We start from the raw sequence: 72089 nt of genomic DNA, 5'->3' as shown, positions 1-72089 counted from the left end.
GGAGAACAAGTCAGAAAACTGAGGGTACTTCTCAGAGCTTACACAACAGTTGATGGAAGGAGATCKGCAATAGCTGCCTCAAAATAATGCTCTGCACATGACAAAAACAAGAAGTACAAGTCAAATGTGAGAAGAGCACAGGTTAATAACCACAGATAGCAAAGAGTTGCAACCAGCCTATTCAGTCCACAAATGTGATTCGTGATGACTGAAGTGCCAGGTGAAAGGCTCTTGTCCAGCTCAGATTCACCTGTGAAGATGAAGGTGCAAGCAGCCCTGTTGGGTTTGATAGGGAGAACACCCAAAGTTAAATTCTGAGTGTCTGGTGGAGTGGAGGGTTTTGAAAGCCTGTTGCTCTGTGTTGTGTCCCTGGAGAACGCGTGGGAAAGGCAAAGCACAGTGTCAGATGGCCTGGGCTCATGCTCGCCCATGCTGGTGCTTCACCATGTAGCTCTGAATTCACTGTGTTGAGCAACTCTGTCCTGAAATAGGTCTGTTTATCCTTAGACGATGCTGACAAGCCCTGTCGGGGTCTAAATCTGAGACTAGCTTATTCTAAGGCCAGGTGATGCATGTGTACTCCCTCCTTGTAGTGGAGCTGAGGTCCCCCCATTTCAGGGCTCAGCAAGTGCCATCCTCTCTTAGGGCAGGCACCTAGAGCCAGGTTTTGGCCCTGGCTCCAGCCTAGCTCGCTGCTTCCCTGCAGAGCTGCTGGTGGCTTCTCTTCATGCCATAGTGGCTGGCACGCTTGGCCTTCAACCAGGAGACCTAGTTCCTAGGYAGTTCCTTTGAAACAACTTAAACCAATGATTCCCAGCTCCCTGGAGCAAGCCTGGCTCMCCAGTGCAAGACCACGCTCCGTTCAACCGGGGAAACAGGCCTGATATACAGGTAACCATTCAGTATATGCTGCAAGTGCCCCAGCCTGGGGCAATGCTCCTCCCCAACTCACCTGTGTCACCCGAAGGGCCCTGTGCTACCTGCTCTGGAGCCTCGTTATTTTTAGCATATGTTCTAAATGTGTTGCAATAGCACCAGGGGCCGAGGGCAGGAAAAAGTGCTGGGAGATGAATACATTGAACTGGAAGGCAAGTAGCAGGCTCTGCAGTACTGAATTATCAAGATGCTCCTGCTCTCCTCACTGGTAACAAACCCTGGCATCTTGTATATGAGTAAGATTTTTACTTCCCATGTAGGAAATCCTCCTGCCCTTACCGCCTTCAAAATGCAGATTTTAAGAGTATGCAGATGTGAACTGACAGGTGTTTGATGGCCCACAGTTGAGCCGTATCCCTAAGGAATAAATTTGTTTCCTATTAGTTTCAGCCTCTGTGAAGGAGATTTATTTCAAGGTAAGTGTGGAACAATGTAATGATCAAGTACACAAAGCAATATTTCCTTTTTATGTGGCCAGTCTAATGAAATAGATGACGTGAATTAGGCAGCTCATTTTCAACAAAGCATCTTAAGTAGTTCATAAATATTCCTTTATATCCCATTCTTCAGGGTAATAACAAATAACARCTACTACTACTACTAMTAATAATAATAAAATACTGTGCCATCCAATCTGGAAGACTATAAAATTGCTGAGAGAGGCATGGTGCAGAAGAAGGATTTTAGTTTTTCTTAGACATATTGTAATATTTTCCAGATTGTAATAATCTGAGAGTTCATTTTCTCCCTCTCTTTTTTTTTTTTTTTTTGTCTTTTTAATTGAACTCTGGAACATGTGAGTTGAATGGCTGGATCTGCTGCAGGCGTTCTGTGACCTCAGAGAAGTCATTTAATCTGCATCTTACTCCTGTTTGCCTGTGGAAAACTGAGCTAATATCCTCTTTTCATGCGTTTGCATAGATTGGAATCTRTTCAGGTCAAAGATTTTTCCTCTTATCTTATATAGTGCTCAGACCAATTTCACTGAGGGCCCTGGAGCACAATTAATAGAGAATTCTATTTTCTAATAGAATGGAAAATATTCATAATTAAGCCATGAAGAGTTACTAAAACCACAACAAATGATGATGCTTCTCAACTGCTGGAAATTTTTATCAAATTTTGGAATGGCTCTGTTATATCTAGTTGAGGAGAATGATACAGCATAGAGCTGGCAGGTGAATGGCCCCAGCAGCTACACACATTGCATTTTTGTAGATTTTGTAGGTTCTACTCTAGGCTGGCTGGTATTTTTTAAATCTTTACCTAGTGCCTTAAAAATAGTTAGCCATTTTCTGGGCTTTTTTCTTGAAATATGAAGCAAATCTGGTTTAAAAACGAAAGAAGAAGAAAGAAAAAGAGAAGACAACCTACAGATAAATCTTCTCCAGGTGTTTCCCTCCCTTCTTTTGGGAGTCTGGTTCCAAAGCATATACATGTTTTAAGAACTTCTAATCCTCAGTCACAAATAGGAGCAGGTCTAGAGTCTTTGCAACCTATTGAGCATTTGCAGAAGCTTCGGTTCCTCTTCCATACCCTTTGTCAGGAGAGCTCCTAAGAGCTCAGTGCTAAATGGGGAGTTTTCCTGAGCGAATTCACAGCTTTTAGCAAGTGTTACTGGCTCCGCGTCTGCCTAAGGATAAGTCCACACGGACGTAGTCACAAGAGGGGAGTTTAAGGGAGAGAAAACTTCAAAGTTCCCAATAACAGACTTTCACTGAAATGTATAATTCATACTAAAGAGAACTGTGTAGAAATTCTTGCTGCATCTTATAATTTGTACATAATAGATGCAGCTCCTTAGTGAACCTCTTTATTCTTTTTTTTTCWTCAGACAAAATAAAACATGTACAGTTCTTCTGTTCTCTCATTTTCCTCTAATTTGCCAACCATTTGCGATCGGACTAGCCTTTGATTATAATCGTCCCTGTTTCTTGCTGGGCTGGACATGCCTGAACTGGGAGTGCAAACAATTATCCTCTCCATGTGTGAAGATTTAAAGGCAAAACACCCAAATCCTTTGCCTAAAACGATGCTCATTGTGCCTCATGGCTATGGATTTATAGGCATGCTCCTACAGATTGCATTCTGCCTCTCCAGTCATCTGAAATGCTGCTGGTCACCCACAGCTCCCACCAACCTCAGAAGGCTTTGTGGATGTGCAACCCTTCAGAAATTGAGACCAGCCAAGGAAAGTTAACCAGGATTTTGTTAGAGCTCTGTATTTTATGTGACAGCCACTCTTCTGCTTTATCTCCTATTTTCTGTCAGCCAGAAGTCTTCATCTTTGCTTTAATGTCCTTGAATTAAAGCATATTTTTTCTGTCTATTGCTCAGCATATCTGACATCCTTTCTTAATGTAGTATCCAAATATAATGTCTATTTTTCATGCCACTACCTGAGTTTCTCATTAATGTCCTATATAAACCCACACAGGTTGGATCTTTAGTGCTTTCCTGAGCAGCTTAGAATATATGGTGCCTTTTCTGAATGCCCTTAATCTCTGCTTCTGCCAAATAAAATACTGACCTATTTTTTTTTTTGCCTTCAGAAAAATACCAAAGTGCACGTGCTGGAGTAACAGCTGCTGTTTCCAGGCTGCTAGGGAAGAGCCACAGCATCCCCCTTTCTGAGCTTTGCTAAAGCCCYCTCTGCTTTTACATCCCCCATTTCCCCACGCATGTGGGCACTTGCTGAGGTCACTGCTGGTGCTTACGTGTCATCACCCAGATTTGGAAAAAAAGATGGGTGAGAAACACCATCGTGTTGGGCTGGTGGGATCACAGGGGGGCAAGGGTGGACTTACAGTGGGGCAAGTAGTCTGTGGGGTTGTCTTTGCCCTGCTACAGCCCTTGCAGTGGCTCCTGTGCCCACAGCTGGAAACAACCCAACAGTTGTACAAACCCCGTGCTCCCTTTCACCCCCCAGAYCATCAACCTGCCACGTTTCAGATTCCTGCTCCTTGAACTGCATTTTGGCTAGAGATTATTTAGAGAATGTGGCGGAAACGGGGACCACGGTGTTGTGCTCACTTTGCACATGAATGGCAGTAAAGGGAGGGGAAAAGTGGGGCTGTTTCCCATGGTTCATCTCCCTGCATCTGCTGTGGGTGAAGGCTTCAGAATGGGCTATTGGCATCTGCTTGCACCATGGGCACCTTCCAGCTTCTGCAGGACCTCTAGAGAAGACCCGAGCACCAAAACACTACAGAAAATYGGCATTACACAAGGGGTCTCCTCCCACATGTGCTTTTGAAAATCTCCCCCACAACCTCCTGCATCAACCCTAACCAGATTTCACCTGTAAATCTGCTGCCCTTAATCTCCTTGAGCCCCTCTCCAGCACTTGCCTGACCCCCAGCATAAGCTTCCTTATTGACAGAGCCACACAAACAACTTTTTCCCCCCGCCCTTTTCTCTCAATCCTCCATTGTCCACAAACAACATAGAAGAGCAGGTCTTGCAGGGCCATTTCTAGCTCATCTGCACCCAAWGTTGTGAACAGTTCAAAACAGGTGGATAGAGCTTCTCCCCTCCTGGCTTTCATGCAACTGCTCACGAGAGGCAGCAGTCAGTCCCTCCTAACTGTTTGGGTTTTGTTGCTGTTGTTTTCTCCTGATCTCCTATCTTTTTACAGTTTGGAAATGCTAGAAGGAGTATTTGGGCTAGGGAAGCAGCATGAAGMGTTAACAGAATGTCTGAGGATAAAAGCCGTAGTTCCTTAATGTAGTAAAAGGGATGAGTAAGCTGAGAATCATAACGACCTAATCTCAATTCCAGATCTTGTTTAAGAGATTTATCATAGAATATTGTAGTCCTAATTAAGCACATAAATCAAGGACAACTAGGCAGAGCTTTATGCCAATCCACTGGAATACAAAGACTTGTTGTGCTAACAAGCGTCGGTTTCTCTATTCAGAAAGCTAGAAAGACAGCTGTAACCTCCGATGACTCTTGTGTAGATTAAAGCAAGAGCAGCAAGAAAGAAGAAGAGCAAGTAAATGAAGTGAAGAAGAGCGAGTAAATGAGTGTTTGTGTGTGTACGAGCGTGTGTGTGCTCAAGCACACGTGCCTGCGGAGCCGCCACGTGGGGGCTGTTGTGATTCCTTGGCAGCTTTGACACAAAAAACAACGCCCTTGGGAGCCTTCTTGGAAGATTAAGGGTTTTTTCTTCCAGAAAAAAAAAAAAAAAAAAAGGCAACAACAGCTTAACCTACAAATTCCACAGTAAAGCAAAACTAAAGACCATCTCTGGCTGTGATTCTGTGATTGGATTCCTTTTTATGGGTGCCGGGCATTTTCACACCTTTTTGATTTTACTTGCAGAGTAGCATCAATCTAAAGTAAGGAGTCTAAAGTATCACAAAGTCATGACGTAACCTTTGTTACAGGAACCTGAGTGCTGAAGCTGTGTGCTTGTGTTCCCCCACAAAACTGGGGACAAAAGTATAAATCTGGAGTATTTCTATTCATCTGTTCTGTCAAGGTGTAAGCAAGTTGCTTTGTAAACACACAAGTCATTGTGGGGGAAGAGAAAGCACAAATTTAGCTAACTGAGACCAACAGGCAACTCGGTCAGCTGGTAGCTCTGGTTTTTGAGGACTGTTTTAATGATGTCTTGTGAGCCTCCCAGTTGACTCTCCAGTCCATCACTCAGAAAAAAAAGTGGCATTTTTATGGGTTTTTTGGATTTCTTTTTATGAAATTGTCTGTGACAAACACAACAATTTGTACCCTTGATTTCTGCAACATCATTCTACTCACACATAGGTATTTAATCAAGTTCATATCCCGAAGCATAAGCAGACATTATATACCTGTATAGCATGACCTGTGTGCACACTACACCTTAGATGTAGTGCTTTCCGATGGGAAATTGGGTATGGACCCTGGTCAGGCACTGYCTTTAGCCAAGCACTGTGTGCTTTGGTCCCTGCATCTCATCTGCAGCTGCTGGAGACACCTTCCCAAGGGCTGGGCCTCCCTTGATTTTGYTTTATTGCCGTAAAGGTGAAAGAGGAATTGGTCCGTGCTGCTTTYGAGGTGAAGCTTATGAAGTGCTAGTGTTTGGAAACAGTGTTGAGCATACTGTTCCTCATCCGTGTGTGTAGGAAGAAGAAAATGAGCTTAGAAATTCTAAATTTAGAGGGTGTATTTTTTCCCTTAAGGAATTTTTAAAAGAATCAGCTGAAAAAATGRCTGTAAATAACCAAAGTGATCAGAACAGGAAAGCCAATGGTGGGGGTTTACTTGGACCTTCCTGTGAAGCTTGGCTACTCCCCAGGGTGCCCGATTCTCCTCTTGAACCTGTGGCCTTGCAACAGCAAGAGGAAGCTGCTGGGGAAAGGCCACAAAATGGGTAACTGGCAAGCTGAGGAGCTAACTCACRTTGGTCTCACATTGACTCACATTCGGACACTTCTCCTGTCAGGCAACGACTGGCATTTACCTAGAGTGGGCAAACTCAGGAGCTTTTTGTGGGGTGAGATTGAGCTTTAGGAGCTTTTTTACATTTGTGTTTTCATGTAAATTCGGTTAAAGAACACCTGTCCTGGCCAGCTTGGTTTGCCTTTTCCCACTAAGGACAAAAGAGAAAGGCCTCTTCTGAGGCATTTCTGTCCCCCTCATATCATCRTGTGGCACTAGATGCAAGTTCGAGGTGCTTCACTTTGCTTTTTAGATACTCCTGGAGGCCAATGTGGGCTGGGGACATTGGTACCTCTCATCTGTCATCAAAGTGGATCAGTCAGAACAGGGAGTAACACCCAGCCCTGAGCCACAGGGACAGCCTGCAGGAAAGGCCTTTCTGGAGATGGAAAGCTGTGGTTTTTAAATGTTATGTTATGCTATGTTGTTATTTTTGATCTTCATTTTTTTTTTTATTCCGCTTTTTCTTTCTTTTCTCTTCTTTCACAGACAGATTCATTTTGGGAGCAATCTGGTGCTGAGCCACCATGAGCGACACAGGCAGCCTTCCTGCCTCCCTAGGATCTTCCCCACCTCCCACTTGTTTTCCAATTTATCCCCAGGGGAACAGAAAACCAATGCCACTCAGCTCCCAATTTCTGCAAATCCAATAATAAGCTCTGCTCCAAATTAATCTGAGTCTATGCATTTTATTGTTTCAAGAGCAAAGTTTGCAGTATCAAAATTAGCATGCATTTATAAAAGCAGATAATAGTTATCTTCAACAGATTTCATATATAGTTTGATAACAATGGTCCATGATATACTTTGTACGCTGAATGAGCAATAGATATTGGAAAGTCTGCAGTTTCAGCATGCAAAACTTATGAAATGTAATCAGAAATATAAATCTTTCAGGAATGTAAGAACCACTATTTGTCCAGCTGAATGCCTGGGGACTAGACTGAGGCAAATGAGTTTTGCAAATGATTTTTTAAAACCGTATGAAAAAAGTCATTGTCTTAATAAGGCAGTAGTCCACACATCCCGTAAGGCTGCTTATTAATTAAATCATTGTGAGATTCAAAAAATGAAGAAAAAGAAAGCAGGGATTAAACTGGTCTGAAGTATTAGCCTCCTTAGGAAATTCCCAGTTGCATTTTTACAGATAAATACTCAAATGATCAGAGAGACAGGAAAATACCTTTTCAGAATTCAGTGGTTAGCATATGTAGCCTATATATCTCTAATATTGATCTCCTTCCATACATTAAGGGCAAAAAGGATGTGATATATATGTGGTCAGTTGTCACTGTAAAGCAATAATGTCCAAGTCTTTTTTTATGTGTTGGATAAACCCATTCTTTCTCTTTGTTACTGACACAAGGCCTCAGCCTAGGGAAAGACTAATGAAACTAATATGAAATAAGAACCTAAAGCAGACGGGTTTGAGGTTTAGCAAACCTGGCCCAGAAGTCACCTGGAGGCATCAGGCAAGTAACTTGTGTGTAACATGTTCAAGGTGTTGCTACTACCTTACTTGGAAAGATCCACTTGACTTCTCCCTCCATGCCATCCACAGCTCTCTTTTTCCCTTTGGAAAATCTGTTTCCCCTGGAGTTTCTTATCTCCCACTTCTGAGTGCCCAGGAATAGGATTAGAGGCAGTCTCTTSTCCTAGAGACCTCGTTGAAGTTACAGGAAAGGGGAAACCCTCACCAGTAAGCATCCTGCTCCCTAGGGATGCCTCCAATCCCATGGATCCCCAGGTTGGTGCCAGAGGAAACTCCTTGATGGTGAGAACCATGGTTTTGGAGAACCATGTTCTATGTTAATGTGGGGCTGGCCACTGGCATCCTCTCCAGGATCCTCCTGCTTAAACATTTAGTCTCTYTGCTCTAGGTGATCTTTGAAGGCTTTGCAGAACCTATTTTATCTCTAAGTTGTCAGCTAGCATTTTTGATTTATATCCATGTTTTTTGGTGCTTTCCTTTCACCTTTTATTCAGTTGCTGAAATATGCATATAGATATCGAAGTTCCGGTTTATATGTTGTCAATATCTTCTGCTCCTCTTCCTTCAAAAGTTTTGATGTGGATTAATGGGAAGTACAGCTTTCTTACATATTTTTTTTTAAAGCTGTGTTACATAATCAGGCCCCTGGGGTTCTGTTTGACCTTGGTGTTGCAGATGTGATATAAAAATAACTATATTTTAAAGCTGTCCGTTTGTAGTTTGCCTGCTGGGATGATCGTCACAAGTTATAGCAAGAAACCCTCAGTAAAGAGAAAYAGATTAAAGAGAGGTTTGTAGTGGCATCCTCTAGAGCCTTCTTTCTCCCAAACATGTGAAATGACAAATGTTACCAGTCAGAAATGAAAGAGGATGAAATTGCTTAATTATTGCCTCCTGCAATTTTGAGTGTTCTGTGTCATGTTCTTTTTTATAATTAATTTTTATTGCATTTAAATGTAAAAGAGATATGARAAACGGTGCATAAACACCTTATTACAAGGCGATAATTTCCTGCCAGACTGCTAAGATACTTAAAATTTTCAAAATTCTCTCCAGAATAATATAATGCTCTCTTAACAGGCACTAACATGCTTTGTAGAAAAYCATTATTCCCTTAAAATGCTTCACCTTGTTGGCAGTGTGAAAGGCCGTAGATACTGGAGCTACTCCAAATTTGCATCACTGTTCTATTATGTTCTAGTCTATGTTATCTTTTTTATGAATGCTTATCACCGTAATATCCAATGCCTTCCAGCTCTTCAGTAAGGGACCTTATTGATAACAATGTGATTTAGTCTTTTTCTTAYCCTTTTCCCTTTTATTGTGTCATGACTGTTTTGGTTGGGTTGATTTATTAGGTATGCACAGACGTTTATTTACACTGGAGAAAGTGAAAAGTGCACCTTGTGTTTGAGGCAGAGATCTGTGAGACTGAACGTCTTCATCCCTTAGGGATTCCTGGAGCTTGGGATCCCTCTCATCAGAGAGAGTTTGGTCTCTGGCTCTTTCAAGACGTCACCTTGAGGGTGCAGAGCTCTGGAGTGTTGAGGAGAAGGGTCTCCCACCACTGTCCCATCCTGGTACAGTAATGTCCTCTCACATGCTCTGGCCATATCCAGTCATAAGCCCTGAGACAATGAGCGTGACTTGCTCACACTTCTTTTCRGGGGTGCTGGACCCATGCTGTGCCTCTCACACTGTGCTTGTGTCCTTAGATTTGGATTCACTGGTCTCCAAGGGCGCTGGATCCAGCCCTTCTGGAAAGYGGAGTTTGGACCAGCTATTTGGACCAACCAATTATAGATTTCCACATGTGTCTGATGATTAACGAGCTCAAAGCGTCTCCCCGCTGGGACAGCGTCAAATCTCTGCATTTAATGGCCTCTGCATTGTACCTAGGGAGAACTGAAAGAGCAAAGATTTAAGCCAATTCACAATAGCTTTAATTAAAATGCGAACAAACTGATTCAGATTAAGACGTCAGGGAGATATACACACGACCCACTGTTAATTACCGCAGCGCAGCCTGATGCCGCCGCGCGTTCCTGGCTGCTCCGGCGCCGCTGCGGCGCTGCAGGGCCGGGAGGCTCCTCGGCCTCGGCCTGCGACACCCCGGCGAGCCCGGCCGCACCACGCRCAGGTGCGGAGTGGCAGCATGGCCAGGGATGGAAGCTGATTTACCACAGGGGCTGGCAGTGCCCGGCACCGAGGGCAGCCATGCGGCTGTTGCAGGGCCTCGCCAGCACAGCCGGCGGCAAATCCTCTTAGTTCAGCGTCGCTCTCTTTCTGGCCCGCCTTTGTGTGGCTCTGGCCTCGGTGCCTCCCCCGGCTCCCTTCCCCATGGAGGCTCTCCCCGGGCCTTGTCCGCTCGCCACAACAGATGGTCGCGACGCTCCAAGGCCTCCCAGCCACAGCCCGGCTCGGGATGTAGCGGCCRCGTCCGTGCTCCGCTCCCGGCCAGGAGACACCCAGCGTTCGCACTGTTAAACCCTCTCGCCCTCCGAACACCAAGGGTTGCATCCAACATGCTGGGCCCTCTGTGCTGAATCCCAGCACAAGGAGAGTAAAAAAGGCTCTTTATAATGAGGTGCTGCCTGGCAGCATGAGACCGGGGATGAAGGCTATTTAAATCTGCTGCCGACATTGACTCTCCTCTTTGATGAGGGATGTGCTTGTCTCCATGTGTCACAGGCAGGCACTGACATGGATCTGCTTTCCCGAGGCTGTTGTGAGGACTCGTTTGTAAAAAATGAGTTTGAGAAGCTGAAGCGCATCAAATAAAAGATCCTTATGTGGAGTGGAAGTAGATGCATAACCTTACAGCAGGAAATGTTTATTCCTATTGACAAAAGCTTGTTGCAATTTATTGTATTCCTCAAAATTGAAGTAAGAAAAGAAATATCCCTGCTGGCCCCTTTCTGGTTTTGAAGTAGCACAAGAAAGAAAACATCTGCTGAAGCTAATGGCTGCATTTGCATGGATTACATGTGACAATCCAGCACACAACGGGGTGTCCTGCCATGTGTGCGACACGCTGCCAGGGTGACGTGCTGCTTTTTGGCATGTGCTGCCAGGAGCCAGGTACTCTGCTCCTACAGTGACACTGCCAGCTCTTTTCCAGGCGGCTTTAGCTGGCGGCTGCAGAGGTAGTGACTGATTCCCCCTCGTCGTCTGTGCTCCAAGGTGCAAATCTGTGCTGCCAAATGTGAGGGGAGACGGAGGAGAGATGGGAAACCAGCTTTAAGGATGGCATCTAGTAAAACCTCTGGGGCGGTGAGGCCAACAACTCRGCTTCTCTTTGGCTCCGGGCTGAGGAAGCGGGGCCCAATGCTGGGCGCAAAGGTGTCAGTGATACCTATGCACCAGAACATGGGCCCTGGGGTGCAGCAGCCTCCAGGCATGGCAGAGCGGGGACGCTTGCACGCAGCCCTCGTGTTGGCCAGACCCTGGCCATGACATTCAGATGGGACCATCTGAATCCCGTCTTGGGCTAGGACAGCTGGATGCCATGTGGAGTTTGGGGGAAAAATTACTTCCTTTGTGTTTTCACCGCAATTGCCAGGCTTTTGGTAGTGCTGTGTTATTCTTGCCGTGGTGGCTCTACGCAAACGCAAGATGACAATTCGTACCCTCGGGCAGCCTGGCTTTGATACGATGCTACTCCTTTGCGCTCTGCTTAATTGGGCTAACAGAAAAAGACAACAGCTGCAATGATGGGAATGAGAAATGCCTTTGCTCGTCTTAGTTTTGACAGCAATCAGCCTGACAAGGGACTATCAATGGATCTGAGGTAAGTGTCAGTGTGGGATGCAGTGTGGTGTCCATTTATCCTTTTTACTGTTTCACAGATAGAATCACACTTCCAAAAATAATAGAGAAAAATAATAAAGATTTTGAGGGAGAATCAAATCTTGGGGAGGTTTAAATAGGACAAAAACATGAAAAGGGGTAGCAGCTTCCTGAAAAAAAAATGGGGCACTTGTGTGTTTATCTGTGTGTGGGTGCGTGTGGTGAAGTGAGTGGGCAAAAACAGAAGCAGGCAACTGGCACACATTGGTGAAAAAAATCAGGTTATTTTTACCAGCTTGTCTTCCAAGAGCGCAGGTTTGATAGTGGCAGAGCTTCCTTCTGGCTTTGTGATCCGCAAATTCAAGCAAAGCTCTGCGGCCACCTGTCAGCATATTTTTGTGAAGCGTGGTAGAAAAGCTTCATGAAAAGAATTGGATGAGCTTGGCTGTCCTGGCTGACACCCCTGACATCTTTTGGGTTGGGTTTCCCCCTGCTCCTCTGCAAGCACAGGGCACTGTATCCGTTGGCTGGTAGTCAAGAGGAAAGGGCTTTCCCCAGGCCACTGTGACACAAGGCAGAGCTGGGCTGCCTGCTTCCCCAACCATCCAGCGTGGTGGGGTTTGGCAGGATGTTGGAACTGTCTTCAGTAGGTGATGAATCCAGCCATTATGTGTGGAAAGATCATTCTGGAGAGCCCTCCAGCTCCCAAAGGCCTGGGGAGTGATTGCTCCGCATCCAAGGTATCCAACCAACCAATTTACAGGCCTTGTACTGTATTTTTTTAAACACTCTTTGTGCCAAAGATGCTTCCACTGAAATCAGTTTTGACAGAGCAAGAAGAAGAGCAAGAGTAGAAGCTCTGGTGATTATTTTGCTTAGTACTTATCTATTCCTAAACTCAATTTTACTTGTTGGATATTTTAGTAAAAGTGCCATAAATCAACACCCACTGCTTCATTTTCTTAGTGAAAAAGAGAGAAAGAAAAACAAAACAAAAAGCAGTCCTTTAGCATGTGTTCAACTGGAACTGACTGAGTTGCTTTCAAAGCAACAGCTCCTACCAAAAATAGACTTTTGGAAAAAAACCTCTGATATTGTTGGCGTAGCGGGTACCACCCAATGCTCTTTAGTAAGAGCAGGGTGTCTGGGATCAATATTAAAAAGGTATCAGCAAAAATGCCATGTGGGAAATGAATCGCATGCTTCCCTATGAGCTTCCAGAGTCCCTATGACTATCTCAAGCTAACGAGTTCACTGGCATTTATAAAGGCATCATTTTCAGCAAGAACAAGCCGTGTCAGATTTCTTCAGACTTTCTCACGGCTCTGACTGAGTGATAAAACCAAACCCCAGGCTGCAGCAAGCCTTTCCAGTCGTGTAACTGTGACCACAGACCTGGTCTGCAGCCTCCTGACCGTGTTAGTGCTCCCACTGGTGCTCCTGCATGGAACACTGCACACGTTGGCATTAGTGGTGATGGAAAGGGTTTTATTTCTGTAGGGCTTTTTCTGAATGGAACATTTGAAAGCTGAAAAATATTGTCTGACATTTTTGGGAAAGCAAGGAGACAACTTAAAGCCCACAAATGTTGAAGCATGTGTAGAGTGGCTAATCTGAAAACTGAGGCTGATCTGAAAAAAGACTGACCTCCAAACACGGAGTTTCCCTCTCCCAATGTTTTGGCCTGAGCTCCTTTTACAGTCAGGAGAGAAAGAGCTTTAGAGTTAAGATTTTTCTCACTTTTATTGTGACGTCTAAAATAAGTCAAATAAATTGCACCTAAAATCACCTTAAGAACACCTATGTTTGGCCACATTAAAAAGGCGAATTTAAGCTAATGAGCTGAGGCATAGCTGTCTATCCTGTAAACATTGAAAGGTTTCAGGTKAAAACATTGGAAGATGAATCCAACCTTTGGGTCTGAACAGGATTGAAACCAATGGCTCCTACAGGTTTGCAAGGCCGAGTCTAGTTCTGTGCAGCATCTAGTACTCAGCACCACTGGAGGCTATTAAGAACTATCCTATTTCAAATATAAAAGACATAATGTCTATCCGATTAGGAGTGTCTCTCATGGGAGTAGTTCCTTCCCTGGGGCTGCTGAAAAAGGCCTGGATAGTGAGTGCTCTCATTGGCTTTGGAAAGCTGTAATCATCAGTCCAATTCTTTCTCCCCTCTCCCATCCATGTTCCCAGGAACAGATTTTCTTCCAGTGCCTTTCAGCACTTCCCTTACACCTCGTATGTTCCATGTGTTTCCTTTCCCTCTTTCGCATTTGGACTCTTGAGTCTTCACCATGAGCCTGAAGACTTCCACATGTTATCACTGTGTGGGCATCCGACGGCTCCCACTACTGTTTTGGCCATAAGCAGTATGGCCAGTGAGATAAGGTGTCAGAGAAGAAGAAAATGAGACAAAGTGTTTCTGAAATTGAACCAATAAGGTGCTTATCAATAATTATAATAAAAATGATATTTATCTGATCTTAACAGCTCATTCTAGCAATAGCCTCACTGGTGGATTTGAGAAGGTCTTTTTTTTTTTTTTTTTTTCTTCCCAAAGAAAAGAACAATAAGAATAAGAATTCAGGACATTGATCTAGGTGTGCTATTTAGGAAGTCTGAATCTTTGATGAAGGGTCTGACTATAGCTTTTCCTTCTGCTTATATTAATAGTATTTTTGCTTGAGTCAATACAGACACAAAGTGGTGCAGGGGTGAGGAAAAACTGGCAGGCCCAGTCAGCAGCAAAGCAAAGTTTGAGTACTTACCTCTTTGCATAAATATCCTCATCCCCTCCAAATTTTCATTCTTGCCTGTTTGAGAAACACATTCTGACTCAGGCTTCTCCACTGCCCCTCTAATCTACTTACACTTTTGTTTGAGCTTTTAATTAAAAGCAGTGGGCAAGACCCATTCTTCCTGTGGCACCATTGTCCTGATAGATCTGTTGGGATTTCACAGCCAGGATTGTATTTTCATTAATTYTTGAAGTAGAAAAGCTTAATTAGGAGAGTTAGAAGGAGGAAAAAAAAAAGGGTTACTTTTTTTTTTCTTTTTATTATCTCTGAGATATTGTAAATATTCAAAAGAAAAAACCCCGAATGACTGGATATTCATGTAAAAACATGTTTACAGGATTTTCTGGGACAGTTCTCTTTTCAATCCAGTAGATGGAAGAAAATAAACTCTCCAGTTTATTCCTAGTAATCACAGTAGAATTAAATCTGGGATTGGACTGGGGTAACTCAGAGAGTTTCTAGCTACCATGTTACAGAAGGACTAATCTAGGGTGGGGTTTAATGCATAGGGCTAGGGCATGAACATATTATTAATTAGAAATAAATCTCTCCCTTGGGGGCCTAAATGCACTGCCTGCATTTTTAATTCATATTTAGCTTTAAGACAAATACAGGATGTTTTTCCTCTTTCAGTTTCTCGGGGGCTCCCTTATTTCTGCATCTGTAATCCTTTTGTTTTGCATTGGGAAGAACAGTTGGGTGACACAGAGATTGTATGCATATAATTGATTTTATTTCAATCTGCCGGGGGAACCAAAAAACAGATGAATAATTTTCTCCTGAGTCAAATAACTGTTTTATTTCATTTTGGAAGATAACTGTTTTCTTATTTTATTCTTTAAAACAGCAAAACAGACCATTTACAAAGAAACATTCTTTTAGCAACAACAAAAAAAGATAGTTAACAAAATACGTACTTTTTTTTTCCAAATCGATTACTTGATCTCAGAAAACTTATGATTGGTTTGGTCATCTTGAGCATCCGATTACTGTTGAAAAAAGAAATGTTCTCTGGCAAACAGCAAGTAGCTTCGATGCTGAGGCTGAATGCCAATGATAAAAGAGTACTTAACTGTGGCTGAGGGGTTGCTTGCATGCACCGAGGTGTGGTTGGCCAGTGTTGAAATTATATTATTGGTGAACATATGAAGCATTTCTCCTTTGGGAAGTTCTCACTAACAGATCTCAGGGACGTGGAGCTTCTAGAGAAGGTCCACTGGAGAGCAACAAAGACGATTAAGGGACTGGAGCATCTATTGTATGAGGAGAGACTGAGCTGGGCCTGTTTAGCCTGGAGAAGGGAAGGCTGAGAGGGGAGCTAATCAATATGTAGAAGTACCTGAGGGGAGAATGGAGGGAGGATGGAGCAAATGGAAACAAGTGGTTAATGTTAGAAGACTTGCAGTTTTCTACCATACCTGCATGAACAGCCTCCTCCGCACAGTAAGAAGCCTTATACCTAAAATGGGAGAGATTCCTTCATACCACATTTCTCTTTCTGATTTTTTTTAATGTCTTTTCTTCTTCCCAGTGGTTCTCTAAGTAGATTTTCAGGTCTCAGCAGAGACCTATTATTACTTATATCTTTTTTAATGAGCCCRTTGATTTTTTAATCCAGCAAACAGTATCCGTTCCACTTCCTGGTACTGTAATGCACTCAAGTGTTTTTCTGTGCAGTACCATATCTAACCATGTAAGAGGAAGACACATGTTTGTAATAACTTCTCAAGCAGTGGCCTCTCTTTTCCCTATCGACCTGTTTTGCTCTCGGCCTCCCTTGTGCTTGGCCTTAAAGTTTTCATCCTGGCATGATAATTGAGATAGATTTTAAAAGCCTGCTGACTTTGTCTCTTCACCAGCCTGGGTCCAAATGCAGACTATGAGCTGGCAAAAGTCCAGCAATTCACTTCTTGCAACTTCATTTCTTATCATCTCAAGATCTATCAGCTTTAAACTGAGGTAGTTTCTTTGAGCCCCCCAAAATTAATACAAACTTAACAGTATAAATGAGGGTAGAAGCACAGCTGGAGAATGCTAACCAAAAATGTAGTAAACTTTGGGCTTCAGTTGAAAATGGGTAAACTCTGKCTTAAAACAGGGTTTATCTAAGGTCATCTGTTGACAGGGCTGCTACTAGAAATGAAGAACRAAATGAAAATTTCTGCCTCTTGTCTACATAGACTTCCAGACCCCTCTGTCCAGTCGTGCCATATCCTGTGCTTGACACAGCCTGGAAACACTACCAACCTTAGGGGCTTCCTTCAGTGTCAGGGGCGTGATGGGTTTGCTAGCTATTACTTTACTAGATCAATATGGGTAAATCTCAAGATTTTTACTCTGTATTAATTCTGCGCCATGTGGTGCAATCCTTGAGGGATTCAAGACGAGCCAATATGGTGCAAACCCTGTGTAAAAGTGAGGAGCAGCTCTGCAGCTCCCACTCCTTGCCCAAACAGGGCCTGAGTGCGTTTTTCATTGTCAGCTCCAAACTCCCATTTCAGACCTGCAGAGACGAAGAGCAGTCAAACAAAAATCCCCAATCTAATGCAGGGGCRTGAGTTTGAACTTCTGAAACATCAGCAAGCATCAAGTATTGCTGACCTAGGCTTTGTGCAGGCTTGCCAGAATATGAARCCATAAACAATAAAATGGGACCACGTGTCTCAAAATACCTCTGTCTCCCCCTGTCCTTTACCCCAAATAAATATCTCTAATCTTGAGGCAGGTGATCCCATATCTCTTGATAGCTTTGCGAAAATGACAGTGAGGTGAGATGCTGTCTTCACCCTTCTTTCAAGAAGGGCCAACTAAAAAGGCAAGGGAGCTACCCAAAATTGGCTAAAATTCCTGGGGTGCATTTGATTCAATGGGAGATGATGGGCACAGCAGATTCAGCAGGGAACATTTTCTCCCAACTTCATGGATCTTAAAGATCTCAGGTGTCCAACATCACCAGGATGAATAGCAGGAGCTATTTTGCATGAGTAATCACCTTTAAGCATGACTCTTCAAATTAGAGGCTGGGGAGTGTTTTGGCTAAAGCTTTGCCTGTTGAACCGTGCAAGTGTGGGTTTACCAAAGCATGCTGTGAATTCATATGCTTAGATTAAAACATAATGATTTTTAAAAATAAATCTGAACAAGTTGGRATGTTTCTTTTGTCACTTTCAAATTAAAAGTGTCAAGGATATTTAAATATTTTAAAATTGATAAAATGATTGAAACAAAAGCATGTGGGAAAATATCAGTTTGTCAAGTAGCAATTTCAGGCAGACCTTAGGTCACTTTCCTTCTTTAAAATTTGGATTTTAAGCTGCCTGAAAATCAAGCTGAAAACCCAGCCTTTCCATCACGGTTGCAGATATTCACACACAAAAAGAGAGGGCACAATAATGTGTGTGTTTCATGCAGCTGCGAAGCATTAAGTCATCTGTCCTCTGCTTTTTGTATTTCTGTACCCTGTGCCTTTAGTCTCAATGCTTGTAAGAACTGATGAAATGTTGCAAAACACCCATTTCAGTGTGCAAATGTTGGTAAGTTCAGCCATCTGGTAGATGGCCTCATAGTTATGAGCTGTTTTGTCCACTTTTTCCCTAAGGCATGTGACTATATTTCTGTTTTGTTTTGGTTTTGTATTTAATTTTTGAAGGAGGTCTGCCCAGTGTATTTGCATTTGCACAAAGGAATTCAGTATTTTATCTTTTTTATCATGCTCCAGCCATCTGAACAGAACCCACACGAGGTGTTGGGGGGACTCATGACAYGACATGATTGATGAAGGTGCAGTCAAAGTGAAGAGCGGATGAAGAGCTTACAGCTACCAGCCAAGGTTCCTGTCCGTCCTCCTGCTTKCTGGGTGCTAGGCACATAGTAAAATGTACTTGATGCTTTTCCTTTAGGCAGAATCAGGGCTTTGGGCTCATTTGTCCTTTCCTCTTGCAAAGGCAGGAGAGACCTGTAAGCTGAGTTATGAGTCCATATTGCTCTTATTGAGTGTGTGGCGACTGCAAATACAAATGGAACTTTATATACACAAACAGAAAAAGGACTAAATTCATGGGATGAATTATTCACAACAGATAATTCAACCTGCTCCCCTGGGAGAGTGTGATGATGTTTAAAAAAATTAAAAAAAATTAAAAATTCCTGCAAACAATGCAGTCCACGGCAAAACCCTTTAGTAACATCAAAGGGAATTCAGCCTAAGCCAAAGGGCCAACATATAGCTCTKCTGTAAGGGTTGTGGCCTGCATTTGGGACGGTTAAAAGGGTCCAGATGGGCGCTCTGGCCTTGGGAAGCCCCAGCAAGGCTRTACACGAGAGAGGGGCTGCAGTGTGCAGGAACAAGGCGAAAGGGAACCGTGGCCACACTGGGGACACTGCTGGGTGAGGGCAGGCTCCAGCGGGACCCCTTTGCTCAGGATTTTGGATGGGGTTGTGTCCAGGAGCAGCTCCATGCCGCTGTGTTGGGGCAGCAGGGCCGTGATGCCGTGGCCGCCGTGCTGGAGGACGCTGGCACAGGAAGGCCCGTGCTCAGTGGCAGGGACCCAGGTTTGGGTGCAGGAAGGAAAGCGGCGAGGTGAGGCAGACACGGGGAGCTGGCGAGGGAAGCCAGGCGCAGGAGAAGCTCCTGCACGCRGGGGCCGCGCGGCGCTCGCCGCATCCCCGCGCCGCCGTCACGTGCTGTGCCCGCCGCCACGCAGGGAGCCCGCCCGCGCCCAGGAGGCCGCGGGACCACACGGGTTAAGTTATATAAGGCCTGTCAGCGAGGGGTGGGGGCACGGGCGCCGCCACCGGAGCGCGGCCGCCACGGCTCAGGTTGGGCGAGAGCGGATGGCGGCGGCCCGGCRCAGGCCGGCGGCGAAGGAGGAAAGCGGCTTATCCCGCTGCAGGTTGCCATGGCGATGAGCGGGAGGCAGCGGAGGCGGCGGGGCTGTCAGTGAGGGGGATCGGCGCCTGGCATCTGGGGGGTCTGCGGGAGGGAGAGGCGGCGGCGGYGGGGACGGCGGGCGGCAGCCATGGACTCGCACTGCGACTGTGCCGAGCCCCCGGCCGTGGAGCAGCCGTCGGGCAGGATCAACAAAACGGCCTTCAAGCTGTTCAAGAGGAGGAAAGCGGGCGGCCCCATGCCGAGCATCTTCGGGGTGAAAAACAAAGGTGGGGACGGGAAGGGCGCGGGCAACGCGGGCATGGTGCGGAGCAAGACGCACGACGGCTTAGCCGATGCCGTGCTGGAGAGCAGCAAGAAGGAGGAACCGAGCGGCGGCGGCACCGGCGGCGAGCAGCCGAGCAGGGACGCAAACGCGCCAGCCGCCGCCAGCCTCGGCACCTCGTCCGGCAGCGCGGTGGCCAAGTCGCACAGCTTCTTCTCCCTGCTCAAGAAGAACGGGAGATCGGACAACAGCAAGGGGGAGAGCGCAGAGCCGCGCGCGGGCGGCAGACAAAAGAAGGGGCTGAGAGGGATCTTCAGCAGTATGCGGTGGCATAGGAAGGACAAAAACGGCAAGGAGGAGAGGGGGGAAATCTCCGAAATCCCATCCGGTCTCATTATGCCGGGGTCGCTGACCGCCAGCTTGGAATGCATCAAGGAGGAGACCCCGAAACCTTTGTCTGAGACCCCGAACGGCACTGCAGAAATCAGCATCGAATCGTCCTGCGAGAAGCCCGTCAGAGACCCGCGCGCCTCGGCCCAGGAGACGGATGCGGGAGCCGGGGAGCCGCAGGAGAGCAGAGCCCTCTCCGGGGAGGATCCTGCCGCTGCTGGGAGCCGACCCGAGGAGCTCAGCCCCGAGCAACCGGACCCGGGCGCAGGAGAGGTTGGGACTGCGAAGGATGCGGCCATAACAGGTGACATTCCAATAACGACTATTCCCCTTGTTGAACCCGAATGTGATAGCGGTCAAGAGACGGCAGCAGCCCCTGACCCTTCCTCTGTTGATCCACCCTCAGAGCAATCGATTGATCGTATTTGTTTGATGTTTGCTGACGTGACTTCACTGAAAAGCTTTGACTCTCTTACAGGCTGCGGAGATATTATTGCGGACCATGAGGAGGAAGGGGGCGGCGGGAGTGGCGCCTGCGGGAAGAGCACCCCTGGGGCCAGCAAGCCRGGCGCCACCAAGAAGCACCCCACCATGGTGGCCTACCAAGGAGGAGGGGAGGAGATGGCAAGTCCGGACCAGGTGGATGACACTTGCCTGCAGGAGTTTTGGGATATGCTGTCACAGACAGAGGAGCCAAGCCCACATACCCACATAGAAGGAGGAGGAGGAGGAGGGACGAGGACGCCTGAGGGGCTGAAGGAGACCCGAGGTACCGAGGGGGCCCAGAACAGGGTGGCGGTGAAACGTGGCGGTCTCAACCAGATTCCCATTCATCTCAACCACAAAGAGGAGCAGAAAGGCAGGGAGAAGGAGCAGCACGAAGGCATCCCAAACAGTGACGAGGGCTACTGGGACTCCACCACCCCCGGGCCGGAGGAAGACACCACCACAAGCATCCAGAAGGAGACYATCCCCAGGGACAGCTACAGTGGGGATGCTCTCTACGACCTTTATGCCGAGCCAGAGGAGAACCCGCCGGGGGGACCTTCTGATGAAGAGGTCACCAGCGTGCCGCGCTCCAAGCCCGTGTCGCCAATAAYCACCACGTGCTCGCTGAAAACACCCTCGAGCGCCGTGAAGGACTCCAAGATACCCATCAGCATTAAACACCTTGCGTCGCACCCTGCCAGCCACGCAGCAGACGCCAGCAACAGCCACCACGTCGCGCACCATCACCTGGCCAAGAGTGAGATGCACAGAACAAAAATCCCCGTCTCCAAAGTGCTGGTGCGCCGGGTCAGCAACAGGGGCTTAGCAGGGACTACAGTCAAAGCCGCCACATACCAGGACAGTGCCAAAAAGTAGCTGAATACGGCGTGGAGACAAAGATGGACAGCAAGTTTGGCGCTTGAAAGTCTTGTGTAGGAGACCACTAATAATGAGTTTGTTTTGCATCACCTGAAGAAAGGCACTAAGAGGCTTCCTGTTGTGTACTCCAGGGGCCTGTACTTCCAAATCCCTTCTTACTATTCTGTACGGCTGAGTATGAAAAGTCAACTTCTTTCCAAGCACTTTTTTTACATTTGTATCTTTTTTTCTGCAGCACTGAACACAGGGGAGATTCATTTTTACATGCCTTTGTGGAAGCAGAACTTGGATTATGAACCTAAATGAGCATCTTTCTTCACATAAAGCAGTGCCACGAGTTCTCCAAGGACGCAGTCACACAGGGAGGAGCACCAGGCGTTTTCCAATACACTTCTCTTAATCATTTCTGGAAGAGGCATGGAGGGAGGGTGCTCGACTCCGAATATGGTGTTTGCTGCACAAGATGTTGGAAAAAAATGCCAAGCAAAACACAAACGACCTAAAACAGGTATTTGACCTGACGTAGGAACATGAGCACTGCTCAGAAGCAGACTTGATCGACTTGTGTGCTGTAGCTAACTAAGGAATTAGGTGGATTTGTCTAACAGGAAAAATATTTTTGTTTGTCCATCTGTTTGTTTGGTTTCAGTCTGCTCTAACGTAAAGGAGTAACAGAGACACCTGACCTAGGCTCAGATGTTTACATCAATACTTGTCCAGTGACGAATACAATCAGGTTCAGGGAAACATTCTACTAAATGCCAATATATACACACTGTTCACATTTATACAATAACTTGCTCTCCATGTGTAGATATATACATATTTTAGCAGTTTTCCTCGATGCTACAGATTTTATATATATACATATATATATAAAAAAATCACCTGTCTGTACTATCTAGAGTGTAAGCAAGAGTTAGTTTTTATAGGTAGATAATTTTACAAGTTCTAAAATTGTGGATCTTTCTGTAAGTACCTTAAACTAGAGCAAAACTCTGTCCTGTGTGGGCTCATGCATCCCCAGCTAAGGAAGTCTGAGGTGCTGGGCCTGTTAGGGTGGCACTTTGTGGGTGTTGGAGCTGAGGGTCTGACAGCACTGCCATTGCAAACCTCTATTTTCAGGGGTTTATACACAAAGTTGCTCTGGGCTTAAACCTTACAGAGAAGGAACCCAGGAAAGAAACGTGTTTTTTAATTATTATTTTTAAGAATATATAAATTAGTTTTTGACTATTTAAGGAAAGTTTGGGTTCTTGTTGCTTTTTTATTTTCATTCTTAAGGAGTTCAGAATAATGTTACTTTAAGAGAGAAAGAGAAATATGGTAAGCTAGGGGTCCATGAGATGGTCTTTTGAGCCTGGATCCTCTGAGAAATGTATTAATGGCCAGGGTGTTTTTGTGAACAGTGGCTACTGTACATGGGTATTGGCAGCATTTCTGAGAAGTTTAATAGGGTTTTAATGTGCCTGAGGACATATTTTTATGATACACTGAAAAAGCTCCAAAAATCATGGAAGTCTAAGGGTAAATATAATGCATTTACAAAATATTTTGGTATGAGTATTTAATCATCAGACCACAGTTAATATAAAATATATACTCCAGTGTATCTGAAAAATAATATACATTTTAAAAAATAGATGTCTATATTATGCAGAGAATACTAAATTCACATTACTGAAGCTAATGGGTCTGATCTTACATAGCAGTTGGCTTTATTGTCTCGTAAATTGAAAGAAGAAAAGGAAGATAAATATACAGAATATGCATTTGAAGAATATTAAGGTTATAGATAACCATAAAAAGCTGGGAAATACGATGAAAGGAATTCCTTCTCTTGCAGGTGGGAYTAACTGGGGGAAAACACCTGGGGGAAATTGGAATCTGGCTCTGAAATTCCCACAGCCAGTACCAAATTGCACCCCCTTTCCGGGGGTAAACAGGGAGAAAGGGTCAGTTTTTCTCATCGTGTCCTGCTTATATGGTTTGAATAAGAACCTTAATAGACTTCACAGAAGATTATTTTATATGTGTCCCTTTTCTTTCCTCTCTCTCTCTGTAGCAGCCRTGTGTGTGATTTTGTGCACGCCTGCTCCCGCGGCCGTGCTGTACATATGCATGTGTAGGGGAGCCCTCGCCCGTGGGCTCCCTCGCCTGGGGAAGGGATTTGCACATGGCCTGACACTGCTTGTGTGTCCTACAGAATTAAAGCTGAGACACCCCCAAAAGGATGAATGTACAGAACCCCCCCCTCGCCCCCCAGACTAATCCTAGGCTTTAGCCCCGATCGTAACATTCCYGGTTTTATTCCTTTGCTTTCATCTGAGCGGAAGGGTCACGTTCTTCCCCTGCATGACAGTCCTGCGGAAAAATCCTGTTTCCCCGTCTTGCTGCAGGGAGAAATTGTATGCAGGGGGGCTGCAGGTTGAGAAGGAGGGAGGATGTCGGGAGCTTGTGGCGGTACCAGGAGGTCGGGAAGCGCCGCCCGTCACAGCCGGGCGTCTTTAAAAGCACTAGGAGATGGAGGCTGCCGTGTGTGCAGGACCCGTGCGTGGCAAACACCCCTCGTGTGCGTTTGTTTGYGTCGTGGCATGTCTGTACCCGGAGGAACGTAGAGTAACGCTAGACTCGCTCCCTCACGACTAACAAGAACCAGCATTAAAACCGTTTTGCCTTCCCTGCATTTTCTCTCTCGCTTTTGTTTCCTGCCCTGCTCTGCCTCCTTCCTCCGCATGCCGGCCCCGGTGCCACCGGGAAGCTCCCGTGGGATGGGAGGGTGCCGGGGAGCTCCCATGGGATGGCAGGGCGCCAGAGGGGCTGCCTGAGCACCCATGCAGGTTTCCCGTTGCTCAGCTGGTGCACGGGCGCCTTGCAGAGCCCTGGGTGGCTCCTTTGGCTGCTGCAATGTGCTTGTTTTAAGGACAATCATATCCCTAAAARGCAAAGGGACTCACTCGTGGCAGGGTGGCAGCTTCGAGTCCTCACCACACGGCTTCAGGGCATCGGCTGTATGACAGCAAACCTGTGATTTAATGGTCAAATTAACTCTGTGTTTATGAAGCTCACCTCAGTCTTTAAGCCATTGATGTTTTCGTTTCAAAAGGTAATTGAAAACTTAATATTTACTAGGGCTTTTTATTACCATAGAAATATAACTCCACACAATGCCTAAAATGACCATCGAAAGGAGGTTCAAAGACTTTCTTTCAACTTGCATTTAATTCCTGAGAGATCCCTGTAAAACACTATGAGGGGCCTAGCAGCAAACCATTAATGACTTGCTGGATTTAAAGGTTGTGACACAAAGAGGTAATAGTCCTGAGGCATTCTGTGGCAGTTTGCTTCCTTCCCTATAATATGGTGTTTAAACATATATTTTCCTTGGCTTTGGTAGGTATTAAGGTAGAAATGATGTTTGGAGTCCCAAAAATATCATTCCCAGTTCTGTCRTTGCTTTGGTTTTCTTAAGGAATACTTTTGGTTATTTGTTTCACTCGTTACTTTGTGGTCTGAATGATGCTTTGTATTTATCAGCCTGTATGTCGTCCATAAAGGATTTTATAGACGGGGACTTGCCATTTAGTTATATGTACTCTTTGCACTTTCAGGTCACTACTGGTAAATTTTGTATGTTCTTAGGATATTTCTATATATTGCATAGCCTTTTATAGCTATCTACAGTAATATCAGTGGTAATATACATTCCTATCCTATATATCAGCACAAAAGATTTCCTTTTAGTGGCATGAAATGATGTTTTGGTGGACTTCTTTTGTCCTAATAGAAGTTTCCTTTATAGAACTTTCCTGTGCTATAGGTGTGCAGACAGACATAAAGGGTCTTATTTTTTCCACAGCACATATAGATTTTGCTCTTGCCAGTAGCAGGACTCAAAGCCACGTGACAGACTTCGGAAGAAAATATAGCACTAGAATAAAAAGAACCGTGTTTGGTCTCAGCCCATCCATCACCAGCATTTCCCTCACCCACTGTGAATGTCCTTACTACCATTTGGGGTAGCAGAGGGCTGAATTTTTAAAATTACATGCATACACTATAAAAATTAATTTGCTGATTATTTTTTAATGAAGCTTATTAAATTATTTATCTAAGCTAAGTGAATATTGCACCAAAGTCTTCAAAACATCTGATGGAGCTGGCATTTTCAGTAAGATGCTCTAAGTACGGATGAGCCAAATTACCAGGCTTTGCTTAGCAAAGCAAGACCCTAGTTATTTTTTAATCAAAGGGAGCCCCGGATTCTGCTACAGGGCTGTGCTCTGAGGGTGTTTTTGCCTGCTCGGATAGACAGCTTTCTGGAAAGGCTTTTCAGGAAGATAGTGGTGTGGGAGAGGCAGTTCACAGCAACATGAGCCGCTTCCAGGGCAGATGATTATCTAACCACTGATAAATATGGCACTTCAGGCAAGGGGCTCTGAAAATGCATTTTTATCAAATCCCATATTTATCAGCATTTTCAGAGCTGTCGGTATGAAAGGCTGGTGCTTCTGCCTTGGAAAAACCAATTGGCACCATCTCGAAGAGGCTGCAGAAATGAGTCTTGGTGGAGTTTGCATATGGCAGTTTCTTCTGTGGATCCTTTATTTATTTTTTTTTATCCTTTTTTATTCACTTTTGCCTTGTTTATGTTTCTGCTAAGATGACACAGCCCCACTTACCCGAGCAGAACTGCACTGCTGGCTCCGGATTCATTGCTGAGGAGACACTGTGTGTTGTCCCCCAGCTGCCCAGGCTGAGCATCCCCCTCTGCCACTTGTCACGAGTTCGTGCCCTGTTTGCTCTCATCAGGAGGTACCACAATCTGCACCACTGCCTAAGGCGAGAGCTTATTCTAAGCCAGCCTGAATCCACAGGAATATTTGAGCTCGTCTTTAGCTCAGATCTCGTCTTCCCTGTGAATATCTCATCTAGGAACTTTAACTTTGTGTTAGTGTTTCCTAGATACATTTTTTTTTTTTTTTTGTAGAGAAAAAAAAATGGCAATACACTCATATGCAAAGGACTAAGAGCTATAGCCCACTCAAACCACGTCCTGGAGGCCTTTACTCCTGCAAAAGCAGGTCTTTAAAGTTCTTCCTGCCCTAGAGAGCTTCTCCATCCCTAACAGTGAGTACTGCTGCCTGGACTGCCCTATTTTTTTCCACTTTATATTTCTCTGACTCCCTTCAGCCATAACACTGCACTTTGAGACACCAAGATTTTTGACCCAGGCCTCCATCACAGTACCACTGCTGCCACGATGTTATTTAAGGGGATTTTGCTCCTACTTCTCATGCAGAATTACTTATTTCCCCCGCAGAACATGCTGTAACGTTCTTTAAAAGAGAAACCTCTGCTGTGTGAGTGCATATATACGGATGAGGATGTTAAGGGGTGTTTTGCATGGGAGTGGAATAAATCACTTCCCTTCTGTGGACAAATCTAGCAGGGAAAGTGCCACTCTTGTGGAAGAGCCTGGAGGCTCTCTGGGATGGAGACCGGGTCCACACTTTCTGTTTCTTTGATTAGACCACTTTTCTTTTTCCCGTCTCTATTTATTTAAATAAATAGAACCAAAGCTGTTGTGGAGAGGAAAAGGGTTATGCACTTCACAGGGCCGGAAGGGTTTCTCAGTGCCCAGGCTGCAGTCTCACAAAAGCAGTGGTAAAAAGGAGAAAATTGCTTCAGCTCTAGTGCTGCGGCCAAGCTGGCACAGGAGGCAGCCCAGCGATGCCCACAGCGCTGGAAACCCGGCATTTCCCAGCGTTTCCTGACAATCCCTATCCAAGGCCCAGTCCTGCAGTGGCGAAGCTTCCACTGCCTCCACAGGAAYGGGAGGAGATGCTTGAGGGAGCAGGAAGGGTTTTCCTAAACRTGTCTTCCCTTCTTGCAACGCTGGACATTGTTGAGGTGACTGGGCAGTGTTTTGTGCTATCGCAGTAGCCCTTCCTCGGATCAGAATTCAGAGCACATCTTCCTGTTGTTTTTCCATCTGAAAGAGCAGCCACTCCTGCACGTAATCCCACGGTTCAGCATGTCCAAATTAGAGCTAACGCAATCACTGCCACCCTTAATTTCACTTGTGATGGCAGAACCAGGACTAGATCCTTTCCAGGGCAGCAGCCCCCTGCCTTTTGTGTCACTTCTCTTGTTTTTTGATATGGTAACTAGGTTTGTCTCCCTTTGATTGTATCACAGAAACRTCTTAAATCTGTTTTTAGGAAGAGCAATATGCAGGGACCACATGATAAGAACGTGAGCAGGTTGCTATTATTGGGGACGATGGTGCATCAAAACTGTTGCCCCTTTGGTGTCGGGCTCTTTCCAGGGGCTTTCATGCAGATGCAGGAGACGCTTTGAACATAATGTGCTCATAAAAGAAAATCGGCAGCATCTGCTTTGAATTAAGTCTGACCTTAAAATGTTAAAGCTAGGCAGCTGGTCRTGTTTCTAGTCCACAGCAGCAAGGGGAAAGGTCTCCTCCAGCTCAYCTGCACCCCCAGGCTGGGCAGCATCACTGGGTGCTGGCAGAGCTGGGGGGGTGTCCTCACATAGGGGCATCTGTCAAGTTCACCAGCACCAGAAGGAGCCAGGATGGTGGTTGGTAGAAATGGTTGGTAGGGTGGCTGGGAGATGGGACAGAGCAAGGCTGAATTTTTGTTTCATGTGGAAAAAGGAGAGAGTTAAGCATATGCCTGTAAAACCTGTCTCATTTTGCCCTTGTGGTGCTGCTAGGGTAGCCACGTGCGCTGAGCTAGGAGCCAGATTGCGTGAGTGCCAAGAGCTGGGTGTGCTGGGAGCCTCGGTAGCGTGGCTGCTCTCTTCCTTAGCTTCTGTTTTGGGGGGAGTTTTAGCATAGGTGCTTCCAGCAGCTCCAGGCCCTGGCATCTCACTGCTCTTCTGCCCTTCTTTGATCTGGGGACCAGATGAGGCCGGGTGGGTGCTGGTGAGACCTCCTGGCTCCAGAGCAAGGGAGTAAATAGTGCCCTGTGCAGCAAGGAGGAGTGGCAGCAGGTCTGGGTGTAAACAACCTTCAGTAGCATCTGGCTCATTCAAGCGAGGTTACCCTACGTTTCTGCAGGGTAAAGCTGTTACCTTGGTGTAAAATCCAAGTAAATCCAGTGCTGGGGCAGATTGCAACAGCTGAGCAGTATCTCGTGTCGCAAGCGTTCCCCCTGAGAGCAGGGGACCCATTAGCAGGGCTCCTTGTTGTTAAGACTGAGTCAAGACGCYGTAATTTGGTCTCGTGAACTTTCAGTCCTCTGTCAGCACAATCTGTCCCGGGAAAAGTCTAGCGTTGAAATGTGGAATGCGATGCAAAGGTAGCTGGTGGGAAATGCAGAATGGCTTCAGTGTTTGCTCTCAGAGCTTTTCAGCTCTTCTTCAAATACCACCGTGTGCCTAAGGAAGACGTGGCCACGCGGCATCTGCCAAGCTGACGCTCCTGGCCTTTTTTCTGTGCTGGAAGGGACAGATGTGCTAGACATCACTTCTTTCTTTCTATGCCACGTTATAGCTGACAGATTGCTCTTAATTACAGTTTCCCCTGCATTATTTGTGGCCCCACCTCCAGGAAGGCAGTGTGTGACCTATTTGAGATAATGAGCCAGCAAAACCAGAACTCCCAACTCGTTATCTAAATGGTTTGCTAATAATCTGGCAAGTTTGTGTGCATCAGCTCTTCCAAGTGAAAGATAAGAACACTCTAGGGGTATTTTTATCAGAGACTGTTAGAGCTCCTTTACACCTCTACAAGTTTTGATGAATATGTGTCTCCTCAAGTCACTGTATTCTTAAAAACATATTTAAAACCTGATAGCAATAGATGTCTTTCTTTCCTGACAGTTCATGAGGATATACTAATCAGTGTTTATTATATTTTTAATTCTGTAAATATTTATTTTGGTTCTCTGTGTATTTATTGGCACTGATTCTGGTGTTTGCTTATGTGTCACTGTTAATGTTGATGGTTTCAGTAGTCTTGCTTCTAATGAATGTAAGGAACTCAGACTAACTGCACTTTTCTTCTTCCATTCAAAAATCTCACCATGAAAAATATTCCCACTGTCATATTATGTGTTATAATGAGTACAGTCAATAAAATCAGTTGTCACTTTTCATTGATGAACGTGAAGGTTACTTTTTGATCCTCAACCTAGAGAGACRGACAGACCTCAATGAATGGAAAATACTAAGCTTTTGAAGGAAACACATTGAGCAATGATGCTCCCAAAATAGCATAAAAAAGATCACTTGGGCATGTATGCACTTTCATTTTGATGTAGAAATGCCTTTAGCAGTTTTACTAATCACAGCACAGAATTACTAGGCTAATTTTGCTACTTATGGGAGGGCTTTCATAAATCAGAGTAACTTTTGGTCTTGTGTTTTATTAACCTGTTCTCTGTTACTTTGGCCTTAGCTCCAGTTAGATAGTGTTGGGGGAAGGGAGGGTGGATTCATTTCATTTGTTCACAAATCAGCCTTGCTTCCTGTTTCTCTTGGTCAGGCACACATCAACTGAATGATTGACTGAAGCTATATTTATTAAAACTTCTGTTTTGAAATCTTCTGTAAGTTTATTAAGTTCAGAAAATGCATAGCATATTTRCATCAATCTAATTTTGATCCTTTAATTTATTTTTTTCCACTCAGCTAATAGCACTGCCTTGTTAAGGGTCAGGCAGCTGCYGTGCTGCTACATGTCCATGCTGCAAGCTCTCCAACCAGCCAGGATAAGAACTGGAGCAAAATCTCCTCCAGGCTTTCCATGGAACAGCAAAGCCCAGTGTACGGAAATGAACAGCAGCTCTCTGAGCTAACAGTGCTCTGTGGCATGAGCTGGATTTTGGTGCTGGGTAAGAGCTTCTTCCTGAGCCCTGGCAACACTGTGCAAGAAAGTTTGTTATAGAGGTAATGAGCAGGACAAGGTAATGCAACATAAACTCATCCTACTGCCAGAAACATTCCCAATAGCTGAAATTAGGCTGAAGAAATATTTTCCCAATGAATCAATGCACTGGGAATCAACAAGCTGGCCTTCCCAGCTTGTTGCCCCTGTTGTACTTTCATGTTTTTTAACTCCTGCATCTGGAAGTGGAATAGTTCAGATGTAAAGTGCTCCCAGCTGCAGCTAATTGCCCAGTGCTCCCTTTGCTTGTGCCCAAGGGGAGCTGCTGGGCTCTGGTGGGAAGAGGTTGCAATGAAGTGTAGAGTAAAGGGGCAGCAACCTCATGCAGCTCCATGACTGTAAATCCATGTGAGGCAGTTGTTAACGCTATCCACAAAATCAGATTATAATAGCCTGGTAGTTCTGTTACATGCTYTAAATTGGGAAGCCCTTGTGACAAAAACAGGAGATTTGGTCCCCAAATTATTTTTGTAATCAAGCTGAAGAGGCTGAGTGCTTATTAAGAGCTAAAAATCCTTTCCCAATTAAAACCCAGATCAGTCGTTCCCAACAATGCATCTCTGTGATTTTCATGGCCACCTTACCGGAAAATGAAATCCCCAAAATGTCTGCAATGGGAGTGATGACCTGGAAACGTCTCTGTGACCTGTTTTGGAAACTGAATGCTTCATCCATCTTACAAACCTAGAGAGCAAGGGAGAGAAGAGACTATTCCTGACTCCTCATAACTGGTAAGGAATATGGGCAAGACTAATTGCCCAGATAACAGAYTGTGAGTGCTAATCTCATTTTAAACTCTTTCCCTTGAATCATGGCATTTTTTCATCCCAAAGTGATCATTCAGAAGTTATTTACTAGGAGCTCACATTGAGCAGACTCCTGCTCCTACCTACCATGCCGCACATCTGCTTCCAATTAAAACCATTCCACAGTGCCCTGAGGGAGATGGGAGGGAGGCTCGAAGGTTTCTGCAAAGGGTTAGTTCAGCAGCTCCAGCTGCCTCTGTGGCAGATGAGGAGTAMGAACCTGCTTCATCCCTAGTGCCACATCATTCCTTTTGCTCTGCAGAGACCTTTCCTGTTTCGCTCAGATAATCCATTAAATGTAGCAATAGGAATTCTCTCATTATGACTAATGAATAGGACTCTTCCTTGTCAGATATGTGCATTTTTTTTCCAGCTCAGGAAAAATTAACATGTTTTAAGAGATATAGATGGAGATGGCCCCCATGGATGCCATTTTGTAGGACAAGTGCAATGAGAAAAAGAYTGGGATCTGTTGAACTAGAATTCCCACAGGTGCACAAAAGCCAGCAAACAACATTTGCTGATACTGTGTCTTTGTGCTCGAGCCCTTTGCAAAGTGCCTTATGCAGAGCTCCTACGTGGATCACAGGTGAGGTGAATTAGGGCCACGGAGAAGGAAGGAGGGCCTGTGGCTTCACCCACATTGCTGATCTGCACAAGTAGGTTTGAGTCCTGCTTCCACAGCTTCCTTTCTAGGTAGTGTTGAGCAAGTCACTTCTGCCTGTATTTATAAAAGGCATTATTTTATTTACTCACTTTAAAGCCTGATGCACAAAATCAGCTGCATCTAGCTGTGGAGGAGCCTAAAAACCTGTGGCCAGCTGCATGCCTCAGGGAACTCCAAGAAATAAACAAAGATGCAGGATTTCTGCTGCATATCCAGGACTGTAATGTGAGATAAAAATGCTCTTCCATCTCACATATTAAAGGCTGAGCTTATGCCATTTGGGATGCAATGGAGACACTGAAGTAATGGAGGCATCATGGCTCCTGCGCTGTATCCGACAGCAGAGAGGGTGGGATCACCACACGTGCCGTTTCCACACATAGCTGCACATCCAGGTTGAGCCAACTTTCATCTTCAGCTTCTAAAAAAAGGCAAAAAGGGGTGAACAAAAATAAAGATGCTCAAAAGAACACAGTGTAGGTGTTCTTCAGCTGTAGACTATGGCACTGTGTGAACAAGCGATGCTGAGCTGCTCGCCTGGCGATGGCAAATTTTGCTGGGCAATATGCAGAATGCAAAGAAAAACAACCATGACCATGATCAAACACTATAACAAAGATAGAAAGCACAGCAAAGCTGTGCATAGAGTAAAAAAATCTGTTCTGTTCCTGCCTGGCTACATTAGTTCACCTCTAAAGATGAAAACACAACAAAATTTTGCAACAAATTAGATTTTCATAAATAGAGTCAAATGTGTTTTAGTACTCATGGGCAGCGAATAGTCCTTTCTTGAGTATCATTGTGGTGATACTGGTCACAATTTAAAGTGGGCAAGTGAAAAAGAAAGATATGTTAAAATGCTGTAGAGGATAAGAAAAATGGAGGTCACAAAAGTTAAATGATTTTTTTCTTTTTTGGTATTTCTTGAAGAAAACCGAAGACATTTTAAAAATTATCTAATCTTAGCATAACTTCACCATGGGAATATATTGCATTTACAGCTGTCATTTCCYGAGTTTCTGCCCTTTACATTCTGCACAAATAGGTTTTGCTTACTGACAGGTAACAAATCTTACAAAAATATTGTATTTATAGTGAAGAAATCAGTCCTGCTATTCTTTTGCTAATAGATCTATATTTTTTCCTTGTTAACAAATTAAGCTTCTGATCCTTCTAATTAGACCATATCCATTCATTATCATGCCACATTTGGTGTCTGATTATGCAGCCACTGCATCTGAACAGCTTCATTCAAATCAGCAAAAAAAGCTCCTATGCAGCGTGTGCATCCTTTGCAGAGCTGCCTATTGCTGCTTTCTCAGAGCTTTAGAAAAATTCATATCCACGATGGCACTGAATTTTTCTTTTTATCCTAATTTCTAATACAACCCCCCAAATTCTGCAAGTTTTAAGAAATAGCAGTTGGACCAGATTACATGGTTAAGTTAACTTGCCTAGGCTGCATTGTAATTCTCTCTCAAGATGCAGCATGCATTCAGGCCAATTTAAAGTAAATGACTTTATCAGAAAACAAAGCAGACATCAGAGCACAGGCAGAAAGGCAAATGTCAGCCCCTGGCTCTGAGAGGCCTGGGATCCTCCGTATGTGCAACGAAACCTTGCGTTTCTGCCTCCACCCCGCAAACACACAGCACTATTTATAGCACAGCCTTTTACTACCGTTCTGTTCGGATGAGCTTCAGYGGGGGATTTACATGACTAACCAAAAGCAAAAGCCTTTTGTACTTTGTTTCCACACGGGAAGGCCAGCACGAAGCTGGTGTTCGCTGGGCCGAGTTATAGAAACGATCAGTTACTAGAAAACCAATTACTAACTCAAAGGCATCTGTTTCCATGGCATAGGTCCCCTGTCCCCTCCCTGTGCCCCAGATTTAACAGCAAGGAGGGGAGTTTAGTGGCCGRTCGGGAAGAATGCTCTTACCTCTGAGAACTAAAATGCATAGTCAAGGAAGACCTCATGTTTTCATGGTAACTRAGGAATAAAGAGTTAAGACCTAGGAGATGGCTCTGAACCAATAAACAGCACAAAGGGCTCCTATTAGCAAATCAAGAGCCCAAATGTGCTCTCATTTCCCTCCTTGTATCTTCAGTTAAGCCCTCTGGGCCACARAGTTACTGTTTTGTGCCAAAGCCAACAATCAGCAAAAGGAGATTATTTCAGATGCTGCTATATACTCTGAACCCTCATGAAAATGACCACCAGCTTCCTCCTTTAAACTCTGTTCGCATTTCCAGGGCCCATTGGTGGGTCACCATCCTCGCAACTTGGCTGCGCTTGAGCACCGGGACTTCCCCCAGAGGTCCTGCTTTTCCACAGATGTGGGCCTCTTCCGGCCTTCCAGATGGCAACGGGCTCCTTAACAAGCTTCCTGATTTTTCTCTCTCTGCTGGGATTTCCTTTCAACGTTATCTTGTCACATCTGTTTTTCTCTGGGTGGATGATGTGCAGGAGCATGCTACAAAATGCTTCTTCAGGAGGCTCCTGACCTACAGCCATCGTGGTTGTTCCAGGCCTCCCAGCTGCAGGCTTGTCCCCCCACAGTGAGGACATTAAATACTTTGGTGTTACGAGCTCTGCTTCCAGTTACAGCCCCTGCTGAGGCTGCTGAGCAGAGCTGAGGACCCCTTCGATTAAGTGTGTGGACTACTTGCTTCCTTGTCTTGATCTGCACCTCTGAACATACTCTTCCCTAGTGTTTTTCTGTGCTAATGCAGGGCTTCTCTCTAGGTTTCCCAGTTCTGTTATAGGGATGTTTAACACAGATCAGGAAGGAGAAGAATGGCCAAATAATTGGACCGGGGACTGGAGACGGGTTCATAATATCCTTGGCTCTTTTACAGACATCCTATATGACATTTGGTATCAAACTTTTCCTCTTTGCTTCTTCCACCTCTAAATGAGGATGGTAGMGTTCCTTCTTCAAGAAAGATTTAATGAAGCTAAATCATTTATGTTTTACYATTGATGTTTTAGTTGTGAAGTGATTTGAGAAGCAGCTGAGAGCATGAGACAACTGCAGTGCTCTCAGATTTGTCTCCATGCTGCCTCAGCAGAGACACATGMGGCCATGGCCCGAATGGAAGGAAACCCCTTTTCCCTTTTTCCTTGCATGGAATGCTAACGGTAGATCCTCAGCATGAGGATTTGGTTAAAGAGAAGCTCTGGAGCTGCCTTGACCTATCACTTGCTGTGGTGTTGGTGTCTCCTGGGCTCCCAAAGCAGCWATGCAGCTCTTTCCATGGCTCTGCAAACTTAGGATAAAGAGATGGAGACGAGCTGCAGTGCTGCTCCATGGGGTGCCAAGGGGAATTGGCAGCATGACTCCTCCAGGGCTGGGAGAGGAGATATTAAAGTCCTCCCTGAAGCCACACAGTGGGGACTCTACCCCTGCCATGGGCAGAAGAAGGAGTGAGGTGAGCGCTAACACCTCTCGTGCCTCTTGGCACGTCTGCTCTTAGACCTTGCTGCAGATACTCTATAAACTAGAAGGTATTTCTGCTGTGTCCTGCAAATCTTTGCTCAATTGATGACCACGCTCTCAATCTTCGTTACGCCGAYTGAGGAAACTCCAGGTCAGGAATCAGGACCAGTCTTCTGGGAATGTTATGCTTTTTCCTTTCTTCTAGCTTTCCAGTTAGTTAGGCCATAGTGGTTATTCTTTGCCCTCCACCACACGGCCAGAAAGCAGCTGTTCTTGCGATTTGACGAGCCAGGTATCATAAAGCAAGATGGCACAATGACTCTGAAAAAAGGGGAATGAAGGAACTGATATATTRGTTAAACTAGTCACCCACATAGCTAAGCAGCCTGTTGCTGTTCACAGCTTCCTGTAGAAGAAATATTTTAAAAAGACATATAAAGACACTGTTGTGCATGATTATGCAGTACCTATTTGGTGGAAGAGAATCCTCTTAATTTTTTGAAGTTAGTAGTTTGTCTCTGTTTTGAAGATAATTATTTTTATCACTGGTTACCATAGAGGAAATGATTCCCTTTTTCATAAATATTCGCTGTTAGTGAATCTTTTGAGGCCCTTTGCTTCAATTGTATCCTGTGGCCATGAGTTCTACACATTAATTGCATTTTTCTAAAAGAGAAAGAAACAAAAACATTATAGCTATGTGAAATGCTGGGGAAATTTTAGGTGGTATGCAATCATTTTTTAATTAGGCAGACTCAGAAAGAAGAAAAGGAAGATTAGCAAAAAGTCCTAGTGAGTTGTATATATTGCCGCGAGGATGTTTGAGATGGCCTTGTTACTCATGCACAGTGATGGAGCTCTCCATTCATTTTCTTTTGTTCTCAAATATGTGTAAGAATATGATCATCTGTAGGTTGCTGAGGTCACATTATTTCTGAAAGTTTTGAATAATTGGGCTGACTTTATCTGAACCCAACTTGTAAATCTTACAAAATGCTTTTTTTTTTTTTCTTTTGCTTCAGCAGCTACTTTCCTTTTAGTGATGCTAACCTCATGTCTCAGGTTCTTAGGTTAGCTTGCAGGAATGTAGCAGGAGCTCAGGAGCTTAGCTTAACTTGTTGTCTCTGGATTCCTTATTCCATTTTTAGGATCTCGGCCTGAATCTCTTGCTCATGACAGGGGAGTCCTTGTGATATGGCGAGAGCTGCAAGGCAGACATCTATCCCCTCGCACTGCTGTCACCACGGGACTGTGCTCCCTCCCGGGCTACAGTTGACATGAGTCATGATGTGCCACCAACACTGCATTCCTCACTCTTAGGGATTCCTGTGAGAGCGGGGCAGTTTTTAAGCACGCTGAAGATGTACCCCACGGCTAGGGGGTCTCCCCAAGCACCGCTGCCAGGTGGGCTCCGGCCCTGCCCTCCAAGGCCTAGGAGACAACCAGACCTTGGCAGTGCGTTTTCACACCCCCTCCGGTGTCAGAAAAGCTGCAGTGCTCACACTGCACAAATTTGACTTCGGAACGATTTATCATTTCCATTAATTGTCTCAAGCGCTYTATTTTCTTACACGGGCGTGAAAGGATCTTTGTTTACGCTGATTGCGGAGGGTAATATTTCTAGCACTGGTAACCATGGCAATGAATTATTCTTTGCGCAGGAACGGTGCCAGCTGCACCAGCGCCTCGTAGTAGCACTCGAGCAGTTTGCTAATGAGAGACTCCTCGTTTATCGTGGGAGGACATTTTCCCGTGTCCGCACATCAGCCTGCAGGTTCTCAGGAGCACATTCTTTATCAGAAATGCTCGGAGAAAACATCGAAGCCTATCTTGGTTACACAGCTGCTCCTCCTGCATGTAAGGTTTTCCTACTATTTTTTCTCCTTTGAGATCATATTATAAGATACATTATTTAAGAAAACTTACGGTGCAGCTTTTACTTCCACCTTGTGTAGAAAGGACAGACTTAGGATGCTGTAGAGGTGCTCTCTATTGCACAAAAAACACACTGCCCTATAAGCTTATCTATTCAGAGATACGTGACTTTTATCACTGGAGGAAGTTCGTTTATTTTTGAAGATTAATTTTATGTAAAATTTAAGAATAATTTTATTTAAAATTTAAGAATAATTTTAAAATGACACTACACTGTAAAAATATCTGTTACATCTAGGAGCTGAATTACCTCATCACTGAACCCAGTTGGTGAAGTTGGTTGCGTACGAACATGATTACCATATTTGTAAAAAAAAAGTTCATTTTTATAAAATAAGTAAAACATACTGCTTTACCTATTTCATAATTTAGATGTTTAAACCATTTTAATAACAAAAGGTCCAAATGGCATATATTTTTTATCTTAGATGTTTCTGGGAACATTCAGTAAACGATGTTAGGTGATAGCTAACTGACAGGCATTATTCCATGGGTTGTGGTCGGAGAGTACAAAGAGACTCAGGTGGAATAAACCATTCTCACTTGTCTCCAGAAAAACACCAGCAATAATCCTAGACCTGTTAAGCAGATGGATATCTCTAGGAGAGATTTTGTGTTAAATTAATCACAACGGTATGGGATGGTTCTAGCATGAGAGTTTCTAGAAAAGCATTTTTTTTGCCTTGTGGTTTACATGAAAAAGGTGAACGGCACAAACCATTTTCTTTCTTTTTTTTCCCCATATGTCCTGTAGAATATTGATCTCTTTTCTGTGGCTAGTGATCTGGTGCACTAATTTGTGTGCTCCGAAGTCACCAGCTCTACGTGACCGACATCTGCCCAGCAGCAGCTGTCGGGTGGCTCTACCCAGGATCAGCCTCTCTCCGAAGGGCTCTTTCTCTCACCATGGTTTTGCTCTCCAGAGGGTTTTTGCTCTGTCTGCACCCCTCAACACAAAGCAAAATCCAGCACTGGCAATCGCCCCAGCAAGCTCGGTCTGGCTTGAATAAAGCCAGAAAGATTCCCCCATGTTGCTGTGCTGCTTAGCCTGGGGTGGCTCAGTCCTGTGGCAGCTCAGTAAATCACCCCACGTTTTTAGTGCTTAAAAAAATAGGTCATTTGGAAACGAAAACAGCAATGAAAAGCGGTTGTGATTTTCCATAAAATTACAAGTAAGTAGTTGACTTTTTCTCTTTCCTATATAGAGTTTTTTCCCCACGTAAGACAATTCCCTGCGTTTGGTTCAGCAGATCGAGATGTTTGGGTCCCCCTCAAGCCCCCCAAACACCACGTGTATATTCAGCCTGTGACAACATGGAGCCCGGTGAACGCTGGCTGCCCCAGTGTGGGAACGGGGCCGCGTGGCGCCTTCCCGCGCCTCCCGGCTGGCAGGCAGCCCCCGCGCCCCTGCCACTGGATCCAACAGTCTGCAGGCTTTTTCCAGGCTTTTCCTGGACCCGGCCGCAAGCGGTCCCCTCTCCCTGCCCTTGGCAGAAGATGAGGCGACACTCGGGACAGCAACAGGCGGATGTTTGTGATGTTTGTGCTTGAGGAACCCTGAGGAACCTGGTGAGAAACGTGATGAGCCCTGCAGAAATTGCCCGAAAGAGAAATTGCTGCTGACCTCGAGCCATTGACCTGGTTTATACTCCGAGGTCTCCAGTATTTGCTGCTATTTTAAGGGCTAGCTCGGCTAGCAACCTCAGCCAAGGAACACGCAGGGRTTTGTGTGTTTTCTTTCCACTAAGGACACACTGACAGAGAGAGATGCAGAAAAGGAGAGGCAAAGCGGAAGAGAGAGAAAAGGGAAAAGAAGAAAGCGGAGAAGGAAAAAGAGTCACTTCATAGAGCTCTTCCAGGTGGCAGATGTCCAGCCCCAACAGTCCCTAACAAAGGTGTAAATCCAACATCCCTGGAGCTGCCCTGGATTTGCACTGGCGGCTCAGTGGGCTCCTGGCTCATGGAGCTGCTGTAGTGATGCAGGGCAAGCGTACAGGGAACGGGGCGCTTGCAGGAGGAGTAAGAAAATAAGGCTGTCCTGAAGGCAGAGATTTACGCAGCTCCCTACTGAGCTTTGGAGCTCGTGATGGGACCGGTGTCTCTGAAGGGCTGCACAGGGTGCCAGAGAGGAGCCACGTGGGGGTTTTGGCCTCTCCTCGCTCCTCTCCCCTTCCAGGTGTGGGATGTGAGGCCCACCAGGCTCCCAGGAGGAGACTGGCACTGCCACGGGTTAAGCTGCTGTAATTTGAGAGGTAGTCCCGAGGTTGTGCTTTGCTGAGGGCTGCGGCGCTGCTCATTAGGAGCAATTAATGTCGGGCGGCGCGCGCTCCCGTCAGGCCGTGCCGCCATCAGCGGCCAGCTGGTCCGCGAGGAAGCGACTGGGCCCTCGGCCCGCCCAGGTGGGCTCCCAGGCGGGCTGCATGAATAGCAGTGTGTTAAACCGATCGTGTCGAAGCACGAGGCAACATTTCCAGCACAGGGCGCACGCCTCAGAGGCTGGGGAGCACCCGGCAGCTTCTGCTGCCCCTGAGAATCGAGCTTCTGCCCGGCTCCGGCCTGGGTGTCTGTGACATGTTCACCATCTTTAACATCTGTGCCATTTACAAATGTTGTACCGCACAGCCATACCTCTCCAGGGACRCCTATTTCTGCACGAATGTTGCTTTTACCAGTGTGTTTCATCACTGATGCTGCAGGAAAGTGCTGCTCAGCCAGAGGTGGGGTGTTTTTCAGCCCCTTTCGGCCTTGTACATCGTTATGGACCTCAGTGTAAACCTCCCTGCGGAGCTGAGATGGATGGAAAGAAACTCGAGTCAAGCTTTTCATCGTTGCTTTTACTACACAGCACTCTCTGTCCAAGCAGGTCATGACCATAGGCTGCACTTGGCAAGGCAGTTGCCAGCAGCCRTGTCAGGGAGAAGGACTCAGTTTAATTTTTTCTCTCTTTGTCTACTGATTAATCACCTGTAATTCAATCCCCAGTCAGGGATCATAAATGTCACCTGAGATGCTACAGTCAGCTCTGCAGCACATCTCAGCTCTGTTGAAAAGACACCATAGAACAAAGCATGTGGGAGACCTTGAAAAATGTCACCTGGRAATGGGTTAAAACTGCACACCCAGGTTGAAAATAGTGGATGATAGTATCATCCACTAAAGACATTCCCATTAAACTTCACACYGCCTACCTGACCAGAGACCCAGGGACCAGTTTTGTTACCCCGCACTGCATTTTCTGTCAGCAGCGACTTTCATTTCTCATTTTCATCAAACAAATGTCTTTTGCCATTTTCCTTAAAAGATCCGTTCACCAAGCTTGCCAGTCATTGAAGAGCGATTGCATTAGAGGTAAAGACTATGAAAAAAACACTAGCAGGACCCTGCAGTACAATAAGGCCACTTTACTGACATTAAATATGTGACTGGAGGTGGCCTGTGGCGAACCCAGACTCAGCCCAGGACCTGCCCTGGCATTCCCAGCCCTGTAAATCTGCGAGGTGACTTTGTGGTTCTTGGTAGCACCACGTCTGGTGCAAGTGCTTGGCATGATACCCCTTAGCTCCAATAGCACGAGCGGTACCTGCTCCCACCCAGCTTCAGTGTGTCCTGGATCCTTGTATCTGCCATCTGTTTTTAAGCTATTATGCATTTCAAATGTAGTTYGGAGGGGATTTCAGATTATTCTTGAAATTCTGTGTAATTCTGGTGGATTGTAGTGGGAATTGCTAGTGTGCCTGCATTGTCTCTGCTCTGCTTCCTGGGGAGCTGCCCCTGCAGAGCTTTGCCAGGGCCACTGTGAGTTGTCCAGACATTTCAGCATTGACACCATGCCTTGGCTGCCTCCGCTGCTGCCGTGTGGGTGAAATGCAGCTCTGCCCCTKCCTCCACACAGAGGAGGGGCTGCCTGCGAGATATTTCATCTCCCACCTGCCTAAAGTAGAGCAAAATTCCCCATCTTCCATAGAAAATAAATTGAGATTTGAACATGGAAGCCAACAGCAGAAAATGAAGCTGTTCTGGCTTGTGGCTGATGTGGCCAGTACTTCCAAGCGCTGTGAGGGTTGACCAGCAAAGTGCATCTGCAGAGCGCACCTCCGGCCTCGCAGGACGTGTCATGTGGATCTTTTGGCAGCGTGTCCTTATTCCCCTGGAGCTGCCCGAGAGCAGGAGCTGGACCCGGGAGCTGCACTTTGGCAGCTGGCGCTGCAGGAGGGGCGATAGGCATGGGCAGGCCTGTTTCTGCACACAAGCTGCTGTCTGCTAGCACTGAAAAGCTGGTCGGCCCCCTGATGAATGCGCTTAGCAGGGGCCTGGAGATGCTGATGCCTTCTTGTGCTGCTGGGAAAGCACAGAGATGTGCCCCTGTGCAGCTCCGAAGGGCTCCTGCAAGGGAATAACTCCCATGGAGGGTAGGGAGGGAGAAGAAGTTCAAAGGCTTGTTGAGCAGAAGCTGCAGAGAGAGGCTTGGTGCGGTATTAATAATTGATTTCACAGCGGATGGCAAGCGAACGTTTTTGAATTTGGGAAAAAAATGATTATCTACTTCAACCATTTTCATTAGGGACGTTTTCCACCTGCTTGATAGCTAAGTTCCCCCTCCTGCAATTTGCACAAAGGTAGCARTATTGCATGGTGCCTTTTGTATTTAAGATCAGGAATTACCATTTTCTCACTTTATTTGCCATAGCCCTGGGGAGAAGTCAAGTTTTCCAGGCTGAGTCTTCACCCGATTGTTAGAAAATTAACCCTGCTGCTTATAGCTTCTACTGCCCGTGGAGGAATGTACCTGGAAAGGCTTGTGGCTCTCTCAAGTTTTCCCTCAGGATGTGTGAGACTTGTGGCCTGACGTGGATGGGACCCCCATCCAGGTCCTGCTTGGCTGCTTCAGCTTTGCAGTGCTTCAGCTTCCCCACTTTTCCCAAGTGGGGAAGAGGCAATGCAGATGTTCAAGGGGGTCTAAGGCCCTACTCTGGGTCAGCTCCCACCCCACACCAGGCTGCCTGACAAGGGACAAGGGGGCTGTGCAGAGATGGGCCACCACGCGATGACTGCTCTCCCCAGAGGCCTTGCAGGTCACCATCTTCTCCCTGATGTGCATGGAGCTCTCATGCTGCAGGCTGCATTGCCATGGATGAGCATGTGGGAGCATGAGAAGGAGAGGTTGCCGGGGAAGATACAACTTTTTAGTTAACTTCTGTTGGTTAAGTCTGCCCAAGGGCTGTCTCCCTGGAAGAACAGTCTGCTTAAATCAGTAGGGTTATGTTTAGAAATCAGTGCTAATGCAAACATGACAGATTACAGCTCTCTTGCTGTCCTTTCCCAGCTGGTGACAGGCTCCCTGGACTGGGGTAGCACAGAAAACATCCACCGTGCAACAAGTCCTTCTCTGCACGTAGCTTCTTCTTATCCAGTTATTCCCCAGACCATCTCTTTTTCTGTTGCCAGGCTTTCATTTCTGCAGGCTTCTGACAAGTGCTGCATTTGTTTGGGATTTTTCTTTGGCGTGTTGTCCTCCTGGGCCATTTGTCTGGGCAGCTCTGAAGAGCCAGTGGGGACCAGCGAGCCCAAACTGCCTTGTCCCTGGGCACAGGTGCTGTAGATTTGCCTGAAAATCAGAAGGCTGATGGAAAAATAACAGTCATCGTTATCTRTTGATTTCCATTAATAAAGAACACCATGGGCCATCCTAGTGTTCCAATATTATTTCAATAAAATAACCCAATATCAACACGTTACCCAGAAGCAGATTGTGGCCGAGTAGAGAAGCCAAGAAAGTAGAAAACAACAAAGTAAGAGCCTTAACTTCATATTTTGGGATATAATTCTCAGAGTTAAATGGCACGAATGCAGTTTTTACACTGAAATCCATGATTTCCTCCGAATTCCATTCTTTCACGCCGTCTGCATGTGAGCTTTTGTTAGTCAATCGCTACACGGCATTTTACAGCGTTCCTTTTGTGCAGTGATCCTTTCAGCTGTCATGCTCTAATCACATTTCTCTAGGATGTATAGAGCATTTACTGCTTGGTTTAGGAACTTTCTAATGAATGTTTCGTTTAATATTCATTCTCACTTGCTGTTTGTCAGAAAGATCAACATCCTGTTGGGTTTCACTCAGAGCAACCTCAGTGCACGGGCTGCTGTGCGCTGATGTCCACATCTTGTTTTTCAATAGCTGTAACCAGRGCACGAGACCGTCTGTGTCAGTCATGTATGAAAGTGAGGATAACAGAGGCCCAAATGCAGGCCATAATGGGGATTACTCTCTTTTTCTTCTCTTCTCAGGCACTCACCCATTTTCACCCCATATCTCATCTCTAGTAAATGTCTAGAGCTCCATCTAAGGGTGTCCTGTCAAGGGAAAAAAAGATTTTTTTTTGCTCTCTCTTTCCTTGTTTATGACATATGGATGCCTAAAAGTTTTTTTCAGTCTTTMCCCAATAACATTTATCTTGCTCTCCTTTTACAATAACTGCAGACTTTGCCCTAATGAACTCGATGGATAACTGCAGTAATACAGATCCATCTGAAAACTGCTCTGTTGAGGGAAGCGAAGATTTTTCATTTAAGACTATTAATGTCGTTCGGGTATTTTTGTTCTGTTTCATTGAAACACCTAAAAATACATGGAGGAGAATGTATTTCAGTTCAGTGTTTGGAGAGTTCTGCCCTTTCAGCTAAGAACTGGAAACCACCACCTGAGACCCTCTGCAAATTCTTCAGCAAAAATAGGGTAAGTGAAAAGTGACTTTTCAAATATAAATTTCTTTCACRGCAATAGGAGAGAGAAACCACAATCCTCCTAAGCATTGTTTTTATGTAAAAAGAAAAGCAGGCAAAAATACCCACCTTTTTTTGTGTGTGTATTTTCATTGGTAGGTCACTGCTAACAGAGAGAGCATTTTTTGAAATCTCAGAGACTGCCAATAATCCTGGCCTGATTTGGAGTTTCTTCAAAGCACACAAATAAAATCAGGTTGATAAAGCTCAGCACAGGGACTATTTTTGCTTCTTTTATCTCAACTGGGGCTGACTGACACAGGGACAGAAGAAACATCACCAAGCAGATCAGCTAGGAGTGCTTCGTTCAAGAATACTTTATTACTCAGGAGCAGTAGCATTATATCCTATAAACTTCCTCCTGGGATTGCTGGTGATTTGGTCATGACAGGAACAAGTTTGATATGCAGAAAGTTACCTCTGGAAAAACCTGCTCTCCCTTTCTTTCTCTCTTAGCTTTCCTCTTAATTTTCATCTTTCCCATAGACACATTTTTAGTGCTGGAGCACTGAGGTTCTCTAGCATTCATTTTCTCTTCTGCACATTCCTGCCTACATTTCTATTGGGATTGAAGCTGTCCATAAAACCCTAGCAAAGGTCTCCCCTTCTGCTACAGATGCTACAAATTTGCTGTTTCTGCCATGCTGCACTTGGGCCCCAGATCCACTTCTCAGTCATTCTGGCAGGGTTGATAAGGAGAGGAGTCAGAATGGGTGCAATAAACCAATGCTAAGTAAAGAAATGCACATCCTGCCTATAAACTGCCCTCTCCTCACATTTATATTGCATTTTCTGTAGAGTTTGACATCTGAAAATGAGACAAGCTGTATCCATAATGGGAATGGGTTTTCAGTGGAATGGAGGTATGGCAAGGAAAGGAAAAGTATATTTGTATGACTTCCATCATCATAATATCTGGTAGTGGAAATCATAATGTCACAAGCAGTATTTATCCCCACACAGTCCCTCTATTTTCCAGCATTCTCATTTTACAGTTCTCATTTTACAGCAGAGGAGCTGAGGCACAGAGAGCCTCCAGAACAAGCTCAAGGGCACACAGGAGATTAATCCATCCACGCTTGGGTCTATAGACYGAATATGCCATCTTATGAAAGTGCATATATGACCTAAAATGAGGAGAAAAGAGTGGAAATGTATGCTTATCACAGAGTTTTTTTTTTTCTATGTTTTACTCAGAAGTCATCCAGTACCTGTCTTCTTTATCTGTGAAATAGCAGTATTAATACTCCCTCCTGTCAAAAAGTACATATAAATATTAATTTCTTATATAATTCCTATGATGGAGACTGCATTCCCTTTCTTATAAGCAGTTTTACCACACAACTGATCCAGGACAGATACCTAGAAGAGCCTTTCAGTAGCTAGTTACATTCTACTAATTTACTCTCACTTAAATGTAAATATATACATAAGCATATGTATGCGCAGGAGTTTCTACAAGGCACCAGATACTCAATATCCAAATAATATTTCAGTGCCCTAAAAGGGCAGTTGATTTTATGAAATCACAATAACTTCAAGAGAAATTATATTCTCCGTGCCCTTGTATTCCGGGGCTAATTTCTAGCGAAGAGATTAAAAGGCAGCAGTCCCATGCTGTTTTCCCCATACATTTCGCATTCCCTTGGTTTGTCGCTTTGCTGGGTAAGTTTTCCATAACGATCGCTGCTGGCCCATTAATTCCCAGAGCTCCAGGGTAAATTCTGTCTGCTTCTCTCTGCCGATGCTGCGCGTCTGACTTGTCCTCATTTGCCTAATCCTCCTGCCTCCCCCTCGGCAGCCGCGCGCGCTCCGAGGTGCCGGAGAGCGCGGGCTCCGCGCGCTGCTCTGGGATAACGGAGGGGAACCTGGCCCCGTTGTGGCTCTGCTTTTTCTCCTCCGCGTGTGATTAAGTGGATGTGACTGGGTGCAGGAGTCACGTAGCGCACGCCCGCTGGGCGCTCGGCTTCCCAGCCGCGGCGCCGGGGATGCGAGGGGCGTCTGCAGAGCCACTTGCTTGGCGTTTCTCCGAGTGCCATGGGCAGCAGCGCGGGGTTTCTGTGGCGTGACCACTCACACCACGGTGATTGCTCTGCTGGTCTCTCAGGCTCGTGCTGCTGCTGGGTGGGAGCCACCCRCAGCCCCTGCACTGGGTGCTCGAGGGCACCCTGCTCCACACYGGCCTCAGCTCATGGGCCTAGGCAGCAATGGGTGCTGAGACCTGTGCCTTCACACAGGCATTGCTTCGACTCTGTGTGTTAGTAACTACACTTATTGTTTCAATGCCTTCCTCTCAAAACACTAAAAAAAGGGAACAGAGCAACGTAGCGCTGATGCTATGGAGAAGCAAAAGCATGTGTGTTGGCTCCAGGATGCACACAGACAGACTCTGAAGTGCTGTCAGGGTCAGCACGGACCAGCACTGAGGGTCAAGGTCTTGGGAGCAGATGGCCCAGGGTGACGTTGACTGTTCCTGGTTTCCAACTCTCTCTCTGTATCATAGTTTCTGACTCCAGGATAAATTCCACATGGCTCAGTGACTCCTTCCAAGGCCAGAATACCAGCTCACGGGTCTCACAGAAGTCACTTCTTGCATGGAAGAAGGCATTGGTGAGGCTGCAGGAAGACTTTGTGTCCAGATGCTCACATGGCTTCAGCCCAAGCAGGGATGGAGCCCAGCTCCCTGCCTTCACCTCACCAAGTCCATGGCAGGCACAAGGAGGAAAACCAGTGCCCAGAAGTCATGGAGCAGCATCATGGCTTGRCTCAGACCCCTTCCTCGGGGTGCACTTTGGAAAGAAAAGAGCTACTGCCATATTTTGCAAGAGGACTGATCCTCCAGCAGTGCYTCCGTGTCCCTGAGTGTGTGGTGGGGGCCGGCTCCTCCACTGGTTTCTGTGTCCTGAAGCCTTCAGCAGGAGCTAAGGTCAACCGGCTCATCCTGCAGTCCTGGGTATGTGCCGAAGACAATTTGTGAGAGCACAAAGTGGATCCGAGCGACTGGGGCTGGGAGATCACCTCGCTTGGCATTGGGAGCCATGAGAGGGATGAGGGGCTCCCCAAGGCAGACACATCCTCTGCAAGGGGATGCTGACTCTCACACCATCACTGCCATTTGGATCCAGGCTGTAAAGACCTGTGATATCTGGTCCAGATGTGCTAGAGGGGCTGAYACCCCCACTGCCATCACAGCAACATCTGGTTCTGGCCTACTTGTGGGAGGAATTTAATCAAATGCTTGTGCTACGCGTGTCTGTGTATTTGCATGGTGGTAATTTTMCCCATGTTTCTCATGGGCTGATGTCATTTATTAGACATTTCCATGCAGGTAGGAGTGGCTGTAGGAGGAAACAAGGTCGAGAATAGGTAGGAAACCATGRGACCATCTGTCATGTTGGATCTGGGGGAAAGATGAACAAAGATRCCCAATATAATTATATTTGTTGGACAAGCTTAAAGCTCTCCCTGCCAATAGGCAGCCTGCAGAGATAGATACCCTTTAAAAAGAAATTTGAACAAAGAGAGGATGTGTTCACTTGTAAGTCAAACAAAATAATATTTTGCTTCCTATTTTCTTTTTCATGATGGTTACTACTTTAAAACTCTCCCTGCAAGGACAAAACATTTTTTTTTTCTTTTTTTCTGTAAATTGTTTGTCTCTGGCACATGGTACTGGAGCCAGCAGGCATATTTCGAAGTTGCATAATCTCACATTTTGAGGAGACGAGGAGGAGCCTGAGGCCTCATTCTGCACCCAATGTGTGCACACAGCTCGCCTGCTTGCCCCCAGGCTTTCTCTCTCCACAAGTGTGCACAATGCTGCCTCACTGAAGGAGCTTTGAAATCTTTGGTTGGAAGTCACTCCGGAATTGTTCTATGTTATGGAAATGACAGCTTTATGCTGAACATTTCCTAACAACTCACTTCCATGCCAGAGCAGGCATTCCTGTTCGCCTCCCAGGTTTGAACATTGTCAAGGTCTGTGCTTAACCTTGTCTCTTCTCAATAGCTGCTTCAATAATGGTGGGGAAAGGGATGTGCTTAGAAAGGGGACCGAAAGAACTAGGACAGGGAACAAATACCAAGAGGTAATAGTCCTGTATGTGCCTGGGCCTTCGAGGAATCACAGAGACAGGGATGTAGATCTGCATGGGCTAAGTAACAAGAGCAAAACGCACCTAGCAATTAAGAAAAATGTCAGATTTTACAGTAGAGGGTTCTTCTCCTGACCTCTCACCTCTCTTGGGAGCAATTAAYCCTCAAAGCCATCTTTCCTGGAGAATCCACACAGAATCACAGACTGGTTGAGGTTGGAAGGGACCTCTAGAGACCATCTTGTTCACCTGCCCTGCTCCAGCAGGGACGCCCAGAGCACGGGGCACAGCGTGGCAGCCAGGCAGGTTTGGAAGATCTCCAGAGAAGGAGACTCCACAGCCTCCCTGGGCAGCCTSTTCCAGGGCTCTGGCACCCTCACAGTGAAGTTCATCCTCACATGCAGATGGAACTGCCTGGGTTTCAACATTGTCCCTTGTCCTGTCACTGGTGACCACTGAGTAGAGTTTGGCCTCATCCTCCMTGCATTCTCCCCTCAGGCACTTACACATACTGTTCAGATCCCCTCTCAACCTTCTCTTCTCCAGGCTAAACAGGCGCAGCTCACTTATTCTTTCYTCGCACAGTAGATGCTCCCTTAAYCCCACTGGAGCATGTCAAGGACAGCTGGTGGTTTCTTAGATTTGAGACCCAGAAAGAGATCTGGTTTGTAACCAAGTAGCTAACAAGACATTTTTATCCATAAAACTTTGAGCTTTCCTTTACAACAAGGAAACACACCCCAGGCCACTCTGAAACCTTCGTCCTGATGCCTGTAGTAGGCATGGGAAGTCACAAGACATTCTCTAAGGGGAGTGGGTCTGTTTTCCATTTCCAAGGAGGGGTGAGTGCCCTAATGCTTGGGACATTTAGGCATTAGTCTTCTAATAGACTTAGTTCATTTACCTTGTAGGCATCACAACTCCTGGTGCACAGCAGCACTACCCACTCTCTCCTCTCCCCAACCCCAGAAACAGCTATGGCCATGGGCCTTCCAAGTGAGTGAACCCAGTCTGCCTGGTCTGGGTGCAGATCTGAGAGCAGAAGGGTTTGAAGGAGAAAGAGGTTATTTTGGAGGTGTCCAAATTACAGTGAGACACACAGCYGGTCTGTTTACAGATGTGAAAGAAGAAAGATGATTACAAGAGAAGAGCTTGCAGACAGAAGGAGAAGCATTTGCAGTCTGGTGCCCTCTTTATTAGGTCCCTGAGGGTGACCGCAAGGTGGGAAAGGGCAGATTGGATACTGGCATATAATAAGGGGTTAAATAGGACAGATTGAATGAAAAACTTGCAYTCCAAAGTGCATGAGGAGCCCTGGGAACTGTGCAGAGGGGAGTCACTGATAGGAAGTTCTGGATGCTCAGGTATGACTCATCTTCTTGTATCCTTAAATCTGCTAGCACTATTTCCTTATCTCAGCCATGCTAACCTTGAGTAGCTACTGGCTGTGAAGCAGGTAGGCTTTGTTGACAAAAGTGAATATGTGTGTTTAGCCGTGACAGGAATCGGGTCAGCATGCAGAGAGCCTGCCCTGGGCCTGCAACCACTGCCATCAGTGGCTCCTCATCAGATCTGCTGCAGGTGTTCCCACTACACCTATCAGCCCTATGACTTAGTGCCCTACTCTCCCCATATATAGGCCATTACATTCTCACCTTCCTGGAGTAAGGAGCTGATTCTCTAAAGTGAAGCTCAGTGTGGTTTGGAGGATGGGTCACTTCAGGGACCAAGGGTGGGGGTTCCTCTTGCTCCACTCACTTGCTTCCCTCAACATCATCTCTCCAGATGACACTACCCCMCAGTGGCACTTGTAGCACCAGGTAGTAATCCCTTTTCTTTCTTCCCTGTCTCCTCCATACCTACCACAATTCCCCCTTCCCCAGCACTTCCATAGTTCCAGCACACATCATCTCTACTATTCCCCAGCCTTTCCTCAAAGAAGTGTCAGAGGGTCCTGCACAGCACAGTGTTGGCAGGAACAGGCAAGTGAGACCTGACTGCATCCCCTCACCTTTGCCACTGCTGGTGCAGAGCAGCTGAGCAGATTTCAGCACATTTTCAGTGTGACTAGAAGYGGGGAAACTTCATAGATTAAACAGAAGGGCACACAACGGTGCTGTGGATATGCTGGTATTACTGGTCAGGTAATAACACAGGCACTACTGTGCATTTAGCACTGCTACAATCATCACAGTGTTGATATATTCCCCACTGCAAGGGATAAAGTAATTGCTACAGCTTGAGAGCTCTGTGCTCCAGGTGTGCTTTTATTTTATTTTATTTTATTTTATTTTATTTTATTTTATTTTATTTTATTTTATTTTATTTTATTTTATTTTATTTTATTTTTTTATTTTACATTTCTAGGATGGTCTTTGGGCCAAGCTACCCAAATTCAAATTCCACCTCTGCACCACCAGCTTGCTGAACTTCAGCCGAAGCAACATGATCGATGCCAGTCTCTGTGCTTTGATTTTAGGAACTCTCATTACCAGAGGGAAAACAGATGCTTCCCATCCAGACTAATCAGGGAAGAAGTTTTACTCAGAGGATGCATCTGGGCAAGTTTAAATGTAATCAGATTGGTCAAGTTGGAGGGCCAGCAGAGCTCTGCTGTGATGGACAAAACAAAGTGACTGAATTCAAATATTAAAATCYGCACTGACACGTGATTCTGGTGACTGTGCTGTGCACTTAACTAGGAACTGAAATACCCTGAGGATAAAACAGCAGCTGGGATTACAACAAAGCAGGCATCCATCCAAAGYACCAGTAAATCATGTGGAATTTTTACTTTGCTACAGATTTTGCTGGTGTTGAAAGAAAAGAAAGTAGAAAGTGATTTTTTCTAAACAAAGGAGTGAAGCAAGGARTACCTGTGAGAAATGTCAACCCTCYTCCTGCAAAATTTAAGAACTRAATTCCTAAAATGAAGAGTGTATGGAACTGTAAATGCAGAGTTTCCGATCAGGAGTGGTGTGTGAAAAGACTGCACATCCACACAATTTACAATATGATGTACAACAGGTGGAAAACAAATGTCTCTCTGTCTTTTATTATGTACAGATTTTCCTTTTCTTATACTAAAGCCGCACAGGAACATGAAGGAGAAGAAATGTTTGGTACATCAGAGAAGAAAGGCAGAAGAGGTGAGGCAGAAGGAACACACGGTAAAAATAGGATATGAAAGAGAACCTTGAAAATACACTGGAGCAGAAGTGTCAGAACAGTCCTCAAAATATCCTCAATGAGTATGACAAGTAATACTGAACTGGCACCTGCTGCAAGCAGGTGGACATAGTATCCAACCTAATTGCATTCCCTGGGAGTTTCCAGGGAGCAGTGGGGACCGCTCACTAGACATCAGCCTGGCTCCACATGACATGGCTCTTCACCAGCATCCTCTGCGTCGGGAAGGCGTGCCAGCCCAAATCCCAATAATGGGATCATCCCACATGTCAAAATTCCCAACAGCAGCACGTCAGTGGGAAGACTGTTTTTTTTCATGGACATCAGGGATAAAGAGAAATTAGAAGTGGATGACGATGGTCTTGCTTCCATCAGTGTGAGGGCTGCCTCAGGGAGCTGGTTGTGCTGGACATTTGATGGGCTTCCTTGTTTTGTTGCCAAGGCTGGAATCAATTTTTTGAGAAGTGGAAGTAATTCATGTAAAAAGATGAAACCCAAATCACCCCCACTTGATTCCACCCATCTTGGAAAATGTAAACTTTGTATTTTAGAAGTCATTATGAGATTAGCTGCTCCACAGATTTTCAGTCATGGCTATGGTTAAATATGCCTTGGTTTTAGCTGTGTTGAGAATCGTAGATTAATCCCATGCTGCTGTTTCATGCGAGACTCCTGCACAAATTAATTCAAAGCAAATTGTAATTGCAGACTGCACTGAACGTGGCATTAACTGCGGGTGCTGCAAGGCAGGTGCCTGTGAAGCTCCTGCAAGTCAAGCATGACTTGAGGAGGGGAGTGAGAGCATTCCGCAGTGAGCGAGCCAGCAGCGACCCGGATCTGGCATTTTGCAGCACGTGCCATAGCCTCTGACCCAGATTTTTGCTGAATTCGCCACCCGACAATCTTCTTAGCTGCATAGCCCAAGGAATCCAAACGTCTGGCCATGGAAAACTGACACGGCAAAACTCTCAGCCACTGACAGTGTCCAATTGTTAAGGGTATTTCAACATAATATTATTATATGAAGTGCATGTCAACTATGCTGCTTTTAAGTATTTATATCAACACTTATAGTGATATTGGAGCCATATATAGTCAAAAGTAATAGGAAACTCCCCAGGAATTGTGTGAAGTCCAGGATGGGCTTCACACAATTCCTGGTAGGGTGGCTTTGGTAGGGTGGCTTTTTCTTTTTCTGCTTTTTTTTTCTTCTCTTTTAATTTATCTTCTATTTGGAGAGATGTCTTTGCTATTTACTTATTCTTCTGATAGAGATAGAACTTCTGAGGGTTGTTGACTAGGTTGAGACTTGCCCCGCTTCTCTTAGAAATATGTTTAATAGCTCAATCATTTGCAAAGGAAGGTCATTTTAGATCATAAAGTTTAATAAAAAGCATCACAGATAAGGACATTACTCTTCTGTTTCTTTCTMCCTTCCTGTACTTACTGGAATTCATCTAGCCAGCAAGTTTCACGATGAAATTCCAATATCACCTTTCCTATCTCTGGCTCTCTGGAACATTCAAGTACATGTCCTGTAGCCACAATTTCTTCATTATGTATTCTGTGCAAATAAAAGGCACATGTGTGTAATCCCATGGTAATTACACCTATTAGAAAGAAAATTAGAAAAAAAAATCTGGGTTAATTTCAACCTTTCTTAAAAGCTGCAGTTTAAGCTTGAGGTCGGAAGATGGCAGCAATAAAGCACAGTCAAGGCCTTCATGTCCTGAGGCTTTTCCTTYCAAAACATGTTTTTGTTCCAGGAAGAGGTAATTCTTTTAAAAGGAGTAATTTTTAACTGAGGCATCAAATATGACAGGCCTTCTTCCAGTAAACACATATGCATGACTTCTTTTCATCCTAATGGGAGGCATGTAACAAGAGCAGAATGCATCTTATTATATCCAAGGATGCTTTTAGGAAAATAATGTGGCTTTTTTTATCCTCAGGAAAAGAGTGTTCCATCTCATTCATAAGCAAAAAAAAAGTATCATCAGCTGTAATTATCCAACATGGTGAAAAAAATACTGATTTTGAAGAATCATGTCTTTTAAATCAAAAGTCTATTTTCATTTCAAGCATCTCTCCCAGGGAAGACCCCGTTCTGAAATACAGAAAAGCAGGGATACTCTGCAGTGAGAATTCACCAGTGCCTTGAATGTTCAACAGTTTCAATCCACCTGTAAGAGTTTGGGCTGTGAGTCTGTCGGATTCACCCACAGCATTGCAGGGCGTCATCCATCAAAGGACACAAAGAAGCCAAGAGACAAAGTTTAACTGAGGTTTCTATCAGAAAGAAAATCCCAGAAATGAGGCATTGTCAGTAAGTTAGTTCCCTTCTGCACTGAGAACTTGTTGTGGTTACAAGACCGTGTTCTCAAAGTCTACTATTTCACATTACTATCAAGATGCCTTCTGAGCTTTTGACAAGTCCTGCCCTTCTTCAAATTGTTCCTAAACTGTTGCCTTGCTCTGTCCTCTTAAATGTCATTACATTTCACTCTCRCTTCAGAGAGATTTGAAGCAATTCTATCTCCACTTTTTCCATCACTTTAAGAGGACAGTCCTGGAAACACTCCTGTGTGATGAAACCCAGATACCCAGGTTTTGACAGTGCCTTATGTTGTCTGTGATATAAATCCAGTGAAATATTTCTACAGAAGAAAATATTTACCCCCTCAGCCTTGTACCTGAAGCTTTTCACTGAAAATGTCTTGCCCCAGGACCTCTCTGTCTTCMACTACTACTTAAGAAGCAGATACCTTTCTCCAACCAGAACTTCTCAAGTGCTTCTTTCGCAGTGTGTCACAGCAGTGTGGCTTTACCTTAAGAATGATGAACTTTGAACAATCTTTTCTCACTGAGCCAAGTAGTGCTTTTCTTTGACAAAATTCATATGTATCCAGGTAATAAGTCCAGGAGTTCAGATGATTTACGGTTTTGYTGGTTATAAAAACATTATGTATAATGTAAAACATCTAAAAATTGTTTTTATTTTGTAAAAATCTTCATTTCTTTCATCTCGATTCAGGCCTGCTGATATATAAATATCTTGGGACATACATGAGCTGGTTTTGAAGTGAAAGTTATAGTAGCACACCATACCTCTGCTCCTCAGCCATCAGTGAGTGTTTCCTCATTTYGTCAATGAATTTGGGTAGACTAACACTGATTGATGATCTAATCCCATAGGATTAACTGTGACAACAACCACAGTTAATACATTTTACCTCTATACTTGAGTAATCCATACAAGACCTGAATAACTTACAACCTATTATTCCGAATAATATTGCATTGGGCTTCCAACAGTTGTAAGGTAGGGAGATGACTGTGTATGATTCTTCTCCTCTTTCTAGTCTCAGGTTGCTCAGTTGACAAAACTGGAACCCATGGCAATTGGCACTTTCCGAGGACAGTTTTAAGTCATTGTAGAGTAGTTCCTTATCCTTTGTAATACAAATATATAACCTGACTCATCACTGACATCTTGGAGTGTCATCACTCCAGAACTATGGCAGCATGATTCTGCTGATTTTACAATCCAACAGCTGCCTATCATATGCTTTAATAAAGATGTAACTGATCAGTTCACGAGGACATAAACTCTAGRAGCTACGAGTGTGGCTTGGCCACATGCTCTAGGTGACCCTGTGTGTGCAGGGGTGTTGGAGTAGATGATCTCTAAAGGTCCCTTCCAACCTTAAGAATTCAATGATTCTATTATTCTATGACCAGCTATGCTAGGCAAGAGATAGAAACTCATATGTGTAATCCCATGGACTATAATCCTGTAATAAAACATTTCTTAGGGTCAAAATACTTGTCTCTAAATGAAAGGAACTCAAATRTACCCTTAAAGCCAGGGTAAAGCCAGTTGATGAGATGAGAGTAGACAGGACTACAGACGTTCAGTCATGCATCCTCAGATAAAGGACGGTGCTACATTGGCTCTGTGCATGACTGCAAAAGTACATTTCAGTATGATTGAATGATACTCCCTATATTACTGTATTTAAAAACAAGCTTCAAATTGGATTTTCTCAGTAGAGAGAGCTTTCATGGAGTATTTGGTTGTTATCAGCAACAACAAATGAACTAATGACTACTTCCTTCCACTTAGGTACTGGGGCCAGACAATGGCATCACCTATCTCTTTTTCAATTTAATTTTGTCATAGAAAGCATGGTTACTACTTGGCAAAGTTCCTTCCCAGAAGGAATATATATTGTTGAAATAAAAARCACTGATGGTATCTTGATGATGCCTAAAAATACATCCATGTGCCAACTTTCATTTCCTGATCAAATCTGAATATATGAATGTTACTTGTAAGGATATCTGTAAATACTTGGTTAGAACCGTTTTGAATTTTGTTTGGGAAAATCACTCAGTCACTTAAAATACTACAAAAATGGACTTTTCCTAAGCGTCCAATCGTAAAGCAATTTTCTTGGCTAAGGGTGGTTGCTTATACTCCCATTGCGGTTCAAAGTACAAGAAGATTTAGCTGCTTCATTTGAGGTATGGCAGATGTTCCCATATACTAAATGTGTCCCAGTAGCCCCAGAGAGTGCCCTTTACTCAGTACAAGATAGGGTATATTACAATAGCTTAAACCACTCTTATTTACACCGATGTCCCTGTGGAACAATCAAAATTTCAAGTTTGTGGACAAATTGGCTTTTCAGTCTGTGTGAGCAGTCTACGAGGTCCTGAATCATGAGGCTCTTGTGTGTTGAGACCCTGGATGTGGAAGTGGGGCACTCAAGTGCTCTCCACGGGAGGCCTGCTCCCTGCTCTCACAACGTGGGACATGATACAAGCAGGAGGTTTTCATTTCTGCTCGCAAACTGAATTTTTTCCCTTTCCACAGAACATCCTGTGACATTTCCCACCCGTTGTGGCAATCTGTTATGCCACAGCCATGGACCTAAACAGGGAAAACCTTTCAAACCTTTCTAAAATTGCAGGTACTGCAGGGACTGTTTTTGAGTCACAGTGGGCTTCAGCTCTTTATAGTCACAGAAATGTTAAATCACACTAGATGAGCTGGGTATGGATAAGGTTGAGTACCAGACATTCATTTCAGACTAACCTTCCAATTACGGAGGRAAAAAAAAGGGACATGAGATTCTTGTCAACTATGAGGCAATCACAGGATTGCAGCAATGCTGCCTGTTCATTGCCTCTGCACTTTTGTAAGAGATTGTTAGCAACAATAGATAATTCTGCAGTAATTTATTTATTGGCATTCCACATGCAGAGAATGTAACCAGCCACAGTCAAAGCCGAGAGCATCTGATGATGCATAATCTGGGTTTTAAGAGGGTATTTGAGGCACGTTCTTGAGATTACACAGTGGTGATCACAAGCCAAGATACTCCTAGATGAGAACTCTGTAGTGGTGCTTTTCCAGCTTTAAGAACATTTAAAAATAATAAGCAGAGTGCATTTCTACCTTCAGCATTTGGAAATAAAGCCATTTTTCCGCATGCGACTGAAACTTTGAAGAAGTAAGAATTTGAAAACGCAAGGCTTACCTTGTTGCTCAGTGGGACATTAGCCATACACGTAGTGCTCATGCTATTGATAATGACCAGGCTTTTCTGTGCTGGAGGGGAGAACGTTATAACTGGTGGCAACCTCGACTCAGCCAACAGGAATATTGGAGTTTCCATGTTTGTCTTGACTGGTCGGCTGGAGTTGTGAAAATAGGACGTGACATGGGCTGGGGCCTGTGTGTGCGAAACAGCAGTTGTGTGCGATGTGATAGGCAGTAATTGGCCTCCCATGGAGCAGGAGAACACCCACCTAAGCGACATCTCTCTTGCTCCTGAAGCATTAGGCAAGGAAGCCTTTCAACAAGGGGTCGGCAGCCTTTCAGGAAAGAGTTGTCAGATCTAGTTACATCAGGGCGTCTCATTAAATAGGGAAATGCAGCTCTTCTAGTCATTAATTGTGACAGTGCATCATGCCACCATCCATCAGGATGGTATTATAATGTATTACTTGTGACAGTGTTCACCATAAAGTAGTTATTGGAGCCTCCCATAACACTGTATTTTTTTCTCTTACAGGAAATAAGGCAGATAAATTATCTAAAATTAGAATTTTTAGAAAAAAATCAGGGAGTGATACAAAAAGCACCATTACATTACAAAATGAATCCATAGTGCACCTGTATATTCAATGTTGAACCCTACGGACTCTTTCAGCCCCTGTATCACAAGAAGGTTTTGAAGGATTCAAAGAAAGGAAGCAGAAATAAAGGAATGAAATCTGCATTAGAAAATAATTCATCAAAGTTCTTCAAAGCAGAAAAGAGACACCAGGATGTGTGTGATACCAAACAGAAGAAAAGTACTGTCACCAGTGGGGCCCACGTGAAATGAAATTGAGCTCATTCCCTCATTCCTAGGTGGAAAAATAAGTGTTTACCCAGGAGGTCTTGGCAGCAAAGGGAAAGGCTGTCAAAATGCTGCCCTGCGCCTTCAGCTTCCTCATGGGGTTGGAGGCAGGCTATTGGTGCAGCCTGGGACTACTTGTATTAAATGTGCCTACACATTCAACAGACCCAGGTTTTTCCTTTTCTTTCCATTCTTCTCAGCACCTTTCACCAGCACAAAGTCCACTTGAAAGGCAATAATAATAATAATAATAATAATAATCAGAGAAAGGAAAGATCCTTTTCTACAAATGAATGGTGTGGCTAAATACATACTCCCACGATATGTCATGAGCCGTAGCTCTCACAAGCCACGTAGGTCATTCTTGTGCGTGACAGAAGGCAGCGGTAATGCCAAGTGCCCCTTACCTGTCCTCCCACATGGGCACATTATTTTTCTCCCCGCTGAAAACGTTAGACTAAAACTTGGCTAGAAGACAAAGCAATCGTACACAGACTGGTAACGATGGCATCACCAGGTGTCCTTTAGCTTTGGGTTATTACCATCACCGCAAAATTCATTAGCATGTCAAAACACCACAGCCCAAAATGCATACAGACTGGCATAAAGAATTAGGGCATGAAAGACAGCTTATGTGGAGAGTCAAAGGCAACGAAAAAAAAGAGGATATTGTGCTTGAGGCAATTCTCATTCATCAGAGTCTTGTCAGTATATTTAGAGAGTACAGAATAAATATGTCTAACCGCATTTTGCTTAACTGCACTAAAAAAAAAGGTTATGAGGCTGTCCTCCATCTTTTTCTATACACCAGCCAGAGAAACAGATGTGTATAGACCTCTTCTAGCTGCATCATCATCAGCTTTATAATACACAGTGTTCTACCACATATTATAAAAGGAAAGGTAAACAATCAGCTTTCTGGCCCTCCAAACTGAAGAATATATAATCTCAGGTTATGTAAATTACTGTAGCCCCCCTGAAGTCATCAGAGAAATGTTGATTTAAAGAGTTAAGGTCTCCAGACTGAAGTCACACATAAACACACTATAATCTGCCAAGTTCCTGCAAGCTGGCTCAGTGTTTGTACAGGCTATTTCTGAGGCTGTTCTTCTACCATAGATACTTGAGATGATAATTTACTAGATGACAGTCCTTCTGAGTCACTAGTCTTYTTAGGCTTATTTCAGGGCAAAGCTGTACTCACCTGCTCTAAATGATGTTTTTCAAGCCTAGATTTATTCACAATAATTCTTCTATGAGGAAAGGTAAGAATAATGAAGTTGGCTGTCCTACTTAAATCACAAATTGGAAAAATATCATTTGTCTGTTTGAAGGTTTGTTTGTCTGCCCACAGTACGTAGTTCTCTTTGTGCCCCACACACTTGAACGTCGTTCCTGAGTGTAGCTAAATGGCTGCTTTCTTTTCCCCCTATATTCACTGCAGCCTTATCTCCCACTTGAGATGGAGGTTAGGGTATGTCTTGCTTTAAAACTGCATGAGTTCCTCCCAATTCAKGCTACTCTGGTTGGCAGCATTGCTGAATTTATCTGTACAAGGCAAAATGAAGTGAGAGATTGTCTTACTTGCATTAATGTTCAGTGGAACTGGAGGAGAACGGTATAAAAAAYTGATGTTAGCTAACTAGCAGGTGCTAGATATGAGTAATGAAAGAAATGTGGGCGGCAAACTTTGCCCRCTCACTTTGTGCAATGCTTGTATCTCTGCAAAGAAAGGCTCCTTTGTGCAASCATAAGCCTTGCATTCATTTCCTGCTCTGATCTTATCTGGAGAATCCGAGTGACCCTGATATGCCATTAAATTTGGGTCTCTACCCACTGAATTACTCSTTCCTTTCTTGTTCATTTCTTTCTTGGCCTTACTGGTCATCACAGTTTCCTTCTCCATTGACAGTKCAACACTGTGCAATATGCGTGGGCTCATTTTGTGTGTACGTCATAATAAAGAGCAAATGTGATCTAGCAATAACAATTATGACAACACTTACCATAAAGTGATCACACATGTAGTCATACATACCTTACTGTGAGCCTGCAGTACCTTTAAAGGGTCAATATTTCCTTTTGAAGGCTAGAAATCTGTGTATTCTTAGTTACCTTTTGTCACACAAGAAAAATGTGATAGCATTATTATATATTTGCACTGTTATGCCTAGGACTTTTCCTGAATAGGAAATAGTTTGTCTTTCTTAAAAAGTAGATTAAATGAAATGAACTTTTAAGGCAACTTAATCTACATTGTCACAAAATGTGGTGTATTCCAAAAGTAAAAATGGGTGCAAGAGGGATTAGATAGCTTTAAAGAGATGATCTCTAGTAGAAACTGAGGAACCTTATGGTTCAAATACAGTTTCTGCACAAGGCAAAATGAAGTGAGAGGAACTAAGGAACTCCCACATCATCAGTGGCTTAAAATTGGGAATATCTACTAGAAAAATGACTACAAACTTGGCCTACTCGCTTGTCTTTATACATCTACTTAGACTAGATTCCTGGGTTAAACGTACATTGGCCTGAGACAGGATTTTATTCTATTTATGAGGAGGAAATAAACAATCTCATCTTGACCCAATCTCTTCCTAGCAATGTGAAGCAATGCCCTCCTTCACTTGCACTTCATCTTCGCTGGAAAMCGTTTTATAGAACTGAAAATCAGGGTTGTAAAACTGTGTCAATAAGGATTTGCATATAGATCTTTTTGAGTGTTTCAGGATGGAAAGTTGGCATCTATATCTACCTACAGGGAATTTCTGTGAAGCACACACACGGTGAGACAGCTGATAAATAGAAAGACCCTTGGAGAACGGCTTCAGAAGATCATCACTTTTGAGGCCTGAGAGAAGGAGAGCAACTCGGTGAGAAGTCTCTGGATGCCTTGGATGGGGATTTTATTTTACGTGGTTTCAAATGATTCTGTCCTTGTAGAGTTTCTGAGGAGACAGTAGTATAGATTTGGTAATCCTGCATGTTTCCCTACAAGAAGAGTTCATGAGACTATAAATATACTTGCTCTTCCCACTGACAGTGAGAAGACTCATTGTACAGAACTGTTCTCAGCATTTCACGGGAATGTTGAAACTCTCCAAATGTTGAAACTCCAAAAGCAGGATGCCAGTTAATTAAGTGTAAAAAATAATCTATGGATATAATATTTTCTGTATTTACTTATGCATGTGTTATGGGTCAGTTCCATAATAGGGTTGTCTCTTTGGAAKCTATAGGATCAGTTCCTACCAATGCTTTTCCAGAACTAGTTAATGGCTCTAAATCGGCTTTCTGCTGCTCAAGTTCATGATGTTTTGCTGCAAACATATCTTCAATGGTCTGTGGAGGAACACACTGGCCACTGTGGTCAAATTGAAGAGCTCTGGAGAGCTCAATTTGGAGCTTGAAATCTCCAAAGGTTTTCAGGCAAGGATTTTGATATGGTTGAAAGATGACCCATGATCTAAGAGAAAGAGAAATGGAGCAAGGTATAAAGCATGATAGTGGGGACTGTACTGTCAGAGAAGAATGATACTTGTAGAGATTACGATACCTTTCAATCAACCAAACTGTCTGGAAGGCAGAAAGGAGTTAAATAGTCTTATGTGGAAAAAGATTTATTTAAACTGTTGAGGGGAACAGCTAGATGGGGAACATAATGCATACTKTTTTTCTGTTCAAACCTTTTTCACAGTTTTTTTTCAGTGCTTGTGAATAGGGGAAAAAAGAAATCCTGTGTCACTGCCATTTCATATCTGTCAGAGATCTGGAGTGAGAAATCCTTAGCAGGGTCCTGATCTTATTAGATTCAATGAAGTAATGGAGTTGGTGGCAGCTGGTGTATGGTGATTTGGTGTCTGAGTAGAGCCAGCTTCTACCCTGAGAGTGGTGCAAACTGGCCAAAGGGAAGCAGGCCCAGGCAGAGAAGAGAACAGATAATGGCAGAGGATACCCTTGAACTCAGAAGAACATCACGTAAGTGAAATAGCCCATGTTATTCTATGCTATTCTAATCGAGCACGCTTTAATACTAGGCACATTAGTATAAAAATTTTCTTGCTGGCACACAAAATACTTAGACACCTTCCAATATGTTTTTTTAATATCCATACTTCTCTTGGCAGAAGGAGTTTCRATAGCTTTGTTGAATCATCCTTATGGTTGAAAAACAAAACTTAAATATATATCTATGTATATATGAAGCATATATATATGAAGCATAGCTTCTGTCGTATGAGGAAAGACTAAGTGAGGTTGGCCTGTTTAGCCCGGAGAAGAGAAGATTCAGAGGGGATCTGATTAATATTTATAGATACCTGAAGGGTGAATGCAGGGAGGAAGGGGTCAAGCTCTTCTCAGTGGTGGTCAGTGACAGGACAAGGGACAATGGGTGTAAGTTGAAAAACAGGCAGTTCCATCTCCATGTGAGGAAGAACTTCTTCCCTGTGAGGGTGACAGAGCCCTGGAAGAGGCTGCCCAGGGAGGCTGTGGAGTCTCCTTCTCTGGAGATCTTCCAAAGCCGCCTGGCTGCCACCCTGTGCCCCGTGCTCTGGGTGTCCCTGCTGGAGCAGGGGGTTGGACTGGATGATCTCTAGAGGTCCCTTCCAACCTCAACCATTCTGTGATTCTGTGATATGAAGTGTATGAAGTATATAAAGCTAGCATTTCCTGCCTGGCTACAAGAATAAATCAGTATTGGTTTATTCAGATGATATTTATTTAAAAGCAGAAGAATTATGTAGTGTCTTAGTTTTATTTTTGGTCTACACAATCTCTCTATTCTTCAGCAGATATCCATCTTATAGAACTACTAAGAACCTGAGGTGTTGAGGCAATGAGAGAAAAGCTGTACTCTGTGCCAGTGTGCTGTGGATTTCTTAGGAATGGTAAGACAGTAAATGCCATGAACAGTGTTTATAGTTCTAAYAAATTACTGTGGTTATGGAAAAAAAAATAAGGTAAGTGGAAGAGTAATATAAATAAAAAATCCATCACCTTTGTTTGGTTGCAAATTTACTTTTTATTGACTAATAGACACATTCCATAAATTAGTTTGAAGTGTTTAATAAGAACAGAACTGTGATTATTTCATATCAGTGCAACTAATTCAGTGTTTTCTTCCTCAAAGGAAAGATAAGGCAGCAATGAGAAAGGTTAGCAAACACGTTCTCATACACTTGGATCCTTGTGCGATCCTAAGAGTCACATACACAGTGACTCAAAGATGTGAAGAGAGACACTAAGCAGGAGAAGTCAGTGGTGCAAAAAAGAAATACCCAAGTTTGTCCTTTTTACTGATAGAGTGTAGTTTACCAGATGACACTTACAATTTACTTCTGCAATAGATTTCCCCATCAAGCAGGATTATGTTTCTTAACTATTTGGGTAATAAGGCAAGAGGGAATTGGTACAGAACTTTTCTGGATCAGGGGAATATGAATAAAGTCATTCAAATAATTAAGGTCTGATGTTTTCTGATTGATATTAGATATCGGGCATACCAGAAATGATCATTCAAATCCTTTGCATTTCATGAACTACAGCACTTGGACAGGATTTTCTGAAGCATTTCAGGTGCTGAATTGCTCCTGTCCCTCTAGTTAGCTTCTCCCAGTGCTTCATCATTCTTTTATTTTTTTTTCTTTTTTTTCCCTTTTTTTTTTCTTAAAAATGTGCATCTTGTTTCTAATTTAAGATTTTTTGAGCCAGTTGTTCACTCTTATTCTTTCTCCGTTGGATTAAAGATCTCTCCATTAGAGAAAAATTCACCCGAATTAACGTCTRAAAACATGAGCAAGTTATCTCTTTAGTAAATTAAGTAGAAAGAGGTCTGACTGAGATGTGGATTTTCTTTGGGTAACTAATTATCTGTGTATCTCTTTCCAAATCCTATCCAATTTTTGAAYGTTTTTGAGGTAGGAATCTAGAGTAGAACTCAAAATCTTGGCATCAATTTCATCAGTGCCCTACACATTTCTCTGCTTATTCATTTTATTGCTTTTGTGTCCAGCCACATTTACCTTAGCTACAATATCATGTTGGGAGCTACTTTAAATTAGTACCTAATTCACAGAATCACAGAACGTTGGAGGTTGAAAGGGGCTTCTGGAGACAGCTGCACAAAGCTAGGCCAACTACAGCAGGTTTCTCAGGGCTGAACCCAGGCAGATTTTGAATATCTCCAAGGACTGGGACTCCAAAGCCGCTGTGAGCAACCTGGTCCAGTGTTTGACCACCCCCAGCATAAACAGGATTTTTATTATACTAAAATGGGGTTCCCTATGTTCTCATTTTCTCATTTTACATGAGAGAGAATGTACTTGTTCTCAGATGAACACATTTTTCCTGATGAATTAGTCTTTCAAATATATTGTAAATTTCATTAGGAGCTGAGTTTCTCTAAAATTCCTCTGTGTTCCTGTGCTGAAGGAATCTGTGTTGACACTGAATAGATGGCAGCAATATGATAGACTATATTTAAACTAGGAGGATTAGGCTAAATAGAAAGAACTGATAGACATAGTCTCAAAGCTCAGTGTWATGCCACATTTGAACTAGTAAAATTTAGAGCTTTGCATTGTTCTTTATTTTTTTCTAGCTTATTCCCAKATTCTTCCCTTAGGATTAGTCATTGACTTGACTGTCTACTTTGTCTAATTTAGATAAATGAACTGATACAATTCCATATACTTTGTTTACATAATGTGTGTAGAAATACAYGAATAACAACATATGTTTCTATGTACTTATTTTAATATTCATTTACTTCCTTCATGTTACTTTATTAGTCCTTATTTTCTTAAGGAGATTTAAATTGATGTTTGCATTTTAGCAAGTAAGGGTAAAAATGACTTGTCAGGCTACATCTATTTTTTAGACCATGCTTTACAGGAAAAAAAAAWGGGTCATTACTTTGAGAAACAGGAATAAAATAAACACCTATGCTGAACACTCTCATAGAATAATCATGAGAGTATTTTGAAGCACATACCTTTTATACTATATAGCTTGAAAGTGCTTCTATTAATGTTGGAATAAGAAAACTTCAAAGAACCTCATAGTTTCCACTGGCAGAAATGAACAACTGTTGGCATCATCATCAGAAGACACAAACATCAAAGTAGCTAGTCACCTTCAAAAGCAAGGAACGAGTCAGATGCTCCTGATATACCTGTTTTGTGAAATGAGAGAAGAGCTAAGTTTCCACAGCTGTCAATACCTCTAATCTCTCAGAAGCACTAACATGCTGAATGAACTTGCTAATACTACAGCTCACAGGCTTGCATTTTTCAGGCAAATAGCTGAGAGCCAAGTGCTGATAGCCTTCTCTTAACAGAGTTGCATGTGTTGATATTTCTGTGTAGATGGTAGCTGATGTACRTTGCTGCAGTCCCACATATCCCTCTGCCAGCGGGGCTGCATTTAGCTTGTTTGTAGAATTTTCTATTCAAGGTGATAGCTTACTGTGTAGGGTGGTAAGCAATGAATGTCACATAGTGGTTTTGCTCTGGATTTACAGAAATGAAGTCAGAGCAGAGTTAGACCTCATGCATGACCTTTATAATCCTTGTTAAAGTACGTTTCTATTGGGATGTTATTCTTTAACATTTCAAGAAAGATCATGCGTGTTAAGACATCAGCTTCTACAAGATCCCAGAAATTGTCTGTATTAGGAAATTTAATAAATTCATAAAGTTGTCTTGAGCACTGCCTAATTCATACTATTTAGCTGTTAGTGCAATCCTTGGTCCTTTTGTTTGTCTGCTATCAAATTCCTGCACTTCTCCGTGATATTTCAGGTGAACCATGGCATGGTTCTGTCAGGCAAGGTGGTTGAACTTCGCATGGACAGGCTTTGCCTAATCCAACCTTTGATAACAGTTCATGGTGGAGCTATGATTATAAGATGAAAAAAAAGATGGGATATTTGAGATTGCCTGTCTGATTTTTGTCTAATGTGCACTTGCTGCTGGAGGAGGAGAAGGACTGGAGGGAAGTGGTTTTCTGCCGCATTGCAACAAGATATTATTGCTCTCGATGAACCTGACAGGAAAGGAGAAGAACTGTTTTGCTGAAGGATCATGTTGGCAAAAATTAACTACCRGAAATTAAAGAACAGTTTTTAACTGTTTTTTACAGAGTAATCTGACTTTGGAATAGCTTTCTATTAAAAGAGTAATGAGGGGAAAACAATGAATAAAACTAAACTTATGAAAGAGTCATAGTGTCCTGATTCCCTATGACAACAAGCACCTGGACAAAATGACACAGGAGCTCCCTTGTAAGTCTTTGTTCTCTAGATATATAGTGAACCTGTACTGTCATGTCATGATCCCTGCAAGTTTCCTATCCGCAGCTTCTAGTTTCCGTGACCTTTGCAGAATCATGGAATCACAGAATCACAGAATGGTTAGGTTAGATGGGACCTCAAGAGCTCTAGTCCAAACCCCCTGCTCAAGCAAGGCCACTTAAAGCACATGAACCTTGATGTTCTTCCAAGGCTGCTGGAAGAAGTTGTTTTGTGCTGTTCTGCTCCGCAAGAGCTTGCAGAGTCACATTGTGCCTTCTTTCAGGGAAGGCTTATAGTTTTCTTTTCAGTTATTAAGTCCATAATAGGCAAAGTTATTCATAACTTAAAATTATTGTATTTGTTCAGAAAGCTTGAATAGTAAGGTTTTTGGAGCAAGGTTTGAATCTGGCTTATTTCCTATATTAATAAAGGGACGACATGCCACAAAAAGAGCAGAACCACTTTGGAAAGCTGCAGGTTTAATATGACGTCAAGTTCGGAGAGCTGCCAGTTTCAAKACCGCCTTCAAGAAATAGGTATATGGCTGGCCTGGACTATATATAAGGCCTCTCTGATGCACAGGAACAGGTTCAGCAGATGCAGTCAGTAGCTGAAAAGTTAGTGTCTGACAGAGTGGCCTTGTTTGACTTTGTTCATCAGGGTAAAAGTGCCAGTGGCAGGGACAACGAAGTATTTTGTGCCTCATTTAGGAATCAGGCAATAATCCTATGGCTTTGGATACTTAAGGATAATTGACTTGTCCTATGACATTGAATGCTTGTATGGAAAAGTTTTCCTTCAGGAATACAGCAGCAGAAAATGGAAAGAACTGCAAGAGTACCTACATTGAGCAAAGCTACTAAGATTGAATTTACTGAGCAGAGCTCAAAAATCAGAAGGATTAGTGTTCTGGGAAACCTAAAATAGTCTTAATAAGTTTAAGTTAGTATCATTTTGAATCCATGCAAGCTTCAGGCACTATGTCAATAAGGCATTCCTAAGAAAGTTTTCTATCTTTGCACCTTTATACATGCAGTAACAACTTATCTTGATGTTTCTAGGCCKTCTTGTATAGAACCTGAGAGCTTGGAAGAGTATATACATGTTGGTTGGGAGAACAGGACCATGTCAGTCTTCCGTGTGCATTGGATCAAGGAAGGCTTCTGTAAAGTGTGAGAAGCTTCCTTGGAGGCTGCTGAAGCCTCTCCCCACCCAGGACTCATTGCCCTCATACACTTGTCTAGATACTTATGAGAAAACGGGATTTTGTAAATTACTGGGACTGCTTTGCCAGATTTCTTTCCCAGCATTTTCAATTCCAGCAGCTGAAAGCTAGATTTCTATGTCTTACTTAAAGGTTGAATCTACATTGCTGATGCTCCAGAAGACAGTCTCAAAGCAGTTTGGAAGGTTTGGAAATTTTCCAAATTCTGCCATCCTTTCAATTCCAGCTGTTCCTGCAAAACTCTGTTGGAGTGCAGCAAAGATGTGTCATATGAGTGACTGCATTCATTCCTGAGCTGATGAGGTTGGTGCATCCCAGATTGCTTCACAGTAAATTGCAGTATACTCCAGGATCAAAATGGCAGTTCATAGGTTGGACTTTGTAGCCCAGCAGGTGCCTTGCAATTTCTAAATAAAGTTGGGGGACCTTTTTCCTCAGGAAAACGTTGCATTTAAGCTTAACGGAGACAGTAATTTGCCATACATAATATGCAGGTTGTGAACCTGCAGTCTGCTTTGGGCAGATCTCCCTATTCACACATTCATTTGCAAGCCTGTACTCTTAGAAATGGGGGAAAACTTTGTTGAATCAATTGTAGTCAATTGGTTATTTTTCATAGGTCTCAGCATGCACTTAAACAGTAAATATTATTGAGTGAGCACTAGCAGCTGGTGAAACTACATGGGGGAATTTATTCCCTAAATGGAAGGAAAACATACAAAACAAATGTGATTTTTTTCTAACACAGAAATCTTTCAAAAGCAAAAAACATTCTACTGAAAACTTTCATTTTGTGAATGGAATCCAGCTGGAATGAGACCTCCTTGAAATTAATTTCTTGGCAAGACAAAATAAGTTTTCCTTCTTTATGTATTTGCTCAGTGCATATTCTGCTCCTCCAGGGGCTCTCTGCACTGTTTCCAGCTCAAAAGTCCCCCGATTTCCCATGGCAAAAGGATTAATGAGGCTGAAGCCTGGCTCCACCTTTTGATGCATATGTATCAGCCCTGGAAGGAAGGAGAGGGTGGAAGATCAGAGTTTCCCCCCGGCTTTGGAGCACTCTTTAGTGTCCCCTTGGCCAGGGGCATGTGAGCATGGGCGGCCACTCGCCATGGGGCTCCCTTTTTGGGCTTTCCTTATCTATCAAAGCCCAGCATCCAGGGTGCTGAGGCCATGAGGGTGCCCAAGCTCAGAGGAGCCCGTCTGTGGCGACAGCCCCCTGCTCATTCCCTTCCCTTCATCACACGGATGACATGGATTTTGGAGAGCTGGTGGGGACAGCGACAAGTTGATCTCCAAAGAGTCCAGATGAGCCAGAAAAGACTGTATTTTATTTGTTTTAATTTGTGCTTTTGAGCTATTTGTGTGATGTCTTAATTGCTCCAAGGACCAGCCTTACAGCCTGTATTACAAATGATGGGCAAGGTAAGACATTTTCTTTTCCTAAGCCAAATTTCTTAAAAAGGGGGAAAAAGTGTTAAAAAAAAACAGGAGAAGGGGAGGGAACTAGTGCCGTGGGTGCACGTGGTGCTAGAAGTCGGCAGAGGCTGCGGGAAGATGGAGGCAGCCGGGCCACAGGCAGGTGCACAAAGAGCCGGCGGCTCCACGTGAAGGCGGCCGCCCCGGCCTGTCCGCCCCGGCCTGTCCGCTCTGGCGCCGCACAGAACCGCCCCGGCCTGTCCGCTCCGGCACCGCACAGAACTGCCCACCCCCCGAGGAGCCCTGGCGAGCGGGTGGCCATGGAAACCCCTCGGCATGGAAACCCCTCGGCATGGCCGGCCCCTCGGCAGGGCTACCCAGCCTGAAAGGAGATCCCCATCCCGCTGCTGCTGGAAGGCCGCCGGTTGCTGGGGTTACTGGAGCGCCAGCAGCGGGAGCAGGAGAGGCGCAGGGAAGGCCCGGGGCTGGATTCCCAACCCTGCACGTGCTGTCCCAAACTGCAGCRGGTTAATCACTGGCGGGTACCCGGCCATGGCCGCCGTGCTGCAGGGATCGCTGCCCTGGCCTCGGCGAAATCCTCCTATTTCGTCTGCTTAAAGAGCCTTTTGTTGAAGTGCCCTGGAATAGCTGGGCCCTGGCGAGGTGGAACTAATTGGCCTTCATCTCCTCAGTCGTATGCAAAGCAGCTTGGAAATGAGGAGGATTTCAGGGGTGCTGATGTTCAGAGTGCGAAGGAAAGCACGAATCTGGCTTTTAAGGMTGGGGGTTCAATGCAAAGCCCCCGTGATAAAACCTTAGATGTGAAAACCTCTGCTAGGCAAGGGAGAAACAGAGGACACCTCTATGGTTGGCAAATCATTAAAAGCAGACAAACTGCTATTCTACATTCCTAATAGGGGCTGCTTTATTGCATACTTTTATGTTGTGACTCTTAGACACCTCAGAGAAAACTGCACTAGTTTTCTRGTGTCTTGTCCTAGAAGTCACACCRTGAGAGAGAGCTCATAGCTGGTGCCTGTTCCAAAGAGCCAATAGTTGTCAGTAGGGAAAAGRCAGAAAATAAAATAGAGGTTCAGAGCTTTGCAGTGACATGCCTGAAATGATCCAGTAAATCAGTAATGAATTTCAAGGCTTGTTATGTGGAGGTCTGTACCGCTTCTGTTTCCTTGTAGCTGTTCCAATTCCTTATGGCTGTGGTTCAGATCCTTCACTTGGACACGCTTMGTGGCTGAAGTTACTTGAAGAACTGTAGTTCTAGGACAGAAACATGTGATGGAGCCCTGGGTGCACTGAGTTTAACCTTTAGCATTCAGGAGCAGGATGGCATAGCTGCACCCTTTATGTCAGGACCATTTTTTTGTGGTTTGTTTGTTTGTTTTTGTTCTTTTACTTCCTACAGAGACAATTTCCATGTCTAATTACATGCAGTGTATTCTTATTTTTATGTGTTTCCCATCAGGCAAGCTATAAAGCGTGATTCTACTGACACTGAAATGTAGAAGAGTCTCCCCGCTGAGTTCAGATTTAGAATTACCAAAATAAAAGCCAGTTCACAAAATAGTTAATGTTGCCTCAGTGCATGGATTGTAAAAGGGAAAGGATTCATGTTCACAGGCTAGTCAATTGGCAGCAGCAAAATCAGGATTCACCTGGTCAGACAGCAGCAGAGACCCTGGGGAAGTTTGACCACAATGTGGAGATGTTGCAAAAATATCCCTTGTGCTGCACAGGAAGGCTGCAAAGGGRCACTGAGCAGGGGGCAATTGCTATTACTACAAGGAGTGATTAAAGAAGGGTTTGCACAGCAAAGTCTCAGTGCTGTAAGGGCTGAGCACTGGGTTAGGATGCCACTGACTAGAGAGAAGTTTGGGCTTTAGAAGCTGCAGCTCATTACCTGTTTCATTCACACGTTTGAAGATGATTGCAAGTTACATGTTAATGTATTCGAGTAAATAACATTCACTAAGCATACAATAAAACAATTGCTGATTGCTTATTAATTCTTCAGAAAGAGAACTCAAAYGTCAAAACTGATCAGCATGCTGCTTTTGTTGCTGATTAAAAAGGCTTTTTGAGGAGGAGTTAAATCTGGTAAGCAGGTTTGGAAGTGAAAGGTTCTCTGTGAATTAGAGCATGACAGTTTTCAGGAGTAACAAATCCTTAATTAATGTGAGATGGATGCCAGAGGCAGTTATGTTAAAAATAAACCTGAAAGAAAATGCAGGAGTTCCCCGAAAGGAAGGTTTTCTATTGCCATTTCCTGAGGACGCATCTTATTGCTCCATTTGGCACTCTGCTGGGACTAGCATCACCAAGGCATCACTCTAATTGTCATTTAATGCATAGAGTATTTTATTTTATCCTGAGCACTTTCATGAGTCAGCCATCACCAAACATGGCATTAAAGAGAATTCAAAATCAAAAAAGCAGTAGAAGAAAGAATAGTTATTTGGCAGAAACTGAGGTCCTGGTGCATTTTAATTTTTGTGTAGACTGCATGGGACAGAGACAGAGGCTTCTCTGTATTGATCGGTGACAACTGGGTTCTTATCAAATAACAAGCACAATAGGTGAAGCAAAGGCTCTGTATAAATCTGCACATTTAGCATAGGTAGGGGTATATGAATTTGTATGTGCAATTACTGCAGAACTTAGAAAAAAAAAGACAGAGATGATGTCAGCCTGTTACCTTTGTAAAAATCAAATTTTCTAAGGCATTTGCACCAAATATGATTAAATAAGCAAAGAGTTCTAGCATTTCTGAACGAGCACAATAGTGAGACACACAGAAATTGCCAATAATTGCATATACTTTTTGCCTATAAAAACGGTGTGCAATATTCAGTAAATAATCCACGTACTTTATTTACTTAACTACAATAAAGATTAATTCTGGATTCAGCAAGGAAAAATAATGGTTTTAGCAAAAGAGAAATTCAGGAGTGTGATTATTTAGTGASCTGTTACATTCTATCTTTTAAAATTCAGAATTAAAAATAGCAAGGCGCACCAGTTCATTTTACCTGAGTTCAGCTGCCGTGAAGAGGAATATTATTTCTTTGCTGCATATTTCATTAGGTYTCGCTTCTGTGTCATATTACAACAAGGAGAGTCTTAGCGATGATAACTACGTTTGACAGGTAGTAAGGAGCACATAAAAGCGTTAACAGAACCAGTCCTTATTCATTAATTCATAAGCCTTTCTGAGGTGCTCATTCCCACCATRTCTGAAGCTTTGCAAACTCTAAATTATCCTTCTTCATAACATACCCATGAGAGGTGCTAAAGTAGTTGCTCAGTTTTATAGGTGGCCAGCAGAGCACGGGAAGATGATGTGATCAACCAAAACCTTCAGAAAAGCCAACCGCAGACTCCAGGTCTTTCAGGTGTAGTCATGGGTCTCCAGGCCTCTGCCGATGTTAAGGTTCATGATGGGTGCTATAGGAACCCATGAGCAGTGTGTCACTGGACTTCTTCACAGGTGTCTCCSTATTATTATTTGTTAACTGGTCATGGGATTGCAAATTACCTTTGA

The 72089-nt window shown here is 44.2% G+C and overlaps 1 protein-coding gene and 1 long non-coding RNA gene across 2 annotated transcripts; both read left to right on the top strand.

Moving 5' to 3' along the window:
* The first annotated feature begins 19462 nt into the window (after positions 1-19462).
* AMER2 (APC membrane recruitment protein 2) lies at positions 19463-22096 on the top strand. Its single transcript, XM_026049845.1, has 2 exons — positions 19463-20291; positions 20466-22096. Exons 1-2 carry the CDS (start codon positions 19463-19465, stop codon positions 21350-21352), a joined length of 1716 nt encoding a protein of 571 aa, XP_025905630.1. The 3' UTR covers positions 21353-22096.
* Positions 22097-30797: 8701 nt separating this feature from the next.
* Positions 30798-34081, top strand: LOC112956341. Its single transcript, XR_003251034.1, has 2 exons — positions 30798-31000; positions 33999-34081. It is a non-coding gene; the product is annotated as an uncharacterized LOC112956341 (long non-coding RNA).
* The last annotated feature ends 38008 nt before the right edge of the window (positions 34082-72089 follow it).

The sequence above is a fragment of the Nothoprocta perdicaria genome, unplaced genomic scaffold (genome assembly GCF_003342845.1).
Source record: "Nothoprocta perdicaria isolate Ctin4 unplaced genomic scaffold, notPer1 scaffold_62, whole genome shotgun sequence".
Classification (NCBI taxonomy): domain Eukaryota; kingdom Metazoa; phylum Chordata; class Aves; order Tinamiformes; family Tinamidae; genus Nothoprocta; species Nothoprocta perdicaria.
The sequence above is the reverse complement of the archived record's forward strand: the minus strand, read 5'-3'. Positions and strand labels throughout refer to the sequence as shown.